The sequence below is a fragment of the Lotus japonicus genome, chromosome 1 (genome assembly GCF_012489685.1).
Source record: "Lotus japonicus ecotype B-129 chromosome 1, LjGifu_v1.2".
NCBI classification, from domain to species: Eukaryota; Viridiplantae; Streptophyta; class Magnoliopsida; order Fabales; family Fabaceae; genus Lotus; species Lotus japonicus.
The window spans coordinates 12,218,490-12,289,292 of NC_080041.1; the positions used below are offsets into that span (position 1 = coordinate 12,218,490).

A 70,803-nucleotide genomic window follows, 5' to 3' on the forward strand; every position below is an offset into this window, starting at 1 on the left:
GATGTTCTAATCTTTTCCCAAACTTTAGATCAACATTTCAAACATCTCAATACGTTCATCTCTGTAATCAAAAGGAATGGCTTGGCTGTATCCAAGACAAAGGTCAGTTTGTTCCAAACCAAAATCAGATTTCTTGGTCACAACATCCACCAAGGAACCATCATTCCTATCAATAGAGCCATCGAGTTCACGGATAAATTCCCTGATCAAATCATTGACAAAACCCAACTACAAAGATTCCTGGGTTGTCTCAATTATGTTGCGGACTTCTGTCCTCAACTCAGTACCATAATCAAACCCCTTCATGATAGACTCAAGAAGGATCCTCCACCTTGGTCCGATATTCATACCAATGTGGTCAAACAAATCAAACTTCGTGTCAAGAATCTCCCTTGTCTTTATCTCCCTAATCCTCAAGCTTTCAAAATTATTGAAACTGATGCCTCTGATATTGGCTTTGGTGGTATTTTGAAACAAAAGGTTTTTGACAAGGAACAAATTATTGCTTTTACTTCAAAACATTGGAATCCTGCTCAACAGAATTATTCTACTGTCAAAAAAGAAGTTTTAGCAATCGTTTTATCTATTTCAAAATTTCAATCTGATTTGATTAATCAAAAATTCTTAGTCCGTGTAGACTGCAAATCTGCGAAAGAAATCTTACAAAAAGATGTCAAAAACTTAGCTTCAAAACATATCTTTGCCAGATGGCAAGCTATTTTAAGCGTTTTTGACTTCGATATTGAATATATAAAAGGATCTAACAATTCTCTCCCTGATTTCCTCACTCGTGAATATTTGCAGAGAAGATCATAAGATGTCCTCCAGAGGAGGATCCTCCTCCTCCCGAGGAAGAGGAAGAAACAAAGAAAAGAGCAAAGGTATTATAATCTCTGACTCTTTAATCTTATCTGGGCCCACTGCCCATCAATCTGGACCCACTGTCCAAAAATCTGAGCCCACTGCTCAAAACCAATCTTCACAACCAAAACAAACCAAAGCTGATTATGCTTTATCAATTCCAACTCTCCTTGCCTTCAAACAAGCAGGCCTGGATAATGTTCCTCAGGGACTCATCAATTTACCAAATAAATCTTGGGCCAGCATCGCTGATAAAGATGATGACCTAGATCTCCAATCCCTCCAATCTTTTATTGAAAGAACAAAAAGCTTAGCAACTCATGATGGAAAGAAACCAGTTGTTGTTGCCCAATCTAGCCCAGTTACCCAATCTAACCCAAAATCGGAATATTTGACCAAAACTATCTCCAAATTCCAAACCTTGATTGAACCAGAATGGTGGGACCATTCAGGAGGGAACCTCGCCAATAAAATTGGTACTAAACTTTTCCCTGGTTATCTTGATCCAATCCACCCAAACAAAACCCAGAGATTCTATGAGTTTATCTTGGTTGATACAAACAGTGTGGATATTAAGCATTTTAGGGATAAAAATGACAACTCCCTAATTACCCACTCCACACTCCAAATTCTCCGTGTCCTTCGTCCCACTGACTTTGGACCCAATCCAAACACCTACAGAAAATTTTCCCAGAATTTTGACCCTATAGGTTTTAATTATTGGGATTACATCAAAGCTTGGGAATTTACAATCCTTGGCCTGCAAAACCAAAATTTCAAGCATTCTTGGCTCATTTACTTCAAATGGACCAACAAATATTCCTTTCCAATTTGGTTTCATTCTTGGTGGAGCTTCTTTGGTCCAACTACTGAAATCTTTCCCCCTGAAGTTCTGGAGGGATACAATCTTTTCCTGAAACATTGGGACAAAGATTTTAACAATTATCCTGATTGTTTAAACTTTTATACAATCTTTTCCCTTTCTTGGGTATTCTCTTGGAGGTACGGTCTTAAAGCCAAACCCCAACCAATTCTCAACAAACATGCCCTTATCAAGTGGTGGAAGGCTTTTGATGCTTCCAAAGCTCACAAGGATAAAGTAATTCAATGGTTCAAAAACAACCAGAAATATCTCAAGCATGCAAGTCCGCAAACCAGCCTCTTGCTAAATCAAAAGGCCCACATCACAGCGGCCCTTGCAGGAGCTTCAACAGAAGAAGACTTGCTAAGAAATCTTCAATCTGCTCTTCAATTATTGAAGGAACCAATTAAGCAAGCCTCATCTTCAAAGGCCCCTCAACACAAAGTCTCCGAGCCATCCTCTCTTGGGTCGTCAGATTTTGTCCAAACCACAGAATCAGATGATGATGACTTCTGCTAAGTTTGTCGTCTTGTAATCATTTTTATTCTGTAATAATTCAATTTTTGTACTGTAGCAAATAGTAAAATTGACTTTTTACTGTAGCAAATAGTGCCAGTCAAATAGTACCGTCTACCGGAACTATTCAACCGGAACTATTCAAACAGTGCCCAATCTTTTCTTTAAATAGGCTCATTCTGAACCTTGTTAAGGAGAGTTTTGGATAGAGCTTAGATAGAGAGTTTAGAGAGAGAAACACTGAGAGAATTCCTTCTGTAAGTTCTCCTTCAGTTTTCCTTTCTTTCAATCTTTTCTGTTTTTAAGTTTCAGTTTTTCAGTTTTTAAGTTTCAGTTTTGTAATCTATGTTTATGTAATATATATCTTGTTCAAGTTTTATTTTCCTGTTTATGGAAGGCTGAGCCTCCTGTTTTAATTCCTGTTTTTAATTTCTGCAAGTTTTATTTTTCTGTTTATGGAAGGCTGAGCCTCCTGCTTTAATTCCTGTATTTAATTTTCTGCAAAAAGCCCCTCCGTGGTGGCGTCCTACTTCTCTTAATCCTCTTCTCATTCCCCTCCTTCTGCTTCCGACCCCCTCTTGGTATCAGAGCCTATAGGGTCAAAATTCTGGGAAAATTTTCTGTAGGTGTTTGGATTGGGTCCAAAGTCAGTGGGACGAAGGACACGGAGAATTTGGAGTGTGGAGGGGGTAATTAGGGAGTTGTCATTTTTATCCCTAAAATGCTTAATATCCACACTGTTTGTATCAACCAAGATAAACTCATAGAATCTCTGGGTTTTGTTTGGGTGGATTGGATCAAGATAACCAGGGAAAAGTTTAGTACCAATTTTATTGGCGAGGTTCCCTCCTGAATGGTCCCACCATTCTGGTTCAATCAAGGTTTGGAATTTGGAGATAGTTTTGGTCAAATATTCCGATTTTGGGTTAGATTGGGTAACTGGGCTAGATTGGGCAACAACAACTGGTTTCTTTCCATCATGAGTTGCTAAGCTTTTTGTTCTTTCAATAAAAGATTGGAGGGATTGGAGATCTAGGTCATCATCTTTATCAGCGATGCTGGCCCAAGATTTATTTGGTAAATTGATGAGTCCCTGAGGAACATTATCCAGGCCTGCTTGTTTGAAGGCAAGGAGAGTTGGAATTGATAAAGCATAATCAGCTTTGGTTTGTTTTGGTTGTGAAGATTGGTTTTGAGCAGTGGGCTCAGATTTTTGGACAGTGGGTCCAGATTGATGGGCAGTGGGCCCAGATAAGATTAAAGAGTCAGAGATTATAATACCTTTGCTCTTTTCTTTGTTTCTTCCTCTTCCTCGGGAGGAGGAGGATCCTCCTCTGGAGGACATCTTATGATCTTCTCTGCAAATATTCACGAGTGAGGAAATCAGGGAGAGAATTGTTAGATCCTTTTATATATTCAATATCGAAGTCAAAAACGCTTAAAATAGCTTGCCATCTGGCAAAGATATGTTTTGAAGCTAAGTTTTTGACATCTTTTTGTAAGATTTCTTTCGCAGATTTGCAGTCTACACGGACTAAGAATTTTTGATTAATCAAATCAGATTGAAATTTTGAAATAGATAAAACGATTGCTAAAACTTCTTTTTTGACAGTAGAATAATTCTGTTGAGCAGGATTCCAATGTTTTGAAGTAAAAGCAATAATTTGTTCCTTGTCAAAAACCTTTTGTTTTAAAATACCACCAAAGCCAATATCAGAGGCATCAGTTTCAATAATTTTGAAAGCTTGAGGATTAGGGAGATAAAGACAAGGGAGATTCTTGACACGAAGTTTGATTTGTTTGACCACATTGGTATGAATATCGGACCAAGGTGGAGGATCCTTCTTGAGTCTATCATGAAGGGGTTTGATTATGGTACTGAGTTGAGGACAGAAGTCCGCAACATAATTGAGACAACCCAGGAATCTTTGTAGTTGGGTTTTTTCAATGATTTGATCAGGGAATTTATCCGTGAACTCGATGGCTCTATTGATAGGAATGATGGTTCCTTGGTGGATGTTGTGACCAAGAAATCTGATTTTGGTTTGGAACAAACTGACCTTTGTCTTGGATACAGCCAAGCCATTCCTTTTGATTACAGAGATGAACGTATTGAGATGTTTGAAATGTTGATCTAAAGTTTGGGAAAAGATTAGAACATCGTCAATGTAGACAATAGTGAATTTGGAATAAGGATTGAAGATTTCGTTCATAATCCTTTGGAATTCAGATGGGGCGTTCTTTAGCCCAAAAGGCATAACGTTTCACTCATACTGCCCAAAAGGAACAGTAAAAGCAGTTTTATACCTATCCTTCTCTTGCAATTGGATTTGCCAGAATCCAGATTTCATGTCGAATTTTGAAAAGACCTTAGCATCATGCAGTCTGGCTAAGAGATCTTTCTTGTTGGGGATAGGATATCTAATCCAACAAAGGGCTTGATTGAGAGGTTTGTAGTTAATAACCAGCCTAGGGGTTCCCCGTTCTATCTCAGCTTGTTTGTTGACATAGAAGGCTGCACAGGACCAAGGGCTCTTACTCCTGCGAATAAGTTTCTTTTCAAGGAGATCATTGATTTCCTTTTGGCAGAAATGAAGAAGTTCTTCATTCATTTGAATAGGCCTAGCCTTGGTTGGAATCTGTTTGTCTGAAAAATCTTTTTCATAAGGAAGTTCCACCATATGGCTCCTTCTTTCCCAAAAAGCGTTGGGTAGATCAGAACAGATGCTGGATTGAATATTTTCCAAAATATTCTCAATCCTTGATTTAACAGAAGGTTGTTGCAATTGATCCTCAATGGTTCTGTAAGAGATTTCTTCCCTGAGGAAGTTGATCTGCTTCTCCTTGTAGGATATGACGTTCAAAGTCTTATCTATGGGAGGTTCAGAGAATTTGAACAAGATAGGCTGTCCAAGATGCTGAACAGTGATGCCGTTTTCGTCAGTATTATAGGGGAAGAGCTTCTTAATGAAAGGGGTCCCTATAATGATTTTTTGACTCAAATTTCTGACTAACAGAAATGGAGTTTCGATTTCAAGACTACCATTTTTTATGATAGCTGAGGGGATTTTATACTTGATCTTTAGTCTAGATCCTTCAGCAGCGCTGAGCTTCTCAGTGGTTTTCTCAAAATATCTGGTGGGAATGAGTCCCTCCGAGATACAACTGGAATCTGCCCCTGTGTCAAAGAGGGCAGGGATTTCGAGAATAAAATCTCCTATGAGGATTTTGACATGGATGAAGAATTTCTGAATGGTGACCTGGTTAATATTCTCCAGAAAGTCTTCGCAATTGTTGTTAGGAGCAGGATTGGAATCAGGTACAGAAGAATCATCTTCCTCATAATTTCTAGTCAGTTTTTCTAAGATAAGCTGCTGACTATTTTGGATTTGTTTGAGACTTTTAACCTCAGTCTTGAGGGAATTGACTTCAGATTGAAGGTCTTGAATAGTGACGGGTTTGACCGTAGATTTCTCAAGACGCTTGAAAGTATCTCTAAGATTGAATTTATTGGTGGTAATAGGACTTTTGGGAGGCTTATCTTCAAGAGTAGACCTGAGGCGTTCCAAATAGATTTTCTTTTCCTCAGGATCAGGGATAGAATTAATGGCCCTGAAGAGAAGGTCTTGTTCATTGGTCAAAGTGTTGATGGACAAGGTATTGACGGAAGATGATGATTGAGAATCATCATTCTGAATTTGATTTAGGTCTTCAGAGACCTCAGAATCCGAAGGATTAGATTCTTCTTCATCAGAAGTTTGAATGAGGAGATTGTTGATCTTGTCCTCGATCTCAGGTTCAAGATGAAGCTCAGAGATTCTCCTTTTGAGTCTGCAATACCTGCTAATATGGCCCGGCTTGCCGCAGTTGTAGCAGGTAACATCTTTTCCTTGAGAGGGTCTAGTCTCAGGAGGGTTCTTTGGAATTTGCGAAGATTGGGGTTTTGATCTAGGCTTGGGTTTCCTATGATCATTCCTGCTAGATCTCTTTCTCCATTGTTGTTTGGGAGGAGGATCTTGCTTTCTGGGTTTAGGTTTCTTGGGACAACCTTGAATTCCGAATTGTTCGCAAAAAGTACCCAAATCCCTGCGATTCTGAGACTTCTCCTTAGTGAGTTGCTGTTGGATTTTGTCATCCTGACAGATTTTGAGAGCAACTCTTTGAATGATAGCTATGAGCTGTCCATAACTAAGGGTGTGATATGGGATTTCTCCCCCCGGATTTTGGCTTCTAAGTTTCTCACGAACTTTGTCGCCAAAAGATTTAGGAAGACCGGCCAGGAATTTCTCTTTCCAGAAGGCTTGTTGGCTGTCTTCACGGGTGTAAACCCTGGTCAGGAAGGTATCCTTATACCATCTGAAATCACCCAAAGATTTGCACTTCAGATTGGACAAAAGATCACCAGATCTGTCCTTGATGAGGGAAGGATCTCCAACAAAATGTTGGGCTATGGTAAAGATTAAGGAGTTGACAGCATCAGAGATGAATTTGCCATCTTCCATGATAGGATTACCTTCTTCATCAGTCTTGACAGCGGTCAAGATCTGATCCTTCTCGTCTTGAGTGAGATAATTATCCCACCAACCTTTGAGCTGGCCACAGAAACCAGCAACCAAGACTTCAACGATAAGAGATTCAGGACAATTGTTGGCGGTAACATAGGCAGTGGCTACCATAGTCATATTTTGGAGGATTTTGGTGATGCCATACTCGTTTTCACCATCAATATTCCATTCATAGACATTGTTGGCACTGAAGCTTTTGAAGTTTGAAGATTCTTCTAAAAGAAGATCAGGAGCAGTAGCTCTAGGATAGTAGAGCTTGGTTTCTTTTCTCCACTGATTCTTAGAATTGTGAATGACAGTATTGACCGGAATACTCTTGATAGATTGAACGTCAGACTTCATAGATTGAATATCAGAATCAGACTCAACCTTACCATCTTCAATATTATTTAAAGAAGTAGAGGTATTACGAGTAGAAGTACGAGTTTTTGGAGGAGGAGGAGCAGTAATAGTGGGATTAGAAACTGCTTCCGGAGTAGGTTCCGGAGTCTCAGGAGGTTCCGGAGTCTCAGGAATAACTTGTTTGAGAAGCTGAAGTTGCTCTACCACCTTTTGGAGGAGCTCATTGTCAGATTCCTTTTTTGCTCGAAGAGTTTGAGCCGAGTGTCTGGAACGGCTACTGATTTGAAAAGGTTTGAAAAGAGGTTTTTCAAGTTGACATCCTTTAGGGATATCAAGATTAGAAGAGGAAGGTTCAATCTTGACCTTTTCTTTTCCTTTCCTGGAAGAGGAATCCTGCACTTGGGATTCTCCAAGAATTTGAAGATACTTATTGGTATAATTGGATTGTTCCATGAGGTCTTTGATGTCTTTACCAGTGACATCACCTTCTTCTTTCCTAGTCTTGAAGGGAGAAGCTAGGACAGGTGTAGATTGAGCTCCTTTAAGAAGGAAAGGAGTTTTAGGTGGCAGGTTAGAAAGGGTTTCTTTTCCATCCTTATGCTGTCATTTAACCATGTCAATTTGGAAGGGGTAAGATTTCCAATTCTTGTTGGCATAATCTTGAAACCATTCAAAAAAGAAGATGTTTTGCTGGGTTTTCTCAAGGAACCCATAGAATTTTTCTTGGATCTTCTTTCTCTTTTCACCCTGATACTTTGCAAAGAACCATTTTCTTTGCTGAGTCCATCGGTCAGAGTAGAAATCTGCCTTGATACTTCCTTTGTCGATGACGAATTCAGTAGTGATTGCTCCAATGAAATCAGAAGTTTCTCCAGGGGTTTCTAGAGAAGAATACGTTGGAGATAAGGTGGATTGATGATCTTCATCACCCTTGTCATAGGTAGTCTTGACAGGAGTGGTATTGACATATCCAGCTAAATGGATAGTAGATCCGTCATGAGAGAGGGAAGGTCGAGCATTAGACTCAGGCTGGTTCCTTCTAGTCATAGAAAAAGATCTTCTAGACATGGCGGATTGGAAATCATTTGAGGACGTCCTAATAGATCTAGGGATAGAGAAGGAATTTCTCCTATCAAAGATGAGATCTACTTGGCCAGATTGGTGTTGGATGATTTCACGAAACTCAGGAGTTTCAGCAGGTTGGGCTGGAGTAGCCTTTTCCAAAGACCATTTTTCTGGAAGGGTGATATCACTCCATTGGATGGTTTTGGGCACAATAACATTGGCCTTATCATAATCTGTGAGGAAGAGGGTAGTTTCTCCAGATTTCTCACAATTGGTTCGCAAGAAATAAGATTTGATAGAGTTCATTACCTTGTATTGAACCCTGTAGATCAAAGAGATTGGAATGGAATCTTCTTTCATATCAAGGCCGTGAAGCTTGATATTTAGGAAGAGGACATCAAGGATGTTTTTATCTTCCAGACTAACAGTTAGATCTGGGAAGCAATTGAAAAAGATTGGTCCATTACTCAGGCTGGTTTCAACCGTTCCTAAGAGGGAGTCATGGAATTGATTATGTCTAACATCCCTAAGACAAAGGAGTACAGCGATGTCAAGAGATTTCCTGGTTAGGGGTTTAAGACCAACTTGAACACTACCTATATGAAGATAGTTGAAGTTCTTGCTGATATGTTCTTTGATGCTTTTCTCGGAAAGCAGATGGATTTCTTCATCATCAGATCTGAGCTTGTAGGTTTGCTCAACGGTTTTGATAATGAAATCTGATCGTTTGAAAAAGGATCCGTTTGGTTTGTAGATCTCAGCATGAGAAATTTTTGGAATTTCCCAGTTGTCAAGATCTTGATTGATATCTTCAAAATGAATTTCTTCTTTGAAGACAGATTTGGATAATTGATTGGATTGATGAGGATGATCGATAGAAGAAGAAGAGGGTCGGGAAGATCTGAAAGAAAGCTTAGAAGAGAAAGAGCGAAGCATCATGAAAGATAGATCTTCCTTGCCCGTAAGTATCATCACCATCATATATATATATATATATATATATATTATAATATGTATATATATTCCTAAAATTATTTTAAATTATATAAAAATCTTGAGATTATATTAAAAATTATTTTTATATTAATATAAATATCAAAATACATTCATGTAAAATATACATTTCCCGTGGGGGCATTTTACCATGTAATCTATACATTAATAAAAATAGACTATGTATAAGTATTTATATTTTTTAATTCTCACCCAGCATATTTCGATTATCAAATTTTTATTCATTAACACATATACTCATCTAAAATTAGTAAATAATTGTAAAAAAGTAACATAAATTATATTAGAATTCATCTTTCTATTATTTATAACATAAAACTATTTTCACGTAAAATGTTCATTACCATGTAAGTATTTTATCCTGAAATAACATTTAATATTATTCAAAATTAATATTGATCGCACTTCCCGTTTGTAACTTATGTGCCTTTACTATCCACTTACAAACTAATCCAAAATTCTCCAACCTTTAATATCCACTTACAAAGGAATCCAAGATTCTCCAAATTTCATCTCTAACTGATATTGTTTCATATTTAGCGAGTGATGTCGTTTAATATTGTTAATGTCTAATAATAAAAATTGTAATTAATTAATAACTCATTGCCCTTTCTGTTTGTAACTCATTATCTAATGTTTTCTTCATTACAAAATAACTCATTGTTTCTAACGTATGGCATGAATAATGACGGTAATTAAAAATCCCTAATACATTTTTTGTTTGCAAAACAGAAGTAAACAAAATTAGATATATAAAGCTTAGAAAATTAAGGTGCATAAAACTTGAATGTTGAAGACCAATCTCATAATCTCTTAATGGATTTGTTTGGTGAGCTAGTCTTTATGACTTGAATATGAAATTTAATTACTGCGCTCTCTGACATCTTATCTTTAGAAAAGAGTTTGAGTGAGGAAATGAACACGAAACTAAGATAAAAGCACCTAATGTTTGCCAGAAAAGTTGCACCTCCAAATAAAGTATGGATTGTGTAATAGATCAAAATAAACTATTCACATAATTCATAAATGTGTTTGAAATACATTGCATGAAGATAGTCAAAATATATTATTGTATGAAATATGTGTGAGCTACATATGCATTTTTAGTCTCTCATAAGTCAGAAGAATCTCATCATCATCTCTGAACTCTTGTAGAGCATGACAATTTTCCCAATGTATAATATGATATAAGCTTTGTATCTCTGAACCTGTAAAGCATGACAACTTCCCCAAAGTATACTATGATCTAAAGCTTTGTCACATCTTCAGAAGCATAGACGTGATAGCTGCAAAAGGAAGTGCTTTTGAGAACTCCAACCTAGTGGTGGCTATCTTACTCAGTAAGGGCCTTAAAATCTTCTTGTGTCCTTCTTTTGGGTGTGCAACTGCCTGAGAATGAATTACACGATATTGTCATTATTATAAAATTAGAAGATCTTGTAAAGGTGCTACTAATCTCTTTGTGACCTGTGCCTATCCATTGTAGCAGTGTGGAATTCTATGTAGTCAACTGTGTCATTTCCATCTAAATCAGTCTGAATTGAAGCAAAGGGATGTAACTTCGGAAGAATAAAGGACAAAAATGATAAATCAGGTAAAGCTTTCAGCTTCAGTAAGCTATGAGCCAAGTCTTTGCAATCCCTCAGTTGCTCTTATGTGATTTGTACCACTTTTGTCAACGTCTATATATGTAAACATTGCATTCAAACCTTGGATATATTTTTTCATAAAGATTTTAAGCAAGGTTCTAAAAGATTTTTCAAAAACTACTCAATTATTTTGAATTGGTAGAGTTACATACCCTTATGGAATGCATTTCCTATGCTCATTCTTCCACCAACTCTGAACATAATTGACCTTAAGGTGTGATCTGCAGCCACAGTTCCTATCAACCTGGTCCATCACAAATCTAATTAATTAATTAACCTCTTTGCTTTGGACACCTTCCAAGAACATAATCTGAGGAATGCCATTAAGAAAAATTAGATTAGAGGCATACCTTCTTCATAGTTATAGATCTCATGTGACATCTTGAAGAAGAGCTCCGGTTGCAGCCCTTGATATGGCCGGAATTCACCATTACCTCAAACTGATGAGGTAGGACAACTGCCAGAGTTACTTCAGGTCTGCTGAGGCAGCAAAGTTGCAGAACCCATCTTCCCAGGCCAATCTCATGCATGCATATACTGCATAGAAACATGGGATACATATACTTTCCACCAACACAAAGCAGCCAGCTATAAGCAAGTAAACAAATGCATGGTTACTCAGGATTTGAGCATTTAACAGCCTGTATTTCTATGGACATCATAAAATAGCCACTTGCAAATTAAGATAAAGATTCCCACCTGCATACTGCATAGAAACATGGGATGCATATACTTTTCTAATCCCATGTCACACCAGCAACAAAAATAATCCTATTATTGAGCCATAAAAAAGGAAAAGACTAAACTTATAAGTAAAAGAAACTCAGAATGATCATCTGGCCAAAATGGCACCAGAGAAATCACAAAAACAAAAGGGTGAAAGGAACTGGTAAGATTTTTCTCAGCCAAGCAAATGAGGTTTAGAGAAAAGGGAGAGTGGAGCATTTTTATCCTAAAAAGAACTTCAACACCACAAAGCTTAATATAAATTACGTGTTCGTCCATTCATTTTTATCCTAAAAAGAACTCCAACACCACAAAACATATTAATGATATCTTACAATTAGTTGAAAAACAAAGTCAATTCATGAAGAAGAGAAACCCTAAAGTTTTCACCAGTAATGAATATACCTGAGTCGATGAGGCCGCGAGAAACAGAACCGCGTGTTTGGATCAAAATTTTGTAATAGTGCATTAAGCTATTGCTGAATCCCTTTCTTTGATTCTTCCTTGTTCTGCACAATTAAAGTACGTAACGACCATCAAAGAAAATAACAGCAACGAATAAGAAATGAACTCCTAAAAATCAGAAACAAAGAAGGTATGGAATGAAAATAAAGGGGAAAAGCAAAGGCTCTAATGACTGGATCTTCTCAAACAAAGTTCATGTCCATCATCAAGCCATCACCACCTGAAGGTCGAGTTGAGCTGAAGTGCTTCTCCTCTCCTCATCTCCGCCATCAAACAATGTGCTCCCAACATAAAGAACCCACTCAATGAAAGGCGGGTACCAATGATCCAAACATTCTTCAAGCTCTCCTACGATTAAAATACAGAAATCAGGTTAGTTCTTCTCCTCTGCTATGCTGTCCAAATTGGAAGCCATCATAGAAACTGGATAGGATGTCACTCGGGTTCTAACTTCTAAGAAGAGGAAGTCATTGTGAGCAGAGTTTAAATAGGTGTATGGATCACAATGGGAGTCTAGATTACCAAGATAATGCAATAATTAGTGATGAACTTGCCTCCTTAGGTGGACTTCATTGAGGGTTACAAACCGGTTAAGATACTTTAGTGAACATAACATCACACTGCATTTAAATTAGAACAATAGCATGAACACACAAATGTTTTATTATAGAATATAGAATTACTGCATCAGACACTTAAGTTGATAATATTTATTGTATATTTCATAATTAGCATATATGTGTGAGAATCTATTTCAGTATTCTAAAGCAAAAGTTAAGGCTTGTGAGAGAAGAGTCTGAAATAGTTCAGAAGACAATGCAAGAGTGTAGTATACAAAGCAGCTTAGAAACTTAAATATGACTTTACTTTGTAGTCTGTACAGAGTAGGAAATTTGGCTAGGTGCACTAATTTTCAATATCAATTTTCAAATTCAAATTGTGATTTCCCATCTACTGCTCAATTAGCATCTAATATTATGAGGTATATCATCAGAAGAGAAAATCATGGGAAGCTGTAACAGAAATATAATTCTTTTTGAATTGTCATGGGAAAATGATTAATAACATTTCAATTTGAAGATGTAACTGAAATAGTAATTATGAAAAGGAGAAATTTACCTGGCCAGTGAGGACAGTGCGGATGTAATCAAGGTGACCCAGGAGAGTGAACAATCCCTTGTACAACTTTTAGTTCCAAACCTTGATCTTGAGTCATCACCTGCAATTCAAAAAGCTCTCATAAATAAACACAATAGTAGTCTCTCCATACCTTAATGATAGTAAAAGATTCAAAGAAAAATGATAAGTCAGTGAGATCAACAGATTTAAAGAAGATTAAGGGAAAAGACTTGAGAGAAGCTCAACCTGCGTATAGCTCTTCCTATGCTCAGTGTTCAATCATATTTTGTGATATTCAAGCTCTCACATGGAATACCCTGAATGTTCTTTCCGTTCAGACACCTTAGTAAAAGATTCAAAGAAAAATGATAAGTCAGTGAGATCAACAGATTCAAAGAAGATTAAGGGAAAAGACTTGAGAGAAGCTCAACCTGCGTATAACTCTTCCTATGCTCAGTGTTCAATCATATTTTTGTGATGTTCAAGCTCTCACATGGAATACCCTCAATGTTCTTCCCGTTCAGACACCTTAGTAAGTTGCTTCAATAATCAACACAGCAAAGAAAAGAAAAAAAAAACCTCAGTTCAATGAGAACATAAATGACTCAAAATAAACATTGTTCTAAAAAATATAAAATATCAAGTGTGCAGAGGACAATGCAGAAGTAGCACTTGTTCTTATTCTTTTCCTTAACTTCTCCGTTGTCACTTAGAATGAGTAAATTTTGGATGTGAACTTCATAGTAGCTGCTGTAATCCGAGGCTGCACCATGAAAATTATGGGAAAAAACTTGAGAGAAGCTCGACCTGTGCATGGCTCTTCCTCTACAGCTCTCCAGAACCTGTGGCGAATCCGCTTTATCTCACTTAAAACATCTTCAGAATAGAACACTAAAAAGATATGAAAGCAAAAAAATCAAAACCCAAATAAATAAAGATGATAGCTTCAGAAGAAGAAAAAAAGGGCACATTCACGAATACTTCTTCTTTTCATTATAGAGTGGACAAAGTAGAGCACCATGAGTGGCTTCAGATATTGGCTTCCTTCCTCAACCTCTCTTGCTGCAACAAATTATGACAGTGAGACTGAATAGCATGAATCATTGCTTAGAGGCTCATAATCTCAGAGTAGCGTCAATTAGAAACTTATAGCATTAAATACTGGTACATCCATCAATCTGATACAACAAACATAGCTCGCTCAAAAGAAAGAAACTGGAAGAGGTTATTACAAAAGCAAATGTGAGGTTGTTTAGCTTCATTGTGCATAATGTGGAGAATCAATTATTTGATTAACAGATGCATGATCAGAAGAGAAAATCATGAGAAAAATATTAATAATCAGCATTAATGACATATTTAATTCTGTCAAAAAAAAATAACATTTAATAATCAGCATTCTAACTTGAGAAATTTACAGAGTTCCATCTTTCAGCTTCCAATCAGTCCCAAAATTAGGGGGAAAATAGATGAACTTGACGACTCTAGTAGGGTTTGAAAAATTAGAGCTGAGAGCAGCGGCGGTGGATGAGAGAATGGCGGCCATGAATTGAACTGAATTGTAAGATAACCTTAGAAATTGAGTGAAACAAACCTGGCCCTTGACCTTGAGGTTGATGTGTGCGCCCTGATCGGTGGGCTAGTCTCCTCTCTATGTCTGCGAATTGTTGAGCTTCTGTCTCCCATATGTATGTTCGGGTGACTATATTAATAGATACTCCAGCTATGACCTTCTCCAAACTGTCCAAATGGCCAGTTTCATTTAGATTACCACTGCAGCTATGGACAATGAATAAAAGTTGAGAAACCACTTGAGTGAAGCTCAACCTGTGTATGACTCTTCCTATGCTCATTCTTCCATCATATTTTGTGATGTTCAAGCTCTCCCATGGAATACCCTGAATGTTCTTCTCGTTCAAACACCTCAGTAAGTTGCTTAAATAATCAACACAACAAAGAAAACAAAAACAAAAAACCTCAGTACAATGAGAACATAAACGACTCACAAAAACTCTGCTCTATAAAATATCAAGCGTGTACAGGACAATGCAGGAGTAATATAGGCGCTAGGAAAATAAAATCAGCGATATATATGCAGATAACAATACTGAGGCGATTTTAAACTTATCAGTCAAGTAATCAATTAATGGGGGGAGTAAATTACGGTCAAAAACAAATTCGAATTCAAAAAAACTAATTTGTAAGACATGAATTAATGGGAGAGAATATAATATCTTTTGAGAGAATAATTTTAGATGGTACCCGCACGTTATAACGGAGAAATTAACGGGATTCAATTTTTAGCGTTCCAAAATTAAGGAAGAAGAGATGGGTTGAAGGACCATGGCGGCGGCTCAGTGTGGCTGTGATTAGCAGCGGCGGGATTGCATTTTTCAGCCTCCAATCTGTTCGAAAATTAGGGAAGAACTCAAAATTATAAAAAAAAAGTTATCAAAAGAATAAAATCTCATTTCAAGTTTTTTTTTGAGCTTGAAAACAATTTCACAAATTTGAAGCTGTAACAACAATAGTAATCTGGATTATCAAAAGGAAGCAATTTACTCACGTTCTAAACTGATCATTACTCACTGTGCGTGTAGACTCATACTTTGTCATCCACAATCGAAATCGGGGATTTGAAGGATTCTAACTAAGTTACAGAAGCAGAGCGAGAAGAAGCTCCGGCGATAATTCTCAGTGGGGGACCTTGCTCCCTTGCAGATTTCGCGAGTAAATACCTGACTGTCGAATAGTATATATTATGAATCAGAAATTTGAACCCTAAAACAAAGAAGCCCTAAATCAAGATGAAGATACCTGAGTGTTGTCGAATGGTGCTAAGGCTGAGAAGCTTCAGACACTAAGAAGGCAGAAACACAATTTCACCCTTGAGAAGGAGAAGCTAGATTGGCCGGTTGGAGTGGCCATGATCGGAGCGGCTGGGAGTTGTGGTCGCGAGATGGAGACTTACGGCACGCAGTGAAAACGCAGAGCGGAGGTATGGTGTCGATGAATGGAGGCGCAGCCTGAGAGAAGGTCATTCACGAACGGAGGCGCGGCGATGTCAGTTAGGTGGCGGCGCAGCCAGAGGCTGAGAGAAGGTCGATCGCGGAATGCAGGAACGACATCGGTGAAGGAAAACTGGAATAGATGGATTGAGGGTTGAAATGCAGAGAAGGAAAAGAGATGAGAGAGGGGGAAAACGCGTTTTGATAATAATTGGTACTCCCTCCGGTCCTTTTTATAAGAAAAACTTGACAAATTACACAAACTAATGAAACTTATATTTTTTATAAAATAAATTACTATGCTTAATTCCAATGATGTTTTTTCCTTTTTACAAGAACAATCATGCTAATTACCATAAATGTTAACCATGTCTATTGGGTGCTTGCAATTTCCCTCCAAATTTTTGCATTGGGAATATGTCTCTTTGCATTGGAATTGATTATTTGACTTAATTTTATAAGAGTGTTTCTTATAAAAAGGACCAAGAAAAATTGCCAAAGTGTTTCTTATAAAAAGGACCGGAGGGAATATTAAAGAGTGATGAGTGTAGGTTAAGAAGAAAGGTGTAGGATAATAGGAATCAAGGAATGCATGCCATGTAGGATTTTTTCATATATTAACCAATCCGGAGGTGCCATACAGGCGAGGCGATGACTGGACCTAGAGGAGAATGTATATACTATGGATTACTAATCTAACCCTAATCTAATTAACCAAATTAAATTCCCCCCAAACTTATCCCAATTTCCCCAAATTAACCCAATTCCCAATCCATCAAATTAGGGTTCATCTACTTATTTTCTTCCTGCTTCTGTTCTTCTTCTTCTTCTCTTTTGATTCCTCTCTCGTTCTTCTTCTCGTCCTCAATCTTCTCAAAAAACCCTAACAGATCTGTGACCCAAACAGAACACTGAGCGAATTGCGAGACAATCGAGAGGGAGATCGAAGGGCAGAGGAAAAGGATGGTGATTAAGGGGGCTCGATGGTGATGGGGTTATGAGACGACGACGAGGAGCGGTGGTCTCAGACACAGCGATGGTGCGGCGCGAAGATGGAGGTTCGAACTGGTTTCACAGTGATGCTGGTTCAGGGGAGATCGCGTGGTGGCTGACATTTGTCACGGTGGCTCCATGAGGATGGTTGAGGTGCGAGGAGGAAGAAAGGGAGACCCAGAGGTTAAGGTCTCCATGGGTTCTGTTATGGTTCTTTCTTCTATTGATTTTCTGAATTTTGAAGAATATGTATGGGGATCTGTAACTTTAGATTTTTGGCTAACGATGGTGAAATGAATTGAAGATGGGTTGCAGAGGAAAGGAAGAATATGTATGCGACGTCGTGAAAGGAATTAACGATGGGTTGTAGAGGAAAGGAATCAAGAGCACCGGTGTTTTGATTCTTCATTGTTAATAAACAATAAGAAAACCTAGTATGTGTGCTGGAAGGGGAAACCCAATTTGTAACTGTTTTCCAGATAGTCATTTGTTAATGTTGAGGTGCAACGGATCTGAGTTTTTCACTTCTGGGTCTTTTTTCTTTTGTGTTTCTGGGATTTTATTCTCATCTTCCTCATCTCCATCCATCTTAATACTGGAATCACTGGTTGGTTAAAAAAATAGGAATTGTAATCAAACATGAAGATGAAGATGGAAGATTTACGTTCAAAAAACTTGAAGATTTTCATGAAGATGAAGATAATTGAAAAGGGATGGATGATGAAGATGATTTAGAAAGGTTTTGTTCTGGGTTGATAGGGAATTTGGGTTAATTTAATTTTTTTCATTTTGTTATTCCATGTCAGCTTCATTAATACAGTCAGTGTGTCATTTCATTACTCATATATATTAATCCTCCTTGGAAACCTTTTTTGTTTGTCATTTTTATCTATTGTGGCAAATATGGTCTCTTTAATGCCATGCCTTTTCATTCTTATCTTGGTTCATGCAATTACTCACACATATTCTACCAATGATCGCAAGGTAATACATACATCTCTAGTTATATTTGTTATTTAGACTGTAAAATTTGGTGTTATATATACACTTGTTTATATTCCTTGCTCAGTTTTACCCTCAATAAGTGATGATTTCTGTATCACCATTTTCTAGTAGACATACAAATACGTGTAATTTGTAGAGTTTATTTTCATAAATAAGCTTTGCTGGAGATAAAAATTCGCCATGCAGATGTCTGGATGCCTGCCAGAAAATGGTGGTATACGAGTCGTTTTTGTATTCAATATGTAACTAATCAAGAAAATACAAGATGCTACTTTTTTTTTATTTTTTACTATGGATCAAGAAAAATCTAGTTCTCAAGTTAAAAATACTTTTGTACAAATTAATTTTATATAGCACATATATAAGAAACATATCATGAATTACGTGCACTAAATGTAAATGTAAATGTTAGTAGTAAAAATATATATGGTTTAGCCGTGGATGAATTTTTAACATATACAACAAAGAATAAAATTGCATATACGATATAGCTCTAAATTTTCTCCATTGAATTTAATGATAGATAATTTCTGAATGCAGACCTATATTGTGTACATGGGTGATCATCCTAAGGGCTTGGACCCTGCATCTTCACCCTCTCTTCACATGGCCATGGCTCGAAAAGTTATTGGCAGGTTGTGCATTAATGTTTTGTTCACATCACACTCACACCTCATTATAAGTGAAAATGAAGTGAGAAATGAGAGAGATGGAAAGAAAAAGCTTAAATAAACTTTTAGTCACTGCAAAATACATCATTTTTGTTTTTCATCCCTACAAAATATTTTTTTTGTTTAACATCCTTCCAAAATTATATGTTTTATTTTTAGTCCTTGCCTTCACATTTTTCATCCCATCTAAGTTGGAATAAACACAATTAATATAAGAGTATAAATAAATAAACACAATAACCATTTACCACAATAACTATTTAACTCATATCATGTGTAATTCCATCTAGATTGGATGAAAAATGTGATAGTAAGGACTAAAAACAAAAAAATTAATTTTGGGAGGATGTTAAACAAAAAAAAATTCCAGAATGAAAAACAAAAATGATGTATTTTGCAGGGACTAAAAGTTTGTTTAAGCCAAAGAAAAATTACGTGGAAAGTGGATTTTTTTTATGTGAACGAAAACGAATCATGGTTGTATTTATATCCTGATAAGATTTTCATTTGTTAACTACTACCTCCGTTCCTTATTAATTGTCCACTTCGAAGAAAAAAGATTGTTCCTATATATTTGTCCACTTAGAGTTTCAAGAGAGCATTAAATGATGTTTTTCCAAGAAATGCCCTTACAGAAACCATAAATGAGGAAAGATAAAAATACATTTTAAAATGTGAAATAGGAAAACAAAGAATACTTTCATGAAAATTAACGAAATTAATTGCATTCCTTAATATGTGTATTTCTTCTATTCTTAAACAGTTATAAATAAGAACGAAACGTAGTAGGAATCATGTGAGAAATAGATTCCAGCACTATAGCAATACATTTTAATCGGCTACTTTATAGCGTTAGTGGAATACAGCTAGACATATTATGAACGAAGGTAATACGAACAAGAGAGAATAGGTTTTCTGGACTCAATAAAGACCACCCAGTACCCAAAAAAGTTCAATTGTCCAGCATATGCCCAAATGCGCAGCACAATAATCGAACAAAACATTCGAGAACCTAATTCCCAATCTTCAATCAATTAAGAAATTATAAATTAAAATTCCAATCCTAGTATAACCTAATTTGATACCACATGTATGAATAATTTAATCGGATCTAAACTAAGACTTAGAACATCAATAGAATAAATTGCATACCTCTTGAAAACATCTTTATAAGTCTTGATGCTGCGAGACAATAAGTCTTGTCCAAGAGGCCTAATTTCGTATTGAGAACGGGCCTTGGGATGGATTTTAGGATTAGCTGGTGACTCTAGAAAGGGTTGATTCGCTGAAACACGCACACAACCGAATGCGATAGAACAGGACATTTCACTTGATCTCTCATCTCTTGCAAATTGACTCTTCGATGGAGAGTTGTGCAATTAAAGAACATCAAAGACAAGTAGAGATTGCGCTCTCTATTAATAAAACATGGAAAACCTAATGTTAATCTATCATGGATATTAGGCTCATTAGGCCCTAAACAAAAGTTCATACACTCCCAATAAACTTATATTCACATGATGATTCTCAAAACAATGAACTTCATTATGCTTGTATCCTATTGGCAGGGGCGTATCCAGAATTTTCTTATTTGAGGGGGGCGAGATATAAGACTAAGTAAATCTTCATTGAATATTATATAAACTTTAGATAATAATAAATTATTTAAATACAACTCTTCGTTCTTTCATAGTACTAAATTTATCTATTATTGTATCAACAAAGATTTTTTCAGTAATTTCTCTCTCGATATATACAACTAATAAATTTCTGAGAAGATCATCTTCAATTTTGTTGTGAAGCTGAGTCTTAACAACTTTCATTGCAGAAAGAGATCGCTTTGTAAATGCTGTTGAATTGATTTTGTTTTAAATAATGAAGTTTTGTGATAACTGAGGGACTCGACTAAAATTCTAACACAGCAACAATTTGGGGGGGGGGGGGGGGCGAGACTATGACTACAAAAAAATCTATATAAAAATACCTATAGTTAGTCCGAATTTCAAAATTCTTAGGGGGACGATTGCCTTTGCCAGCCCCTCCCTAGGTACGCCCCTGCCTTTTGGGTCATGCCCACTTGAAATGCAGTGAAACATTTGTCCAAAAAAAACAACTCATAACAATCATATTACCAAATGAGCTCACAAGAGAAAAAATCAGATGGACAAATGAGTCAACTTGATTTTTTTTCTTATGAACTCATTTAAAACTAAAACTTACAATAGTTTTGGAACGGAGTAACCTTCAACTTATTTTAATAAAATAAAAAACCATCGATCAATATAAACTCAAATCTAAAATAAGACTCATAAATCTTATCCTCATTGGAAAGCAAAAGCTAGCTGTTTGAATATTTGCCAAATAATTAAGGTTGTTGTGACCATGAATGGCGGGGATGATTGAAATACAGTAGATCAATTGGCTTGACTATTTTTATTATCAATTAAACACGTGCTTGTAATACCCGCACGCCAATGGTGGATGTTTTTTCCACTACAAATACTATTTGGTGGAAGCATAGACTCATAAATCTTATCTAATTTCAAAAAAAAAAAAAAAGACTCATAAATCTTATCCTCTTTGGAAACATTTTCTGCTTATCATTTTGATCTATTGTGGCAATTATGGTCTCTTTAATGCCATGCCTTTTCATTCTCATCTTCATTAATTCTGACAATCACTCACGCATAAGAGCATGTTAAGACTCTTGAAAATAATTTTTTATAAATTAATTTTAGCACATAAGAGCATGTTACTCTACTAATTAATGTTATTAGTAAGAATATAGTCCAGGCTTTTCAAAAAAAAAAAAAGAATGGAATGCACGAGTTTTTAACATACTACACCATAGAATTGCACTATATGTTGCTGAAAATTTAATTTACTCTCTCGTGTTTCAAAAAAAAAAATTTACTCTCCTGAATTTAATCATTGATAATTTCTTAATGCAGACTTATATTGTGTACATGGGTGATCATCCTAAGGGCATTGCCCCTGCTTCTTCACTTTCTCTTCACATGACCATGGCTCAAAAAGTTCTTGGCAGGTTGTGCATTATTGTGTCTTTTGTCTATTCCATGTTTAATTTATATCCTGATAAGATTTTCATTTGTTTTTTTTAGGGAAAGATTATCATTTGTTAATTGTGAGCATGTGAGAAATAGATTCCAGCTGCACTATAGCAATGCATTTCCATATTTGGCTACTTTATATAGCATTAGTGGAATACAACCAGACACATTCTTTTGTTCCTTCCAAGAATTATAGTATTGTAAAATTGACCTTCTAAATGTGCATCCATCCAGTAATTCTGAACCAGGAGCTATACTTCACAGCTACAAGAGCTTTAATGGATTCGTCATGAGGTTAACAGAAGAGGAGAAAGAAAGAATGGCAGGTATTATGCTCACATATGTTTTGTGTTGAAATTCAATTTTTAATCAGATGAGTGATAAAGATGGAATTAAGACCATGTGCTTACAAAAGCTATGAAATCATTAGCATTATCCCAAAATTTAAACGTGTTCTTGGTTCGAACATTGAGATGAAGGGTAGTACCCAAGGGAGTAGAGAGATTGCACTAGAGAGAGAAAGCTAGAGAGAGAGAGAGAGAAGTGCTGAATTTCATGTGTTCATTTCTCAAATGAGTCAAGAGTCCCTTACAATTGGTATTTGTTGCCTATTTATAGAGGCAGTGTTGGGCCCCCATATGCTAATGTCCTTAATGGGCCGTGTGAGCCTGGCTGAACGAAGCCCAACTATTGGCTTGGGGACCCGCCACAGGGCGGGCAGGACCCTGGGCGTTGCCCTTCTAGGGGCTCGCCCAGTCCACAAGTCCACAAGACACCGAGCTCGAAGCATGAGAGCTAAGTGTGTCTTTAAGAAAACTATAACTGCCTAATACTCATCCATCGTGTATGCAGAAATCTAAGTCGCCAACATGGCGTGAAAAGATGGAGGGCGAGCGCCCTCTGTCAGCAAGTCCACAAGTCCAAAAGCTCGAAGCACGAGAGCGAGGTGTGTCTTCAAAATGTGACCGCCAATCTCTGTCCCCTTGTGATCCCCCTAGCAGGTCGCCCGTTGCCACTTTCCACTTGGTACGGCGTTCCTCGGCTGGCGGTTTCGACCAACGCGCAGGAACTATTCCCAAGCTTCAAGTTGCAATAGCTTCCCCGCCCAAGAGATCACCAACCGCGCCATTTGGCGGGATCAATGAAGTCCATATAAAGCGCATAGGTCGCCAACATGGCGTAAGTGAAACACAAACCGCCAATTGACGTAAAGAAATACATAAATACATGAACCGCCGGCTGACGCGGGAACTAGAAAGATGGTGTACAAACGCCTATAAGATGAAGTAGTCGTGATGGTTTGTCACATGTGAGGTGACTCGTTGAATAGAAACTCGCTCGCCTAGTTATATGGTTGCTCGCCAATCTCTCTTGCCTCTGCGCCTCGTAGCGTCTTTATGGATCAGGTCGCTTCTTGGGCGAGTTCCCTAAAATAGCGAGGGGGCTCGCCCAGTCCACAAGACACCGAGGTCGAAGCATGAGAGCGCAGTGTGTCTTCAAGCTGAAGTCATCGTCGCACCATTCCCAGGAGAAGATCTGCCCAATATGCATGTTCATCTCTCGCCGTAGTCTACAAGTCCGCCAGACTCCATGTCAAGTCATGAGTCCTCACCCGCCGCATCGCTACTGTCATCTTGCTTTAACCTGTTTCCTTGAAAGACATTAGTTTAGCTTGCTCGCCATTTGCAGTATGGGTCACAACCATTTGGCATGGGGTCGCCACCCTTTTTCCAGTAGGTCGCCACCCGTTTGCTGACATTCTCGCCACTTTTAGTGTAGGGTCGCCACCCTTTGGCGTGGGGTCGCCTACCTTTTTTGCGGTAGGTCGCCACCCTTTTGGTGACATTGGGCTAGGTCTGTGTAGACCAGCTTCTCCTCACGTGGCGTTAAACCTTCAATCGGTATTCACGATAACACGCCTTCCACCTTATTCATTTGTCGACACTCTTATCTTTGAGTAACAATACACCTGCCTCCCTGGGTAACAATTTACCCGCCTTCCTGAGTAACAATGTACTCGCCTTCCACCTTATTCATTCGCCGACCTTATAACTTGCGCTATTATTCCACGCGTCAAATACAGGATTGAATTACGTTTAAGGACTTTTGTGCATGTTTTAACAAGGACTTTAATGCTTGGCCTTTCCCCGCCAAGGCTTTAATCATTTTTCCCAAAAGGGTAAATGGCCTCCATTCTTGAGGACTTTGCCTGGGGCTTTGCCCGCTCGGAGCTTACGTTGCTTGGGTCCCAATGGCCATTTGGGGATCCCAAGACTTTTGCCTAGTTAGAGGTGCTCACCCTATTCTGGGGAGACTTAGGTGGATAAGAAGCTTATCCTGCACATCGCTAACGGGTCCGGCGGTCACGTCAGACTTTTCGGGGCGATTCCCAGGCGTCAAAGGCTGTTTGTGGAATCACCACCTTTAGGGTTCTAGCCAGCCCCTTTGGGGATCAAGCTTGTCCCTCCTAGTGACCGCCGTAATTCAATTTTATTGATCGGAAATTCCGATCGTCAGGTCATTCCTGGAATTCTTCCTTCATATATGAAATTTCAACTTTACATATTTTTGAGCGCCTCGTTAAAAAACTCCACTTTGGGAGAAAAATAGTGCGCTTTTATTGGAGATTACATTTGTAGGATTTTCTTTGGAGATTTTTCTTTGGAGATTCAGTTCCCTGGAGAGTGCTTCCTTTCCTCGCCAGCTCGCCATTCCTCACCCTCTTTCCTCAGCCATAATAGTACCGCAAGCTTGCACCATTCCAAGAACGCGGCAATCGCCTCCCATCCAATTCCTCTAGATGGTAAGCCCCATATCCCAAGACTTTCACGACGCGATACGGTCCTTCCCAGTTGGGAGTCAACTTGTTACCTGAGGTCCCCGTCTTCCACTTGAGAAACAGATCGCCCACCTGCATTTCCCTTGGGCGAACTTTGGAGTCATATTTCCCTGCTGCGCGCTGCTTCATCGCCGCCTCGCGCAGGTGCGCTTCTTCACGCGTCTCTGATAACAAATCCAACTCCCTCGCCATGTTTGATCGGTTCTCATCCTCTAAGCCTGGTTGAATGCGCCAGGAACAGTTGTCAATCTCGATGGGCAACATGGCGTCCGCCCCATAAGTCATTCTGAATGGAGTCTCACGCGTGCTGGACTGTTCTGTTGTGTTGTATGACCACAAAACCACTGGGAGCTCATCCAGCCAAGCCCCGCCTGCTTTATCTAATCGCCGCTTCAGCCCTCGAAGGATCACCTTGTTAGCAGACTCAACCTGCCCATTTGCTTGCGGATGCTCTACTGATGCAAACCTCATCTGAATACCCATTTCCTTGCAAAACTCCCGAGTTTGGCCACTTGTAAATTGGGTTCCATTGTCGGAAACGATCGCCCGCAGGACCCCGAACCTACAGACAATGCGTTTCCAATAGAAATTAATAATCTTATTTGAAGTTATCTTGGCGAGGGGTTCTGCCTCAATCCATTTGGTGAAGTAGTCCACCGCCACCAAAATAAACTTCATTTGAGATTTGGCGACTGGGAAAGGACCTACCAAGTCCACACCCCACATGGCGGACGGCCAGGGCTCACTCATCGTCACCAATTCCCTCGGAGGTGCCTTTGGCAAATCCGCAAAAACTTGGCATTTCTCACACCTTTTGACAAATTCCATACAGCCTTTCCGAAGCGTCGGCCAATAGAAACCTGCCCTTAAAACCTTACAAGCCAGGGATCTGCCGCCGATGTGACTGGTGCATACCCCCTCGTGAACTTCGGACATGACCACCTCATATTTCTCAGGTGGCAGGCATCTTAGGAGTGGCACTGAGAATCCCCGGCGATACAAATTTCCGTCCAACAAAGTGTAGTGACTCGCCTCCCGCCGCTGTTCCTTTGAGTACTGCTCAACTTCTGCCGGGTCTCCCGCCAGGATATCTAGAATTGGGCCCATCCAAGTCGCCCCCTATTCACGCATCCTACCATCTCGTCCTCAATGCTGGGACAAGATAGAGTCTCTTGAATCACGCTCCTGTTATTTCCCGGCTTGCGTGTGTTCGCCAACTTGGCTAGCGCGTCCGCCCGTTGGTTTTTTGTCCGGGGGACATACTCAACAATCACCTCTTGAAAACGCCTCATCAAATACTTCACACGCTCAAGATATTTGATCAGAGTTGGGTCTTTTACCTGAAAGGTCCATTTCACTTGGCTTACCACTAACTGAGAATCTGTTCTGATGAGCAGTCTTCCAATTTTCACTTCAATCGTCAACTTCAGCCCGGCAATTAATGCTTCATACTCCGCCTGATTATTCGTTGCCTTGAATTCGAATTTCAACGATTTCTCTAAGGTAAGCTCTCCAGGCCCTTCCGACATCACGCCTGCGCCGCTGCCATTGCTATTAGAGGACCCATCTATGAACAGGGTCCACTGAGTGTCCACCCTTTCAGCCAAATCTGGAGTTAGTTCTACCACAAAGTCTACCAACGATTGTGCGCTCATTTTCCCGCGTTTATCATATTGCAACCCATATTCAGATAATTCAACTGACCAGGTGATCAGCCTCCCAGATAAATCCGGCTTCTGCAGAACCTGCCCTAAGGGTAAATCTGTTTGCACTTTCACCGGGAAACTCTGGAAATAAGGCCTCAACCGCCGGGCGGTAACAAGAACTGCTAGCGCCGCCTTCTCAATTTTTGATACCTGATTTCCGCGCCTTGAAGGGTATGGCTGACAAAGTAAACAATTTTCTGCTCACCCTCTATTTCCTGCAAAATCACGGAACTTATCGCATTGTCACTTATGGCGAAATATAAATGAAGTGGGTGTCCCTATGCTGGTTACGATAAAACCGGCGGTGATTATAAAAGCTCCTTGAGACGACCAAAAGCCTCTTCGCACTCCGCCGTCCATTCAAACGTGGCATTCTTCCTAAGACACCTGAAAAAGGGGGTCGACTTATCGCCTGACTGGGGAAGAAACCTCGACAAAGCTGTTATTCGTCCCGTTAGGCGCTGCACTTCCTTCGCATTAGCAGGACTTTTCATCTGTTGAATCGCCTTGCACTTGTCAGGATTGATCTCTATTCCACGCGACGTAATCATGAAACCTAAAATTTTTCCCCCCTAGATTCCAAAAGAGCATTTCTCCGGGTTGAGGCGCATATTATGCTTCCTGATCTCGCCAAACGCCTCTTCTAAGTCCTGGTGGTGATCAGCCCCTCGCACAGACTTGACGATCATGTCATCAACATATACCTCCATGTTCCTACCAACTTGCCCGACAAAGACCCTGTCCATCAATCTCTGATAAGTCGCACCAGCGTTCTTCAACCCGAAGGGCATAGTGCCATAACAATAATTGACCCTGGCGGTCATAAAAGCTGTCTTATCTTCATCAGCTGGGTGCATACGAATCTGGTGATAACCGGAATAAGCGTCCATTAAGCTGAGTAATTCATTTTCTGAGGCACCATCCACCAATTTATCAATACTAGGAAGAGGATAAGAATCCTTTGGGCACGCCTTGTTTAGGTCAGTGTAGTTCACGCACATCCGCCACTTGCCATTTGCTTTCTTGACCATGACCACATTTGCTAACTATGTTGGGTATTTAACCTCTCTAATAAGCTCTGCCGCCAACAACTTATCTACTTCCTGCTGTGCCGCCTTCCCCTTTTCACCAGGTTTTCGCCTAACAATCTTGCTAGGCGTGTTTCTAGATCCTCGGTGAGCTTAGTCTCGATCTTCAAAACCCGCTCGCCAAACTTTAACGCTTTCGTTTCCTCAATCGGCGTGGGTCTGTTCACCCGCCCCTCGCCTCTAGGATCTAGGTCATCAGTGAAAGTTTCATTCTCGTAGCATCTGTGACCAATTGACGCATTCTTCTTTCCATACAAGTTAAGGCAATTGTTGTAACATTCTCGCGCCATTTTCTGATCGACCTTGAGCCTTCCGACCTTGCCATTGTTCAACGGGTATTTGACCGCCATATGGGCTGTAGAGATGACATGGCACAAGTGATTCAAAGTATTACGGCCGATGATCACGTTGTAGGACGCCACCACTTGCAGGACTAAGTATCTAACTTTTAGGACCCTTGCACATTCTTCCTCGCCAAAAATAGTATCCAGATCAAGATAGCCCCGTACCATCACCTGTTCGCCCGCAAAGCCTACCAGAGTACCCGCATATGGAGTTAAATCGTCATCGGTTAGGCCAAGCTTGTCAAACGCCTCGCCATAGATTATATCTCCTGAGCTTCCTTGGTCTAAAAGCACCCTCCTGACGTTGAAGCTATTCACCCTTAACTGCACCACTATCGGATCGTCCTTGTGAGGCTTTATTCCCTCAAAGTCCGCCATTGATATTGTAATATCCGGATGCTGAAAACCGAAAGCAATTTCATGGACGGAATTAACCGCGCGCAAATGTTGCTTTCGCGCCGCGTGCATGTCGCCTCCTCCGCCGAATCCTCCGGCGATGGTGTTTATTATTCCTGCGGGCGGTCCCATGTGCTGAGCAAAAGCACCATCGGCTCCAAGATTAGCAACCGCTGCTGTTTCTTTCTGCCTGCCATCACCTGTCTCCGGTTGTTCCCTTGTTTGCCGATCGTCTTTTTGGCGATCATTCCTATAGTGTCCCTCCCTTTATCGGACCCCACCGTGGCGATCGGTTCGGGGACGCTCATCTTTGCGACCATCCCCCTGGCGATCATCTCTCTGTCAGCTCCGCCTGAGGTATCCGGTCTGGATTAAATTCTCAATTTCACGGTTCAAAGTCCAGCAGTTATCGGTGTCATGCCCAATTGACCGATGATATTCACACCATTTCCTTGGATTGGCATCCCGCGGTTGATACTTTGGGGCCTATGGCTCGCCCACTAGGTTTGCATCCCTCGCCTCACGAAACATGTCAGTCAAAATTGTGTTTAAAACCATATCAGTTTCCTCCCGCCGATGATGATGATTTCGAGGACGCCAAGGCCGACGCTGCTCATAGTCATCCCGCTACGGATACAATTGTTCCTTCGATGGTTTGGGCACCGCCTTCCCTTTTCCTTCTTTGCGCCTACTGCTATCACCTCTTTCACCACTGTACTTATCCTTTTTAGCATGCTTCGGCGGCATGTCGCTTTTCTCCATCCTGGCGCGCTTGCGCTTGAACGCATCTTCCTCCTCGTCCAGAATGTAGGTACTAGCTCGGGCACGTATCTCCACCATTGAGCGCGCTGGTTTCCTTGATAGTTTGCTATTCAACTTTCCCGGTAGCGGACCATTCTTAAACGCCAAAGCACAGGCACGCGACTCCTCGTCGTCCACTTTGACAGACGCTGCACTATATCGCGCCATGTACTTCTTCAATGTTTCGCCCTCCTGCTGACGAATGTTGTATAGGTCATTAATCGTCACTTGTTGAATCTTGTTCGCCGAAAATTGCACCAGAAACTTCGACGAGAAGTCACGGAAATTTGAAATTGATCCGCGCGGCAAAGTCGTAAACCAAGCCATCGCCGTAGACTTGAAGGTAGATGGGAACATCCTGCACTTGACAGCATCCGAGGCAGCAATAATCACCGTCTTCGTTTTGAAATAAAGAAGGTGATCTTTCGGATCGGAATCTCCGCTGTATGAATCCAGCACCAACGTCTTCATGTTGTCCGTAATCGCCACATTCTCCACATCCTCCGAGAACGGGCGGAATTCCGCTACGAAATCCGCTTCATGACCTCCATCGTCCTGCTATTCACGACGAAAGAAATCCAACTGTGCTTGCAGATGTTCATTTCGTTGTTGAATGTCGCCAATACTGCGCATCATGCGACGCCACTCTTCCTGAGTTACGGCCAGCTGCGGCTGCGGCGTTGGTGAATTCTCCGGTGAGCGATCCGGAGAACTTGCCTATGAAGGTGATGGAGGTGGTGGTGGAGGAGGAGGAGAAGGTGGTAAAGAAGCTCGTTCTGTCTGCACTCCTGGTGTTTGCACCGGGGATTCAAGAGCAACCTGTCGAGCACGGTGCGGTGGCGAAATCCGCCGTCGCTCTGGCGAATCGCGACGTCTTCGGCGTCGAGTCTCCATCGGAACAATAGCTAATCAACGAAATTCTTGCAAGTGCGTACTGAAGCAACAGATTCAACAAGAATTGGTGTAGAAGTAACCAAACAAGAACCAGAGAATCTTCGCTTGTGCAATCAATCCACGTGATCCGGGAATCGAAAGTTTATTGTTCCCCATAGACGGCGCCAAATGTTCTTGGTTCGAACATTGAGATGAAGGGTAGTACCCAAGGGAGTAGAGAGATTGCACTAGAGAGAGAAAGCTAGAGAGAGAGAAGTGCTGAATTTCATGTGTTCATTTCTCAAATGAGCCAAGAGTCCCTTACAATTGGTATTTGTTGCCTATTTATAGAGGCAGTGTTGGGTCCTCATATGCTAATGTCCTTAATGGGCCGTGTGAGCCTGGCTGAACGAAGCCCAACTATTGGCTTGGGGACCCGCCAAAGGGCGGGCAGGACCCTGGGCGTTGCCCCTCTAGGGGCTCGCCCAGTCCAAAACGATTGAATGAAGACACATGAATGAATTATTTTAGATTATACTTCATCCGTTCCTTAATTTTTGGGGTTATTTAAATGACTTGCGAGGGTTACTTAACCTCACCCTAATGAACCAATAAGATTATTTATAAATAAATTAATAAATAAAATATGAAATGTTTAACCCACTTATTTTAAATGTGATTGGTCTGTCAAGAAATATGTGTTATTTAACTCAAACTTTACCTAGGCTCATTTGGAGTTATTTAAAGTTTTGACACGTATTAAGGAATAATACTAATGTTTTTAATTCTATCAAAATTACTACCTAATTTCCTAATATACTCTTTAAGCTTATGTCTCTTCCATTTATAAATCACCATTAAGTTAACTGTAAAACTGGTAAAATATAATTAATGCTTTATTGGAATTGTAAAAATATCCATAAATAGAAAAAACTTAAAATAATGAGTGATATGTAGAAATAAAGAGAGAATTTCTACCGACACTGTGTTAACTTAATTAATACTGTAGTTCATTATATGTTCATCGAAGAAATGGTTTTCCACTCAACTATATTTCATTATTGCAACAGAAATGGACGATGTTATCTCCGTTATACCAAATAGCAAGTACATTCTTCACACAACAAAATCGTGGGATTTCATAGGATTTCCCCAGCAAGTTACAAGAGCAAGTATGGAGAGTGACATATTAGTTGGAGTACTAGACACTGGAATTTGGCCAGAATCAAAAAGCTTCGATGACGAAGGATTTGGCCCTCCACCAAAAAAATGGAAGGGATCCTGCCATAACTTTACCTGCAACAAGTAATCTATCATCTTTCTCATATATTATGCAAGTGCTTCTTGGTACCGTCAGAATAGTCCTTATAATAAATGCTAGTACAATTCTCCCCCTAGTTGGTTTTTGGAGCAGAATTAGGCCTAACTCAAATTTTTAAGATAATATCAGACTCTGTCCTATGTTTAGCTATGCAAACTTTTCGCCCATGTGCTAGCTCCTAACCCAGTTTTCAAAAGAAAATTGATATTTTTCACGATATATGTGTGCAGCAAACTAATTGGAGCAAAATACTTCAACATTGAAAGTTTATATTCTAAAAAAGACATCAAATCTCCTAGAGATACAAATGGCCACGGTTCACATTGCACCTCCACCGTTGCCGGAAACCTAGTAACTACAAGCCTGCTCGGCTACGCCTCTGGGACAGCCCGCGGAGGAGTGCCGTCGGCGCGCGTCGCGATGTACAAAGTATGCTGGGAAAGCGATTGTCGCCAGGCAGACATCCTTGCTGCTTTGGATGCAGCAATTGCTGATGGTGTTGATGTGCTCTCTCTTTCACTCGGAGATAATGGAACACCTGACTATTTTGAAAATGGACTTAACATTGGAAGCTTCCATGCAATGCAAAGAGGCATATTTGTTGCAAATGCTGCCGGTAATTCTGGCCCTTTTCTATACTCTATGACAAATTTTCCACCATGGATGCTTTCAGTGGCTGCTAGCACTTTTGACAGAAAGTTTGTTACCAAGGTGCAGTTGGGCAATGGTGTTGTTTATGGGGTACTACCATTTTGTGCCTAAATGCTAGCTAGTGGTAACATTTTAGTATATGTTATTTACAATATGTTTTTCTATTTTATATGGTAAAATTAATTTATAGAGAAACTCTTTTAATTTGTGAACCTTAACGATTTTTTTGTTGGTCGACGATAGAGAAAATTGAAGTGGTAAACTATAATAAAAAATGTACTAAATTTTGTGTATGACACTCTGCCATATCATGTACAGGGGTCTACAATCAACACATTTGATCTCAACAAGAAAAAGTTCCCACTGATTTTTGCTGGGGATATACCCAAAATTGCTGGTGGATTTAACAGTTCGAAATCCAGGTATCATCAGCAATATGTGAATTCTTATGATTTTTCTTTGTTGAAAATGTTTAATTTCATTTCAGTTTTATATATTTTTATTGTTCAGGATTTGCGCAGAGAACTCTGTGGATACAAATGCAGTGAAGGGGAAGATCGTTGTGTGTGAGGAAATTGGGGAACCAAAGAAAATTGGGTTTTTCTCTGGTGCGGCTGGTGTTATATTTGGAGGTGTTTCCCCAAAAGATCTTCAACCCAGTTTTGCCCTGCCTGCAACGTTCCTTAGGCGAGGGAACATTAGAAATGTACTATCATACATGGAAGCAACAAGGTCATACAAAACTTTTACTTTTGTTTAGTTAAAAATAATTTTTTTCCTGATTCTATTGCTACTTCCACCTTGAGATGAAAAATGAGAGAAAATGAGAAATGAGAGATATGATAGGTGACCGTAATGAAAAAAAGAGAGATAAGAAGAATGAGTTCATTAATTTTAGTCTTAGAAATAGAATTTTCAAACTTTTTCATTAATTATTAATTCATTATACCAATTACCTGCAGTAATTCATTATACCAATCCATACATATTCGAGATAATCCAATCACACCATACATTAATTCTTGATGTGGCATATATGCAGCTTGATATTGTAGCACCAGGGGTGACAGTGTTAGCTGCATTGTCTCCACTTAACCCCATTTCAGAAGTTTTTTTTTTTTTTTTGAGAACAAATAGAATATATTAATAATAAAGAAAAATCATGAGAACAATCCTCTCATGTAGATTGGATGACAAAAAAGAATTATCAAGAAAATACAATCATCCCCCGCCCAGGTAAACAAAGCACTAAGCCTTGCCAACCCTTGAACTATTTTGGTGAAAAAGACAGCTTATGCAGAGCCTCATTAAAACCCCCTTAGGAAAAACCCAGTGGGAAAAACCCTAAGGGGAAAAATAGTACTCACACAAAAGCCAACACCAAAAGTAGTCTCCAAACAAAAATTGAGACTTCATAACATACCCCAACACTCAATAGCAAAGAGCTAGTACAGAACCAATATACTAATCCAAGTTGCTGCAAGTTATATATCTAAGGCAGTAATACCTTTTCATGCCATCTTTAAAATACCACCCTTGGGCCATGACTCACAACCGAGAGGGATTCCAAGACCCAGTTCATAATGAGTACACTGGATGCCATCTAAACAAGGCATCTCAAAATGTCAAACTCCCTAAAGGATCCTTCCCTCTGACGCAAAGGACAATTAATCTGCAAAAATTAATTAAACAAACCACAGCTCTTTAATATTTCCATAGTATACCAGAATTAGCCACGGCCAAGGACAGCTGCATAAGAAATTCAACTCCGTCTCATCAATCCGGCTCCTATGAAACTGTTTAATTAGAACAAGTCTCTCAAAGAAATTGCGGAGCTTCCAGTGGCGATTCCTCTGCTTCAAGCGCAACTCCCCTTCCAATATTCTTGGAGTAAAAACCTTTAATTTCATTCTTGCGATTCTTCATAATACCACGATCCTCCAGCTGACCCAAGTAAATTCTCCATTCGAGAGTGGAAAGACAATCAAATTTAACTCCAAAATAGAAACACAGAGGTTATTATCAATTGGATCCAATCCCCCCTTCTCACCCCCAATAATAATTAATGACCTAATAAAAACCTCCACGCCTTTGTAGCCCTTGTAAAATACCCACCCGAGCCGCTTCTTTCTGCTGTAGCTTGGAGACTAGCGATACTAGGATCAACCCCGCTTGTTCCCTCCATAATCTCACGCAACATAGATGGCCCTGCAATCGACTTTGGCTTTCGACCCCTTTTCTTCTTTGCCTGACCTGGTTTTGCATACTCCAGTTCCAAATACTCCAACGATTTGAGTTTTAGAGTTCACCTCAAATGCCTAGCCCACACTACTGCCTCCAAATTTAAATTTTTGTCTGCCACTACAAGATTCCCAAGACTCCCCTCATCATTGGGCTTTCCCACCTCCTGTGCACGTCCACCTGTTGAACTTCCCCAACACCGCATGCTGTTACCGGGCATCATGGTTACTCCATCGTCCGCCGGCGGCTCTATCTCGTCACTTTCAGCGTCGAAAGAGGATTCAGGAGAACCAAAAGAATAGTTGACCTGATTGCCACCATCCCATTCCTCTTCCTCCTCCGCTAGCACAGGATCAAGTCTTTCATTATAGATATAATCCACTTCAATAAGAACATTAAGATCAAGACCATCTATGATTAAATTATGACCATTTCTGTTGCAATTAATAGCTACTCCAATGAGTTCTGCTCTTAATCCTGAAGCTGAATTCGCGTATGGCGCGGGGAAAATTAATCCTAATAAGGCAGTAAATCTTTGTTTAGTATATGATATTACCGAACAAGATTATGTCCAGTTCCTATGTGGAGAGGGTTATACCGATACTTTGCTACAAAATCTTACTCAACACAAGCGTAGTTGCTTTGGAGATCCTCAAAAGAGAGCTGCATATAACTTGAACCTCCCATCATTTGCCGTTTATCATGGTGATGTTGGAGTTTTCCCTCGCGTTTTCCGCAGAACAGTTACAAATGTTGGCTCAGCAAAATCTACTTATAAAGCAATGGTTATAACTCCATTCTTGTTAGAAATTCAAGTGAAACCTGATGTTTTGTCCTTCACATCTATAAGCCAGAAAAAATCATTCTCAGTTGTGGTTGAAGGGGCAGGGCCGGCCCAAGGGTCAAGTCACCCAAGCAAGAGCTTTAGGCCTCAAATTTTTTTTTTTACTAAGTAAAAAAAGCCCCAAAAATTTTTATAAATAAATATTTATTTAGATAAATATACCTCACTTTAAACTTTGTTTTAGGCCTCGTTTAGTGTTGGGCCGGCCTGTGAAAGGGTCCTCACTGTGAATGTAATCTCTGCTACTTTGGTTTGGGATGATGGGAATTCTCAAGTTAGAAGCCCAATTGTAGTGTACAGAGATCTACCATCAACAACAAATTAAACGTTCAGTGACCTCCATGTGTGTGACTCAATAAAAAAAATAGCAAACAAGGGAAGCATGCTCATGTTGTTTAGCTTAGTTTATAATAAGAGGCATGAACCAGGAAGCTTGGTTGTTTCTACATCATCCTATTTTATGGTTTATTTGGAGGTGGATAAATAATATTATCTTCAAAATTGTGTGTTTTTTTTTTTGAACTAAAATTGTGTTGAAGTTGATTACATGAAAATTGGAGAAATTGTTCTATTAATGTCATTGGAATAGATTTTTTTTATAAGCCATGAAATTTATATTGAAATGAAGTAAAGGGGAACTTCAATGGTACCAAAAGCCAAAAGGAATTGTGTCCGATGTTTCATTTTTTATTCATGTTAGAATATAATATTAGAATAGAATATTAGAATATTTATTCTTGATTTATTATGATATAATTACACATGTAATCTAGCTTAGATTTATTTCCTAGGTAATTATTAGCCTAAGACCTTTATTAATATGGTATCAGAAACTAGTTCCGATCCTATGACCTAGCCTTTATTTTTTATGTTTTTTTATTATTCTTTTCCTTCCGCCACCGTCGCGTCGCTCCAACCAGCGTTGCCAGACTCGCGCGCCGCCCACCCGCCTTCAGATCCACGAAGGGGCCCTCTTCTTCAAGGATAGCCCGCGAACCAAGTCCTGGAGCACATACCCAACCCGCCAGCAAACCCTAACCCAAAAAAAACCCTACTCTAGGCCGGTTCACAGAAAATCCAAACCACAAGCTCGTCCAGATCGGACTCAGACCGGTTCCCAACCCGGTTCACTCAGCCAGCACCAAAAGAAAAAAAAATCTTATTCTTATTATTATTTTTATTTATTTTTCCTGATCCATCCAATGGCAGATCACACTCCAATCCCGGCTCTCAGACGCCAACGGTTGTTCCTTACGCCAACAGTGGTTCCTCCGGTTACCAAGAGTTTCCTCCGGCCGCTCTCGCGTTTGAAGGGTATTTTCTTTATACGAAAGGCCTATCCCGGATCATTTTTTGATGATTTTCGTTCCAGTTTCAGCATTGACGAATCTCCAGCTTCGACTGCGGGGATGTGTTAGAATATAATATTAGAACAGAATATTAGAATATTTATTCTTGATTTATTATGATGTAATTACGCATGCAATCTAGCTTAGATTTATTTCATAGTTAACTATTAGCCTATGACCTTTGTATATAAATACTCAGTTGTTTATCAATAAAAGTACGAAATACAATTCCTTCAATCCAAAGGGTAGTTTAAACATGTAGAGTTTATTTGGATTTTCTACTCTAACTATTAAGAAACAAGGACAACTCACAATGATAGTTTCTTGTATGTTTGTTTTATAGACAAATGTTAGTTGTTACTAATGTTAGTAAATTAGTCCTTCATTAAGGTTCGAACCCTGGACCTTTCACCTTCATCCCACCCAACCCTTATTTCCTCGGTCCTAACTCTTTCCACTTAAGCTAACCTTCGGGGAATCTGTTTTTTCTTGTTTGAGTACTTCTGTTACATCTAATGTGCACACGGACCATGATGGTCCACTAAGATATCGGTGCACCATGATCAAACTTTTATGATCTCGAGCTCCGACTCAATTTGATCGGAAAATATGGCCATGGGAAATCTTCTTCCATATGAAACATCAACTTCATCTCCCTAATTTCTACAACGATACAGAGCTTCAAAGAATATACAGAACACAAAACTCACCTAATCTTTTCATGTTAGCACAAGCTTGTGCCTGGGGTGTTCGCGGTTCGGTTTGGATCGGTTTTAGGTTTCAATCAAAATTCATTGGTTCGGTTTCGATCGATTGTTCGTAAAAAAAAATCCAAAACTGAACCAATGATAACGGTTTGGATCGGTTCGGTTCATCGGTTTCATAACTTCTTTTTTTATTTGGTAAATATCAATTCCAAAACTTTAAATATATAGCAAACACATATGATTTACAACTTAACAATGCATAAAAATGGCAAATTAATAACTCGATCATAGCATAATTACAAATCTATAATCCATAATTCATGATCAAAAATTTAAGTAGTTAACAATGTATTTAAAAAAATGTACTTAACAATGTAGAAATGTTTAAAGTAGTGTTTAATATTAGTATACCATTACAAATTAATAATAGAAAACAAAAACATTAACATAAACAATATTTCTTCAATTAAAAAAAACAATATTTTTTCAAAACATTTCTTTAATAAATACATTTTAAAAATATATATATATATCATCGGTTCGGTTCATCGATTCATTGGTTTTTAATTTTTTAAACCGTGAACCGAACCAATCTTCATTGGCTTTTATCGGTTTGGATCAATTTTGAATAACAAAAAAAAAACCAATCCAATTATTTTGGTTCACTTCGTCGGTTCGATCGGATCGGATCCTCCGATCTGATGAACACCCCTACTTTTGGCAAGGAAATTGGGTGAGAATTGCAGCATTCGTCATCGATCAAGAATCAAACGCACTATCACTAAAATAAATGGACCAGAATTGTGAAAATAAAATAGGGGACCAAATCACATAATCACTAAATTAAGGACTAAAAGTGTGATTAAACCTTTAATCTAACAATAAAAGTATTTATTTTCTTAATTTAGATATTTCTTGAAACATCTTCATTCAGATCATGGTTTGAGAGTTGAGACTGAATATTCACATATTTTCAAACATAAAATAATTTGTGAATCCTTTTTGGTTTTTGGTTCTTGGGGATCCTCTGTTTCGTAAGCCTTAGCAGGGTGTTGCTATTTTCTTTCTTGGTTTTCATGTGTTTTTCTTTGTTGGTGGGCTGTCTCTGTATTTGTATCTGTTGGCTGAAATTCCCTTCTTATGAATATATTGTTTGATTCTAAAAAAAAATAAAAATTTGTGCAACATGTTTGCAAATGGAACTCAATGTTACCAAAAAAAAATGAAACTCAATTTATATGGATCTACAATTGACACATTTGATCTCAACAACAAAATGTTTCCACGGATTTTCGCCGGGGGATATACCCAACACTGCTGTTGAATTCAACCGTTCGAAATCCAAGTATCATCAGCAATTAGGTAGTTGTTATTCTCACCCCTTGACATTTAGTTCTGCCCCCCCTTAAATATGTAAAATCCGAAAACGTCCTTGAATTTTTTTGCACTCGGACTTTAAAGTGTGTTACCTACACACACTTTAAAGTGTGAAAATTGCAAATATCAGCATTTAAGTCCCAAAATCTGATTCTTTTTTTCAGTCTTGGATCAAGACGGAGTGAACTACAAAGTTGAATTTAAAAATAAAGTAATTACAAACTTGTCGCTTCGCCACAAGATCTATGTCCCAGACCCAAATTCCTTCATCTGCTATTTAATTTTGAATTTTGAAATTTTTTTATGCCACCATAAATCTCCAAATATTCTATCTTGATTGATTGTGGTTGTCTCATAATTTTATGATATCAATTCTGTTGAATTTTACAGCTAAATGAACTTTAAATCTACAACATAACGCACTTTAAAGTGCATAGTTAGCACACTTTAAAGTGCGTAGTTAGCACACTTTAAAGTGCGTTTAGTTGCAGAAAAAATTTAGAAATGACGATTGTAACGGCGACGATCAACGGCGGCGCGGCGACGACGGACAAAAAAATGAGAGACGAGAGTTTTTTTGATAAGAAACTAAAAAATTGATAGTTAATAGTTAATACAATTAATAACATAAAATAGTTATCAATAATTTATTGCTATTGTTATTAAGATAAATAATAATGAAAATGATTGTAAGTTGCAAATTAATCTTTACATATATATATATAATATACTTAACATGAATACTTATTATATATATATATATATATTTAAATAGTTTTAATATTAAATTTATTTGTATGAAATTGGAAATTTCACAATTAGTTATAAATATAAAAATTAGGGTCTTTTGGTTTAAGCCCCTCTAAATATCTTTCTTTGGTATACACCCCTGAATGCAAAATAATACTGAGGTTTCAGCCCTTGCCATCACCTTACGTCGTTTAGAGGGACCTAAACCAAAGAACCATGATTTTAGAGGGACTTAAACCAAAGAACCATTATTTAATTTAATTTTTAAATATGCGAAATTGAAATGTGTTCAGTATTTTGTCATGATGAAGGCTTTGTTATGTTGGCAGCATTTTGGCTACGGTGTTTGATATGTTTCTTATGTGAAAAACAACATTGTCTTTGTCTGATGTGCAACCGAATGTCCTAGGCATCTGATAGAACATTGTGATTAGGGTTGATGTGTGTTTTTCACAAGTATTACGTGGAGCATTGATTGTGAAGATTTGTTGTGATTCTACAAGCTGCAAGCTGTGCATATCTTCTGATGATTTGGAGAATTAATCTTTTGAAGGAATAAAGATTAATTCGTGTGAGCCAAGTATTTGAATTGTTTTGACTTGGTTTTAATTGTTTTGTGGAAGAAAATCTTTTCAAGATTTGTTCCTGTTTTTACTACATGGACCTGTTGATGCTCAGCCCATTGAAGATCAAGGCCTGCAGAGCATCTATTTATTTTCAGCAAGAAACTAGCTGATATACGGATTGTTTATTGTTTTTAGGGTTTTCTTTGTGAGTCCATTGTTTGGTTATTGTAATCAACTCGAGTGCTTCCATTGCTAATTTGAGCACTGAGCTGTTAAATTTCGTTGAGTTTTAATCTCTACATCCTTTTGTACTTTGTAATTCAATTACTGTGGCAGTGATTGTTGAGAGAAAGTGAGAGAGGCTCTCATACTTACGAGGATTACTAAGTAGAGATACACTGGGTACTGTTTAGGTTGTAAGGCTTTGAACAAGGTGTGTTCTTTTAAGACCGGTTGTTCCTTAACTACTAATAGTGGATTTCCTTTCTTGGGTGAAAACCCTCTAGACGTAGGTGACGTTGCACCGAACTGGGTTACCAATTCCTTGTGAAAAAAAAAGGGCTTCAACCAATGTTTTTGGTAGTGTTCTAAACCCTTCCAAGCCAATTCGCAGAAGCAAAAGAAAATAACAAACAAGACGATAAAAACTTTTGGAATTTTATGATAATAATTCATTTATTGTTGGGAAATAATCTCTGTTGGGGAAGATGCTGCAACTCTTGGATTGATGAAGATGTTGATGACAGAAGCACTTGAAGATTCAAAGTGTGCATGCGCACTAACCTTTAGGTTCAATTCGCCTCCACCAATTAATGTATATTGGATGCAATTGAGAAAACCGGCGAATTCCCTTCAGGATACTTTGAATACCTTGATGTGATTTGCACTAGCACACCAAGCCTATATTTGATAATAGTTTACAGAAGTATGATTCCCACACTTCACTCATGCATTAGTGAAGTGAATGATGATTTAGTATAAAGTAAATGGAAGATAAATTGGTAAGGAAGATGCCAATTTAGCACATCTGAATGTTCTGGTTTTTCTGCCCAAGTATCTCTTTATATAGAGATATTAACATCCCTTGGTGAATAGAAAAAAACCTCTTGGAGAAATAACGGTTAGAAACCGTTATATATTTAATGTTCGAAATATTATCCGAACCATTGTGTTGGTTCGTTTGGCAACCGGCCTCTTGCAACTCGTCCAGGAGTCGCGTGTCGCGGGTTATGAGATGTGATAGATGATAAAAGGAGATAGATAGAAATAAAAATGAGTGGAAATGAAGTGTTTAGAAAATAAGGTGTGTGTATATATCATTATTGCCCTGTACATGTAGGTAGCATTAAAAGTTACCAACCACTAGACCAGCTAAATCATATTAACATGATTTCGAACATCATTTATTATAACTAGTAATAAATGCATATTCCTAAGTTCATATATTTTGGAAATATTTCTCACATTTATTCACTACAACGTGCACTTTGCGGCGGTAACCGCCGCTATAGTATAAGCTGCGGAGGTTCTTGTGGCGGTTTAGGCAGTTGTCGCTGTTATATGACGTTTGCGGCGGTTGATAATCATTCTGCGACGGTTTTGGACGTTTTATTATCATTTTTTTTTAATTTATTATCCCTTTCGTTTGCGGCGATTAATTTGCATTTAGTGGCGGTTTGGGGGTTTATTTTTATTTTAAAAACTAAACTAATTTTAACTGCGGCGGTTCCTCTAAAAACTGCCGCTAGGTGCCCTAATTTTGGATTCCCCCTCACACTTTTCACTTTCCCTCTCGCTCGTTTTGTTTCCCCCTCACTCGTTTTCTTTCCCCTCTCAATTGAGCCGCCAAAAACATCAAAGCCCTAAGGTCTCACTCATCGTTCGTTCCTCTGTGCTCAGGTTTGTTCCTTCCTTTCTCTTCTCTTCTCTTCTCTGATTTAGGGTTTGATTTTTCAGAGTTAGTTGGTTGCCCTCTCACACTCAATATCGTTCTTCCTCCGCTGGGCTCAGGTTCGCCCCTCTCTTTCTCTTCTCTTCCCTTCCCTTCTTTGATTTTCATTTTTCTCTTACAGATTCGGTGTTGGTGGTGGCCTTCTCGCATTCAACATCACTGTTTGGAGGCCAGGTACATCCCACTCTTCTAAGCTCTTCTCTAATTTCATTGTTACTGGCAATTTGTACTTCTTCCCTTGGTTTTTTCTCTGGCCTAGTCCTACAGGATGTCTCCTTCCGTGTTGGTGATTGGTTACGTGTTTGTAGCAGCAATTTTCTTCTCTGTTTTACTGCTGTTTCCAGCCCCTAGTTTCTCTCTTTCTCTTTCTTTTTCTATGTACCTTTCTATATATATATGGTTTTGAAAATTTGTACTTCTTCCCTTTTCACTCACTCTGTGCAATCATTCTCATGAACCCTAATATTATAGATTTGAATTACCACTTTTTTTTAGAGATAAAAATACACAAATTTAATTATACAAGTACCCAGAGATAAAGAACTAGATTATCCAGAATTATGTGTAAAGATTGTTGCATTTCGAGTGGTAGCATAGGTGAACTAGATTATTATCTTTTTATGGAAAATTTGTCTAGTGTCTGATAGCCATATATCAAGATATTCTAGTGGACAATGGTACCCATATTGGAATGGGGTAACTGTGTGCAATGTAAATGAAGGAGAATCTGTTGGAAAAGACACAAATTTTATCTTGCATACATGTGTCTTATTCCTATGTCAATTCCTAATAGCTATTCTCATATATCTACCTATCTATATGGCCACTTTTCTGTAATACATTGTATGAAACCTTAACTCTTTTCTTATAACATATCAAGTGAGACACTAGCACTAAAATAATAACATGTCAAGCACATATCATGTCAGTTTCCTCCTTTTGGAATTGGTATCTGTCTTTGCCTTTCATCAGAGCCATCCTTTCCTTTTCCAAGATGTATTCCTTTGAAACAAATATACACTCATATGAGCACTTTTGGAAATTAGGAGTTCCTTTACCCTTGTCAATTTTTTCTTGCTTCATTTTATTTTCTCTAGTGAGATGGTGCTGGAGTAATTCATGAGGTCTATGCTTGAACCTTCGGATAATACTTGCAATTCACTTATATTATCACCAGAAGATGTTTTAACTTGTGAGGTTCTTTTGATGTTATTCTTTATATATAGTTGTCTCGTCTTCCTTTATAGTGCTAACATTTTGGTTTTACAGGTATGCCTAAAGCAAAGAGACATTCTCGCAGTACTTCTTCTTCAACAACAACACCCCAACAATCTGATTTTGCACGTCACAGCGACCCTATATCGCAGCATGTTTACCATGTGCAGCAGCTTAGTGAGTCTATACCACATCATAGTGAGCCTATACCGCAGCATAGTGCACCTATAATCAATGAGGTTCAAAATCAACAGCCCACACAACGTGCTCGAAAGTTTACAAAAAAATGGGACGTGGACCTTATTGGTATTGGATTCATTTCTTAACACTTTCTGACTATGCAATATTTTCCATTAACTTAAATTTTGTCACAAATAAAATTGTTCATATTTTACGTGCATATGATGAGGGGGCTATTACGGTTCATAGTTTACTATGGGATGATGAAGTATGATCTTCCAGGAGGTAGGAAAATTGTTGTACTATGGGATGAGTTTGGTCGACCTGTTGGAAATGCTGCTGGACTTTTGGGAGTATTTTTAGGGGTACTTGCATCTAGTGCTAATAAATTACCAATCACCTATGAGAGATGGCCAGATGTTTTCGATATACACAAGAAACAGGTTTGGGCTACCATAAAGGTATGAATCATAATAAATTATAATTTTTTCTTATTGACATTATCTTATACACTTTAGTAATTGAATTTATTTTTGTAGCAAAAATTTCAAGTCAATGAGGATGGACATAAAAAACTCATACTGGAAAGTCTTGGGAAGAAATGGAGGGACAATCGTAGTAGAATGTTTGTTTTGTTGAATGTTATGAAGAGAAACAAACTTGGGAAACAAATCTTCAGGAATGCCCTGAAGGTGTTGCGTTGGATCAATGGGTCTCTTACCTACAGTATAAATTGTCTGAGAAAGGGAAGGTAATAATAAATTGTTTTGGTTCTTAATCTCATGTTTCAGCACCTTATATTTTCGGTGAACATGTACTGATTTTAGTTTCTTCCTAATGATATTATGTACTGGTTTTAAGATTCTTGCTATTTGCTACTGTCAATGAAGAAGACAGCCAATTTTCTTTGTGATGGAAGACAACTAACATTATTTTTTTTTTGTCAATGTAGTCTTATTCTGAGAAGAACACTACTAACCGACGCAAGCAGAAGATCACTCATACACTTTGGTCCAAATCTATTGCAAGGAAACAATATGAGTTGGTATGGTCTATTCCCAATTTTTTACGCTTGATTACTAATTTCGTACTAGTTTCATACTTTGTAATCTTAAATCTAAAGTTATTATTTCATTAGATTACTAATTTCATGCTTTGTAATAGGAAACTCAAACTGGTAGACCATATAGTAGGTTAGAAATGTACATTATTGCCCACAAGAAGAAAGATGGATCATTTGTGAACGAAGAGGCTAGACAACAGATTGTGAGTACAATGTTATTTATGAATTTCTATTTTAATTTACAACCTTACAAAATTCTGCTTTATCATAGTTATTCTTAACTACATGTTTAATTTTATATGTAGGAACAACTTGAAAGGGAAGTTGACAACAATGCTTCTGAAGAAGATGCATTCACAACTGTAATTGGAAAAGAGCATCATGGATATGTACGAGGCATGGATTTCGGTGTTTGCCTCTCTAAAGTCTTCAAAGGTTTTGGGAGTACATCAATCAATGGTTCTTTTGCACAAGTTAACAAGCTTCAATTAGAATTGGAAACAGAGCGTGCTAGAGTTGATACTTTGGTACAAGAAGTTGAAAGATTTAAAGGTTTAGAAGAACAGCTTACATTTGTTATGCAACAATTGACTGGCCAAGGATTTAATCGGGTAAGAAACTGAATTTTCAATTAATTGGTTGTTCAATAATGTGTGCAAGATAAACTAAGGCTACTTGATTATCTTGGTTAAAACTAAGCAAGATAAAATCTGGTTATGGTTTTGTAATATTTTCTAATCTTTTATATTTGGACTGTCCTTGGGGTTTTGGTTCTATTTTACTGGTTCTGGTTATGTTTTACTGGTTCTGGTTTACCGGTTTACTTGTTCTGTTTTACTGGTTCTGGTTATGTTTTACTCGTTATCTTTTATACTTTTAATAATATGTGCATTTAGCTGAATATTAATACAAATTTCATACTTGTAGGTTACCGATTTAGGCTCTCCAAACGAACCAAGGCGATCTTCGTCCGCTAGTCATAATCCCGAAAACAAAGGACCGTCTTCTTAGCTTCATGTAGGATTGGGGGAATGATTTAAGACTGAGCTTTTTTTGGATTATTCTACTGAACTTGTCACATTAGTAGTTGGATCTAGAATGAAGAACAATGTTTCTTATGCTAATGTTAATGTTGGACCATTTACATGTCTGTACTGAATTTGACACTTTAGTAGTTGGATTTATGTTGAATGCAAATGAATGAACTTATTTTTACCTATATTTTTTTCATATTTACAAGTTATAATAATTTTAACAGAATCAGGGTTGATTTAGAAAGCAGGTATAATGGTAGTAGATTTAATTTTTAATAAAAAAGAAAAAAAAATTAACTACTTGCGGTGGTTTGAACCGTCGCTAAATAATAATATCAATTCTTCCACAAAAGTACACCATGACGGTTCAAACCACCGCCACAAGTTGCAGCAAATCCGATTTTTTGTTAGCTATCTGCGGCGGTTTGAACCGCCGCCAAATGCTAGATACTATTAGCGGCGGCTATTCCAGCTGTTGGTACAAACCGCCGCAGAACGCCTGGCGACGCTAGTAACTGCGACGGTTGGCAAACCGCTGTGATAGGCGTTCTGCGGCGGTTTGAACTGCCGCAAAACGTTCTGACAACCGCCGCAGATTGCCTTTTTTTAGTGATTGAAAAGTACATTTATAAAATAGACTAAGGGTCTATTTGATTGCAGTTTTAGTTTTCAACTTTTAAAATAGTTTTCAGAAACAATTTTTAAAAACAGTTCTCAAAAGAAGAAAACAATTTGAATGACATGACATGTTTTAGCTGTTTTGGTTTTTTAGTTTTAAAAACTGAAAATGAGAACTGTTTCTGTTTTTGAAAACAGGCCGTATCAAACATGTTTTAATTTTTTAAAAACTGCAAACAAACAAGCCCTAATTTCCTATAAGGACGATTGTTAGAGGGCATGGAAACACATTTTTGGGAATGTTTGAGACTGGGACTGAACATTGGGCTCTTGGGATAGCTGTTGACCCCAGATTTACGAGTGTGATTTTTTAGACGCATTGTGAGCATTTGTTTGATACTTGGCGAAAGTCCTCTAAGAACGCGTTGTACTTTGGTTCTATTGTTAGTGACTATCGTATCTTAGTTTGTCGCTTTGGTTATGTCTGATTGTCTTTTGTTAAACATACCAACAATAAGACGCCTGATTCTCTTTCCAAATTGGTTTTTTCTCCCCCTAATGTTATTTGGGTGGAGGATGATCCCCCATGTTTGGTTGCTTTTCTTGAAACTTATGTATTGGTTGAAGTAGCTGCAAACATTTATTTTATTTCATTCCCATCAAATGGATTGAGAGAATTCTACATTCCCATAGGAAATGAGTTATTTTGAATATAACTTCCCACTTTTTTTTTGGTTACAAATGGAAGATGAAACAACTAAACAAACAAACTAAGCAAGAACGTCCTGACAAAGCAAGGACACTACAAATGCTGGATGTAATCTCCACACTCGCCAGCTGCAATTAACTCGAGCTGCATACTTGGCTAACACATCCGCCACCATATTCTGCTCACGAGGGATATGACGCACATACACATGCCAACTACGCTGAAGAAGCTCTCTGACCCTCTAAATCATATCTCTATGCCAAAACTGACTGGCATCCTGCGTCCCCGATACTACTGCAACCAATTTTGCACAATCAGAGGAACATACCACCTTACGAAAGTCCAAATTCCAAACATGGCTAAAGCCATCATAGAGGGCATGAACCTCCGCCAAAAACGCGTCACCGCTCACAAACGCCACTGCGAAACCAGAGACCCAACGTCCCTCACGATTGCGAACCACCCCACCGCCACCAAGAGTATTCGACCCCGGAACTGTGCTCCCGTCCGTACACAGGTCCACACTACCCGCTTCTTCACGCGCAGACGCTGTTTGGGCATCCCCTGCGTTTCCGTTCATCCTCCCCCATCTCTGAAATTCAATCACGGCATTCTGAATTTTCCCACTTTTACCACCTTCTATCATATTTTTCTATCTTTTAAATTAAATACAATTTAAATACATTCCTAGAAATACTAAAAATTTACCAAACATATTTATAAAATTTACTCAGGATTAACATTCTCAATAATCATATTCTTTGGAATGTTATCCCCATGAATGTAATTGCAAACCTTGAAACAAACCCCCTTCATAACATCTTAAAAAAAAGTTATGGAACTTAAATTTAAAAATAATTAAGATACTGAAATAACATAGAAGCCCAAGACAAACACTTATAATGAATTGGTCCAGCCAAGCTGGCCTCTTGGAGATACGTTTGGGCTTTAGGGGGTTCCAGGCCAGTTTTTGCACTACAAAAAACTGTGCAAATTGTGGCGGTTATTTTTGCATTTTGCGGCGGTTTAAACCATTCATTAACGGCGGTTTTTTGCTTACGACGTAATTCTGTTTGCCATTCCCTATATAATGGAGGTTTTCAGAAACCGTTGTTGCACCTGCCATAATTCACTCAGTGAATAAACGGCGGTTTGAACCGCCGTAATACACAGTTTGTAACTTTTCATGCATCGTATAAAACGGCGATTTTAACCGCCGTGATATACAGATTGTATAGAACAACGGTTTAAGCCGCCACAATTTGCACAGTTTTTTAATTGAATATATTGGATTAACCAGATACATAAGATGCAAGAATAGGCTTTGTTTGATTGAAGATAACTAAACTTTTTCAAATAACTCACAGTAAAAAGCTCTGTATAATTCTACCAATAATAGTCTTAAAGCCACTTAATGTTCAGAATTACATAATGATTTGGGGATAAGTCTCACACTTTCACTACACCACAATACAAAGCTTTGTTTAATTCTTACTTACCCAACATCAACAGACAGCTACAAAGCTGTCAATGAAAGTGAAATTAACCTCTCAAGAAACATAAATATCAGTGTCTCTTGAATCTGAAAGGACAAGGAGTTGTTTCATAAGAGAATATGCAACTATCATTATTTCTCTGCATCAGTCATTAGTATGAAAGACAAGATTGGATTTGGAAAATTAAAGAACAAATAACACCAGAACTAGAACTACTTAGGTTCTTGAAAGCTAAGTGAATCACACTCATACTAGCTAACTAAATTTAATAGACCAACAAAGAGTTGCGTACATCAATGCTTACATCAATGCTTCTCGAGAGCTGCAATCAAAGGAAGAAATACAAAGTAATTGATCAACTTTAGGTGAAAAACAATATACCTGCAACATTTTGACTTCTTATGGTCTCTCTAACTGATCTTTAAGGAGCAAACATTACAGGTAGTTCTCAAGAGAGCCAACAAGAGGAGTTCTTTGCTATTGCAGCTCCAATCCTTCAACTGTGTAAGTGAAAAAGCATAGAACCTAGCCCCATTAGTCAAAAATCAACAATGCATATGGGGAAAAAGACAAGGTTATCACAAAATAAACCTGGAATGTAGCAAACATTTGAGACTAAGTGAACCAGCAGCTGCTGATGGTATCATTGTTGATCGGAAAGAAATTGGCACCACTCCAGCCTGAAGGCTGATGCTCAGATGCCATGGAGAAACCATAAGATGGTTGAACACTCAGTGATCTTGATCCAGAATGCTCAAACTATTAAGAAAAAATGAAAATTAGTACTAGAGATGCAACTACTGCCAACAAAGAAACATATGAAAAATCTCAGGGACTTTTGAAATTGCAGACTTCAACATGAATTCAATTCAATCCATTTATACACTTCTCCAGCTTACCATAACACTATTATCAATGGAATAATGTCAACATACATTTCTACAATAATGTCCAAAGTTAGTGTCGAAAATCCACAACCTTAGAGTAATATGAATAGAAGTAGAACCATTTTCATGAGCTATGGTGCAGCATTATCAAATTATTGCATAACTATTTTCTCATTCAAGCAGCTATGAGATAAGGAAAACATGCTACAATGAACAATCTAAGTTGGTAGTAGGGGGTTGGTCATTGCAGCCTCTAGTTCACTATCAAATAGCCCAAAGATATATATACCTGCAGACAAGCAAAAAACCCCGGCCAATGTAAGAATCGAATACACGGAGAAAACCAAGCTGCTCACAAGTTTATGTACTCTCACTTCAATAAAATTTTGTGATATTACTAACTATCATGCAAATGGAAACTGAAAATTGACATAAATGCAAGCTGATAAAAATTCAAAGCAAATCAGGTTCAGGTTTGAATGCAATTCAATCAAAGGGGTTTACTCACTTCTTCCAAAGAAACTGCCCCATACGAGCTTCCCATCGCCCCCATTTATGGAGAGTAACTCCCCTGTATCTGGAGCTCCCCCTTGAGAAACCCGTGCTCTGCCGCCGCAGAATATGCACAAACTCTTCCTTCATGAAATTACTCATCTACAGAGATTACAATAATTGAAATTGAAAATTGAATTTAATTGGAACTTTCAAAACAACCAAAAACTACCAACACAAGAAACATCGATCTCTTCACTAACCTGTTTTATATCTTCATCATAATCGCTCACGTTGAAATTGATATCTGCATCACTTGCCTCACACAGCTATTCACTCTCAAATTTCGCATGCCATCAAGCTAAAAAACAGTGGCAGATAGGGTTTAGTGAGGCCAACTAACAAATAGTGGAATAAGGTTAGAATTGTGGGTTTATCATATTAGTATTTCATGAATCCACTTCACCAGTAATTAAATAAGCTAATTCATATACATTTGAAAATAATCTAGCTCTCCCTGCATACAGTTTTAAAAACATGAACCATGTTTCATAAGAAGCTACATAACTAAATCATGCTATCCAATGACAATGTTGCTCAAGGAAAGTAGCACCCGTGCTCCTAAGATTCTTACCAACTGAAGTACCATGGAGATCATCATATGAAGATGCTCCCAAGAAGAAAAATTATATCCAATGTATGTTGCAGCATTCCATTGGCTTCATATAAATCCATCTCTCTAAGAACAAAAGTGATGCTTGCTTTTTTATTAGTCTTGCAATTAGAAAACCATACACCTACAATGGGTAAGTTAAACTGATATGTTAACATGACACTAATGGTCTCAATTTAAAATAGATTGAGACGATGACGACAAATTAGCATATAGGATATTACTGTGCATAATAAATGAAGACTTTTGACTTCAAAATGAAAAGCAAAATGTCACCTGTTTTGCTATAACTTATCTGTTCTTGACATCAACCTTGTTTTCACATAGAAAAATTGGCAAGTGCAAGACAAGAAATGTCAAGATTAATATAAAACTCAGATAACCTCACCAAATAAAAGAAAAAAATAGAAACACGTCTCCATATTCTGCAAGTGTAAAGAAAGTAAACTTAATAAAAGAGCACAAACAAAAGGACTGACATTCCCAATGCAAGCAAGGCTGATGGTAATTCTGCAAGTAATTGACGGAACTGCAGTATAGAACATTTGAAAAACCTTAAATAAAAACTAAATTAGCCAAAATACAAATCCATACCGCAATCCACTTGTTTCTTGGAACCCATACACCAAAGAATTATAAACAAAACAAGGTTATATGCTATTCAACCAGGTATAATTGAATCAAATTTAACAGAAAATTAGAATTAGCTTCATTAACTGATTATAGGACTCAATGAAATGACATTGCATAATCATGAAGGAACATGTATATTCATCATTCATCTATGAAGCATGAAGTGTATTGACAAATCAAAATTCACCTAAATAGGCATACTTTAGCTATAGAGTGTGAAGTAACAAGGCAAGGTGAGGTTGTTCCGAATCTAGAATTCTGAATCCCAAGCTTCTCTTCATCCCCTCTCACCAGCGCTGAGTGGTGCGAAGAACACCGCCTCGTCACTGCTACGACGATCCTCAGAAACCCTAAGGAGGAGAAGAAATCGTCCCTGGAGGTAGTTTTGACGGGAAGCAACATCAAAAAAAAAGTTTCGGCTACTCAGAGACAAGTTTACTGCCCTTTCAAAAAAAAAAAAAAAAGAGAGAGAGACAAGTTTACTGCACAATGTGGTGATTTTGTTTCTAAATGTCTCAAACTGTCAATTTAGTTCCTGAAGATTTGGACATTATTTGTGCATTTCAGATTTTGAGGATATATGTCAAATATAATTCATATGGTTTATTGTGGTAATTTTGACATATTAGACTCGGCCAGTGTTATCAGACTCGGACCGGTGATCGACTCGGTCGAGGCACTGGGTCAATGAGTCAATGGTTCAATCACTGGGTCACTGGTTGAACCGTTTGACTCGGTTGACAATAAAAAAAAAATTAAAATACCATAACAAAATATCACAAAAATAACAATGAATGTTTTACCACAACAAAATGTCACAACTCCAAATAACATGTCACAACTCACAAATAATTGAAATAAGTTTTGAGCATCATCAAACAACATCGGTTTGACGCTTTAATCACAACAAAAAGCACATAAACAAGCTTAAAACATAATTCAACAACCAAGGTCTTGTTACAATGCTAAATATAGCAATAACAATGCCAAGTTTCTTCATGTCCAAGTAGGAAAGAAACAATGTATTTGATTTAAGAAATTGAACTGAGATATCCAAATGCAATTACTGATTTAAGAAACAATGTATTTGATTTAAGAAACCAAGAATTTAATCATTCATATGTTTGGCAAACTGTATATCCAGGCATCATCAAATGAAATTAGCAAAAGAAAAACAATCAACTTCAAGCAGGTGCAATCAACTTCAAGCAGGTGCAAAACATGGCAAACTTCACATAAATGAAGAAAAACAAGCAAACTAAAGCTAGAACTAATGAAAACAAAACAGCCCAAAGCTAAGCTTAAAATAGAAACATAAATGGGTCTTCCAAAATTGGATTTTGGTCTCATAGCATAGCACACGCAGGCACGCAGCATCACCAAGAAAGGAGAAGCAAGAAACTCACCAGGAAGAAGAAGAAGAGCGACGCGTGAAGGCTTGGAACTGGAACTGAAACTGGTCGATTGCAGTAGGAAGAGAAGAATGGCGACGGGCCTATACGTGGTGGAGTGGTGGAGCGGCGGCGGCGAAGGCTACGTGGTGGAGCGACGGCGGAGGCTTGAAACTCGTCGATTGCAGTAGGAAGAGAAGAATGGAGAAGTAAAAACCCTACACTGAAACTGAAGAAACGACGTAGTTCTGTTATTAGAGTTTTCAGTTTTTTTTTTAAATAGTGAACCGGTCCAACCGTAAGGACCGAGTCACCGGTTTTCTGACTGAATCGGACGGTTTTTATCGGTTCGCAGTGGGTGGATTGCATGGCCGATCCAATACTCGGCTCGAACCGGCTTAGGGTCCGGTTCCCAGCTCAACCGGCCGGTTCGAGCCGAGTTTTATAACACTGGACTCCGCTATCATTCTATGATGCAAAGATTTTATAAGCACGTGAGCTATTTAGCACAAGATTAGTATATATTATTGATGCTACTGCATGATTATGCAGCTTTGCCAAAGGCTCCATGTGATGATTGATGAATATGTCAAGGTGATACAAGCACATTGATGCCTCATGCCTTGCTGCTGGAAGAAGATAATTTGAAATGTTATTCAAGTTCCCTTCCCTTGACTCACATGCCAATTATATGTAAATTGAAGAAATGTTATCACGGTAATTGTTGGAGTACTAATGAAGAAGGTCATTGCTTTGTTTGAGTGTGAGGTTTTTGTCCCAACTCCCAAGTTTCACGGGTTACAATTCAGTAATATTAGTAAATTATAAATGCGTACCGTGACAAGCAGCGGTGGAAATTAACCATCACTAGTTGCAAGCTAATGTATTATTTAATATGTATTAAGTACTTATATACTTATTTAATATATTCAATTTAGCAAGTTGAATTTGCAGGACTTGGACTTCTACCCTGTGTTCGTGGTATCTATAATGGAAAATGGCTAGTGTCCTGCATGTTTTGGCTTTTCTCTTTTTGTTTTCTGTTTTGGTTTAAAATTCCAATGAACCGATTTTCCTTTTCAGCAAGTTGAACCAATAATTCATTGGTTTAACACATGGTGAATCCTTGACTAATTAACTTTAATAATATATTAACATTGACCGGATCCATCCTCACTTAAGCATATAGTAGTAGTTAAAAAAATAAAAACTATATCTTGATAAGAAAAGGAAAAAGTTTGAAGTAGGGCGTTTACTAGATTGGACTAATGAGCTCGATGATTTAATTAAAATTAATTTAATCATTTTGGATATTGATTAATTTGTTCACATCATTTTAAATTCAAACTAAATCAATATAACTTTTTTAAAAGCTGACAGTAATTCATTAAACTGGAACAAGCATAGAGGTCACTAAGTCTACTGTTACAAAAGAAGTAGCCTAGGAGGAACCACCTCTATTAACACCAAACACGCGTAGTAGGAAGCCTTCTTGGCTAAAAAATCTGCAACCATGGCGAGAACGACGAACAAAACCCAGGTCTACAAAATCAAAAGAACAACAAAGTGAAATACAATCATGAATAATAGAAAACAAATAAGAACCCCCACCCGGGATTTTTTTTACAATCTCGGACAGAGTTGAAGACAATTGGTCTCCAACCAGATCTCCTGAAATCCAACTGGATCGCCAAGGACATTGCCCACCGAAGTGCCAATGCTTCCTCCATGACCGCCGAAGAGGTCATCACCGGAAACCCCGTAGCCGCAACCAACACATGTCCATTAATGTCCCTCGCCATCATTGCAAAACCAAAACTAATCGTTCGTTTATATATTGAATTTATCTTATTTTTCTTTTATTTAAACTAACCCAATCACAATCACCTAATTAATTTAATTTCCTTTAAAAGAAATTAATTTGATTTCATATTCAGTTGTTTATAAATATAATATGCTTCTAAACTTTAGTGTTTATATCTCTCATTCATTTTAGAGTTTAATTTTTACGTACTGATTAAAAAAAGGTTTACACAATTATATAATTAGAATCCATCAATTTTTCATGTCATAATTAATTTGAATTTAAAAATACATAAAATGGAGAGATGTTGAATGCATGTGTATAACTTTTTACACTGTTAGTGCATATAAATTAAATTTTAACTTTTATCTCTTTAAATCATTATGACCTAGCTTATCAAATGTATTTAGTTATACTTTTTGAAAATTAAAGTCGATTAATTTAATTCCAGAAAATAAAAAATATGATTAATTTAGTCCCTGAAAAATCCAATTTTATAACTAAAGCCTAAAAGCCACCTAATAAAGTAGTTTATACAAGAATATTCGCAAAATAATTAAGGTCACTGAATGGTAGTGGTGGGGATCGTAGCAGGACCTTTTTCTGGGTACATAGCTCGTACGAAGGCACGAAGCATGATTAATTGAACTATAGCACTCCGCCCGTTCTTATTTAACTGTCCACTTTGAAGAAATTTTTTTGTTCCTATTTAATTGTTCACTTAGCATTTCAATAGAGCATTAAACGATGTTTTTACAACAAATACCCTTGTCAGTATAATAAATGAGGAGAGATAACACATACTTTAAAGGGTAAAATAGAAAAATAATCCTCACTTTTTCTAAAAATCAACAAAATTAATCACACCCTTAATATATGTGCATTCACTCAAAGTGAACAGTTAAATAAGAACGGAGGGAGGAGATCAATTGGCTTGGATAGTTGGATATTTTTATTAATTAAACACGAGTACTAATATACTAATATGATTAATATCCACGTGCTTGGAATACCCGCACGCCAATGGTTGATGCTTTTTCCACTACAAATACTCTTTGGTGGAAGCATAGACTCATAAATCTTATCCTCCTTGGAAACATTTTCTGCTTATCATTTTGATCTATTGATATCCACGTGCTTGGAATACCCGCACGCCAATGGTTGATGCTTTTTCCACTACAAATACTCTTTGGTGGAAGCATAGACTCATAAATCTTATCCTCCTTGGAAACATTTTCTGCTTATCATTTTGATCTATTGTGGCCATTATGGTCTCTTTAATGCCATGCCTTTTCATTCTCATCTTCATTCTGACAATCACTCACACATATTGTAGCAATGATCGCAAGGTTAATATATACATCTCCAATACTTATTGTTATTTAGACTGTACAAATGTACAAATTTTGTGGCTATCTCTTGTGTAAGTGTAATACACTTGTTTATATTCCTTACTCAGTTTTATCGTTTTTCAATATATAAGCGATAATTTATGCAGCACTATACCTGTAACTTGTAGAGTTTATTTTCATAAATAAACTTTGCAATATATGGACGTCAAAAAACAGCCATTAATTCTAGATGTCCGAGTGTCGGCCAAAAAATAGTGGTAGATGAATTATTTTTATTTTCAATCTTATCAAGAAGGTATATGTTGCGGTTTTTAATTTTCTACTGTGAATCTAGAAAAATTTGGTTCTCGGGTTGTCTAAATGACCCATGAGAAAGTTTGGTGAAATAACACATCATCAAATCACATTGAAGGTAAGTGAGTTGAAATTTTTATATTTTATTTATTAATTTATTTCTAACTCACTTATCTCCAATATTGTAATTGGATGATTGGTTATTTCACTCAAACTTTCTCATGGGTCATTTAGACAACTCATTTGTAAGAACATAGTTCAGAAATGAACGAGTTTTTAACATACTACACCACCATAGAATTGCACTATAATATGTTGCTCAAAATTTAATTTACTCTCGTGTTTAATAAAAAAATTTACTCTTGAAATTAATCATTGATAATTTCTTAATGCAGACTTACATTGTGTACATGGGTGATCATCCTAAGGGCATGGACCCTGCATCTTCACCTTCTCTTCACATGGCCATGGCTCAAAAAGTTCTTGGCAGGTTGTGCATTATTGTGTCTTTTATCTATTCCGTGTTTAATTTATGTCGTGATAAGATTTTCATTTGTTCTTTTAAGGGAAAGATTATCATTTGTTAATTGTGAGCATGTGAGAAATAGATTCCAGCTGCACTATAGCAATGCATTTCAATATTTGGCTACTTTATATAGCATTAGTGGAATACAGCCAGACACATTCTTTTGTTCCTTCCAAGAATTATAGTATTGTAAAATTGACCTTCTAAGTGTGCATCCATCCAGCAGTTCTGAACCAGGAGCTATACTTCACAGCTACAAGAGCTTTAATGGATTCGTCATGAAGTTAACAGAAGAGGAGAAAGAAAGAATGGCAGGTATTATGCTCACATGTTATGTGTTGAAATTCAACTTGTAATTGGATGCGTAATAAAGATGGAATTCAAGACCATTTGCTTACAAAAGCTATGAAATCACAACTCATTATCCCAAAAATTTAAACAATTAAATGAAGACACATGAATTATTTTAGATTATATTTTAACGTTCCTCAATATTTGAGATTATTTAAATGACTTATGAGAGTTACTTAATCTCACCCCAATGAACTATATATTTATAAATAAATTAATAAATAAAATGTAAAATTTCTAACCCTCTTATTTTAAATGTGATTGATCCACCAAAGAATATGAGTTATTTAACCCACACTTTACCTAGGGTCATTTATAGTTATTTTAAGTTTTTACAAGTATTAAGGAATAATACTAATTTTTTATGTTTATGTCTCTTATATTTTCAAATCACATATTTAATTAGTAAAATATAATTAATACTTTATCAGAATGGTAAAAATAACGATAAATAGGAAAAAAAATTTAAATAATGAGTGATATGTAGTAGAAATAAAGAGAGAATGTCTACCAACACCGTGTTAACTTAATATTTTTTTAGAGGAGTGTTAACTTAATTAATAGTTCATTATATGTTCATCGAAGAAATGATTTTCACTCAACTAATTCGTTAGTGCAACAGAAATGGACGATGTTATCTCCGTTATACCAAACAGCAAGTACAATCTTCACACAACAAAATCGTGGGACTTTATAGGATTTCCCCAAAAAGTTACAAGAGCAAGTATGGAGAGTGACATAATAGTTGGAGTACTAGACACTGGAATTTGGCCAGAATCAAAAAGCTTCAGTGACGAAGGATTTAGCCCTCCACCAAAAAAATGGAAGGGATCCTGCTATAACTTTACCTGCAACAAGTAATCAATTAATCTTCTTTCTCATATATTATGCAAATGCTTCTTGGTACTGTATGAATAGTCCTTATAAATGCTAAAACAAATCTCCTTCTGAGTTGGTTTTTGAAGTAAAATTAGGCCTACTCGAATTTTTAAGATAATATCAAACTTTATCCTACATGTAGATATTCAGTTATGCAAACTTTTGGCCATGTGCTATCTCTCTTAACCCGATTTTTAAAGAAAATTGATTTTTTTTTTCACCATTGATGTGTGCAGCAAACTAATTGGAGCAAAATACTTCAACATCGAAGGTTTATATTTTAAAAATGACATCAAATCTCCTAGAGATACAAATGGCCACGGGTCACATTGCACCTCCACCGTTGCCGGAAACCTAGTCACTACAAGCCTTCTCGGCTACGCCTCTGGGACAGCCCGCGGAGGAGTGCCGTCGGCCCGCGTCGCGATGTACAAAGTATGCTGGGAAAGCGGTTGTCGCCAGGCAGACATCCTTGCTGCTTTGGATGCAGCAATTGTTGATGGTGTTGATGTGCTCTCTCTTTCACTCGGAGATACTGGAACTGCACCTGACTATTTTGAAAATGGACTTAACATTGGAAGCTTCCATGCAATGCAAAGAGGCATATTTGTTGCAAATGCTGCCGGTAATTCTGGCCCTTTTCTATACTCTATGACAAATTTTCCACCATGGATGCTTTCAGTGGCTGCTAGCACTTTTGACAGAAAGTTTGTTACCAAGGTGCAGTTGGGCAATGGTGTTGTTTATGAGGTACTACCATTTTGTGCCTAAATGCTAGCTAGTGGTAACATTTTAGTATATGTTTTTTATGTGCTAAAATTAATTTATAGAGAAACTATTTTACTTTCTGAACAGAAAGTCAGAAAGTGGTAAACTATAATAAAGAAATGTACTAAATTTTGTGTATGACACTCTGCCATATCATGTACAGGGGTCTACAATCAACACATTTGATCTCAACAAGAAAAAGTTTCCACTGATTTTTGCTGGGGATATACCCAACATTGTGGGTGGATTTAACAGTTCGAAATCCAGGTATCATCAGCAATATGTAAATTCTTATGATTTTTTTTTATTGAAAATATTTGATTCCAGTTTTATATATATTTTTTGCTCAGGATTTGCTCAGAGAACTCTGTGGATAAAAGTGCAGTGAAGGGGAAGATCGTTGTGTGTGAGAAAATTGAGGAACCAAAGAAAATTGGATTTTTCTCTGGCGCGGCTGGGGTTATATTTGGAGGTGTTTCCCCAAAAGATCTTCCAACCAGTTTTGCCCTGCCTGCAACGTTCCTTAGTCGAGGGAACATTAGAAATGTACTATTATACATGGAAGCAACAAGGTATAGATACAAAACTTTTATTTTTGTTTAGTTAAAAATAAATTTTGTTCTGACTCTATTGCCACTTCCACCTTGAGATGAAAGAAAGTAATGAAAAATGAGAGAAAAATGAGAAATGAGAGATATGATAGATGACGTGGTAGAAAAAAAAAATAGATAAGAAGAATGAGTTCATTAATTTTAGTCTATAGTAAATAGTAATAGAATTTTCAAACTCTCATTAATCGTTAATTCATTATACCAATTACCAGTAATCCAACAGCCACAATATTGAAGAGTGATGAAGTCAACAATACATTATCCCCTTATGTGGCTGCGTTCTCATCAAGAGGTCCAAATCCAATCACACCAAACATTCTCAAGGTAACTTCAAAGAGATAATCCATACATATTCGAGATAATCCAATCACACCAAACATGCTCATTGCAATTAATTATTTCTTGATGTGGCATATATGCAGCCTGATATTGCAGCACCAGGGGTGACAGTGTTAGCTGCATGGTCTCCCCTTAACCCCATTTCAGAAGTTGAAGGTGACAAAAGAAAACTGCCATACAATGCAATCTCCGGCACTTCAATGGCATGTCCTCATGCTGCTGCGGCAGCCGCATATGTCAAATCATTTCACCCCAATTGGTCTCCTGCCATGATCAAGTCTGCATTAATGACCACCGGTAATTCACGACTCAGTCTACTGCTTCCGCTGCTATTTATCATAATATCTTTTCATAATTAGAATAGTGAATTTTGAAATATGATTATAATTATGACCATTTCTGTTGCAATTAACAGCTACTCCAATGAATTCTGCTCTTAATCCTGAAGCTGAATTCGCGTATGGCGCGGGGCAAATTAATCCTGTTAAGGCAGTAAATCCTGGTTTAGTATATGATATTACCGAACAAGATTATGTCCAGTTCCTATGCGGAGAGGGTTATACCGATACTTTGCTACAAAATCTTACTCAACACAAGCGTAGTTGCTTTGGAGATCCTCAAAAGAGAGCTGCATATAACTTGAACCTCCCATCATTTGCCGTTTATCATGGTGATGTTGGGGTTTTCCCTCGCGTTTTTCGCAGAACAGTTACAAATGTTGGCTCAGCAAATTCTACTTATAAAGCGACGGTTATAACTCCATCCTTGTTGGAAATTCAAGTGAAACCTGATGTTCTGTCCTTCACATCTATAGGCCAGAAAAAATCATTCTCGGTTGTGGTTGAAGGGTTCCTCACTGTGAATGTAATCTCTGCTACTTTGGTTTGGGATGATGGAAATTTTCAAGTTAGAAGCCCAATTGTGGTGTACAAACAGGGGTGACAAAAATACCTGGACCTGCATGTACCCGTGGGTAAATACCTGCACGGGTAATAGGACCCGCGAGTCCGGGTACCCGCGGGTAGACTAAAGTTTCAGTGACCTCCATGTGTGTGACTCAAGAAAAAGAATAGCAAATAAGGGAAGCATGCTAATGTTGTTAGCTTAGTTTGTAATAAGAGGCATGAACCAGTAAGCTTGGATGTTTCTACATCATGCTATTTTATGGTTTATTTAATTTGGATCTTCATTTGTGTTGAAGTTGATCATTACATGAAAATTGGAGAAATTGTTCAATTAATGCCATTGGAATAAATGGTATCAAAAGAAATTATATACTTCTGATGTTTCATTTCTTGATTGGTGTTGTTGATTTGAATTTTTTTCTTTCTCTTATATCATCTAACATCAAAAATGTTTGCGAAGATTTTAACATACATGCAATTCAACTTCCCCTTCTTGTGTGTTTAATTTGTGACCATTTCAAGACGAATCTCTCAAAGAAATTACCTGAAGCATGAAAAGAAGATTGTTCTCATTTAACACTTAGCTTAGTTTCCTTTCTCCTCTACAAGTCTCTTGTGAATTCCCCTTCCTCTTTCTGTTTTTTCATGTTTCCCTTCTCTTCCTCCCCCATTTGTAAGCTATTTGTGCCATTGAGGCATTGACGATAAGCTCTGATCTGGAGATTTCTTTACTGTGACTCGCGAACTGTACATGTTGTTCACTTGAGGGAGTCACCTCTTGGTTCCTCACTCCGTCTTTGTCTTCACAGCTAGTCGCTAGAACCTTATTCTTTGCACAGTTCATTGCTCCTACAGAACAGCATGCCACTGATCATTTCTCTCTTCAAATACCTACCATGTCGGCACCTCGCCATGGCCACCAAAAGAAGGTTGGGTGGGGGAGGTCTAGAATCAATCCCTGGAAGTTACAATTTATCTTTCCTACAAAAAAAAATGAATGTTAATTACTTATAGTGTAAAAATGTGAAATAAGATTGATGGATATAAGATAAGTCATTCATATGGGCTTAGTCTAGCCTACACTAAATTAAACCCAGACAATGATAAATTAATAAATGAGGGCAAAACTTTTTAAAAAATCTATTTAGTTAAAAATACCAAGTTTAGGTCATTCAAAAAGCATAAAGCTTTCATTTTGTTATGTTATAATAAGCCAAATTGATTAAGGGGACTACAAAGAGTGCTTTAACTCATTACAAAAGAAAGTAGATAGAAATTTGTTTTTTTTTATAGGCAAATGTTAGTTGTTAGTAATGTTAGTAAATTAGTCCTCCTCAGGGTTCGAACCCTGGACCCTTCATGTCACCCAACCCTTATGTCCCTCTTACTACTTGAGCTATCATTTGGGGACATATAGAAATAATGTGATCATCTTTAATACAAAATTATGTTTCTTGCTCATGAGTTAATGATTTCCTCTTTAACTTTACGCTATATCTCAGATTGATTTTTGAGGATATTTTTCTTAATTTGACTTATGAGCGATAATATAACATTTTGAGTCCGAATTAGAGTTAATCACCTAATAATACTAATAGGTGCATCTTCCGGCGCAAGCGGTGGGTTGAGGGTAGACTGAGGGGAACTCAAAAGGAGCTTAATTACCGGGTGACTTCAGATATGATGCAACTCGAGGCACAGCTCCAAGCAGAATATAGATCCATTCTTCATCAGGAAGAGCTTTTATGGTATCAAAAAGCTCGTGAGAATATGGTCCGTTTTGGCAATAGAAATACAGCGTATTTTCATACCCACACTATCATTAGACGGAAGAGGAATAATATCCTTCGCCTGAAGATAAATGATGGATCCTGGTGTGATGATAGTCAGGTTCTAAGGAGAGAAATTCAGAACTATTTCCAAAGTTTATTTGCAGCGGACCTTGGGACGATAGGAGGGCCTTTGGAACATGAACTGATGCCTTTGCTTACGGAGGGTGAGAAACAGATGATTGAGTCCCCAATGATTAAAGAGGAGGTGAGACAAGCTCTGATGATGCTGAAGTCCTTTTCTGCTCCAGGCCCCGATGGTTTCCATTCTTTCTTCTTCAAGAAGTATTGGTAGTTGGTTGGGGATGACCTTTGAAAGGTTGTCCGAGATGCCTTTGAGTTTGGTAGGGTGGATGATGAGCTCTTGGAAACTCTTATTGTGCTTATTCCTAAAGTGGACAACCCTTCCACGGTGAAGGAATTCCGCCCTATTAGCCTTTGGAACGTGATTTATAAGCTAATTACAAAAGTGGTGGTTAATAGAGTTAGGCCTCTCCTCAATCGAATAATTGGCCCAATTCAAAACAGCTTTCTCCCTGGTAGAGGCACAATGAATAACGCGTTCTTAGCCCAAGAGATCATCCACCACATGGGAGCTTCATCGGCGCGGAAGGGGTCCTTGGCATTTAAAATTGATCTTGAGAAAGCGTATGATAGTGTTTCCTGGACTTTCTTGAGGGACACCTTGGAGAAGTTTGGCTTCCCTGGTGGGTTGGTTCGCCTCATCATGCGTTGTGTGAGTGGCTCTAGTCTTTCTATCTTGTGGAATGGTTCTAGACTCCCCTCCTTTAGACCAAGTCGTGGGTTGAGGCAAGGTGATCCGCTTTCTCCCTACTTGTTCGTGTTGTGTATGGAGAGACTATCTTTAAATATTCATAGGCTTGTGGATTCAGGAGCTTGGAAACCTATCCGTATCTCCCAAGGAGGTCCTCCAATCTCCCATCTTTTCTTTGCGGATGACGTTCCATTGTTCTGTCAAGCCACTACGTCTCAGGTTCAATTGGTGGCGGAGACGCTTAAGAGGTTTTGTGAGAGTTCAGGGCTTAAAATTAACATGGCTAAGTCTAAGGCGATTGCTTCTAAGGGTGTCCACAATAATGTGAGAGAAGAGATCCGAAGCATTGCTCCAATTCCCTTTGTTCGCGACCTTGGGAAATATCTAGGCTTTCCGCTTGCTAGAGGAAGAATTTCGAGGAGTAAATTTCACTACCTTCTTGATAACATTGATCGAAAGTTGGCAACTTGGAAGACTAACCTCTTGAACATGGCGGGGCGGGCGTGCTTGGCTAAGTCTGTGATTTCATCTATTCCAACCTATACAATGCAAGTTTTTTGGCTTCTTAGGAGTATTAACCACAAGATCAATCAAGTCATGAGAAGGTTTATTTGGTCCAAGAAAAATGGGCAGCGGGAATGGCATCGAGCGAATTGGAATACTATCACACAGGATAAAGAACACAGGGGTTTGGCCATCAAAGACATGGATGATTTCAACACTTCCTTACTGGGGAAAGCTGTGTGGCTCCTAGCTAACAACTCCCCCAAGTTGTGGGTGCAAGCTTTGTCCCACAAGTACATGCGTGGTGAGCCCATTTTTGCAGCTGGGCATCTAGCTAACGCCTCACCAATTTGGAGGGGAATCTTGAAGGCGCGTGATCAGCTTCAAGCAGGCTTCCAGTTCAGACTAGGCGAGGGTTCGTCATCAATTTGGTATCATGACTGGACGGGGAAAGGAAAATTGGCAGGAAAACTGGACTTTGTTCACATCTCTGACACTAATTTGTGCCTGCGTGATTTGGTGCAAGACAACCATTGGAACTTTGACCGTTGTGCGACGATTATTCCCCAGGAAATTCGTGAATGGTTTGGTCGAGTGGATCCCCGTCTTATTGCTATTGCTAGGGACCGTTGGAGTTGGATGGGAAGTGGAGATGGCCTTTACTCAGTTCGTGATGGGTATTCGTGGCTGCGTGATAGAAATGTTGTGGAAGAGGGTCAAGGTGAGCCTTAGAGCTGGGTTTGGAAGATTGCTGCTCCAGAAAAATTACGTTATTTTGTTTGGCTCGTGCTTCATGAAGCACTTCCTACAAATGCTAATCGGTTTCATTGTCACCTAGCCGTATCTCGAGGTTGTTCCAGATGTTCCAGCACCATGGAGAATACCATTCATTGCTTACGAGATTGTCCCCATGCGAGAGAGCTCTGGGGGAGATTAGGGGCTTGGAATTGGTGTAACTTCTGGCTCGTGGACGTCAAAGCTTGGGTTTGTTTGCATCTGTAGGGGTCGAATGCACTCCGTTTTCTTGCTGGAATCTGGGGGATTTGGAAGTGGGAAATAATTCAGTCTTAGACTCCCTGGACTCTAGAGGGGGCTTGGCAGAAGCTGAAGCATGATCATGATGATTGGTTGCAAGTCGTTGGTAAGGAGGTGGATGAGCATCGCTTTCTGGTTAAGCTTTGGAAGCCTCCACCGTCGAATTTCTTGAAGCTCAATACAGATGGAAGTTATTGGGACACTGCTCACTGTATGGGAGGTGCGGGTCTAATTTGAGACTATCAAGGCAGCTGGATTTGTGGCTTCATGAGTCATAGTGATAGTGGTAATCCGTTCATGGCCGAGGCGCTAGCGCTGCGTAATGGGTTGATCATCGCGTGGAAACTTGGACATCTTCACATCCTTTGCGAGGTGGATTGTGCAGGTTTGGTACAGGTGCTGAGAGATGAGGGTCGATGGCGGTATCATGACCATGCAGACATTCTAGGAGATATTCATGAGCTTCTAAATCGGTCCTGGAGCTGTCGTTTATCCTGGGTTAGTAGAGAGGCGAACAGTCCAGCTGATCACCTTGCGCGCATGGGGGGTTTAGGTCCTCTGTGGAATGTTGTGAGCTGGCTGCCCCTCCTCAGGAGTTAGAGCATCTTCTCTTGAAGGATAAGCTAGTGCGGCGTTAGTTTTTTCTCTTGCCTTGTTAATTTTCTGATGTACCAAAAAAAAAATACTAATAGGTGAAGTGGAGGCTTGATAAGATTTAGCGTTTGGTTCTCATATTGTATTATATAAGCCCATTCTAACCTAACTTATTTTCCACATTTTATAATTAGAAAGTGGGAAATAGATGTTATTTTTGACAATCATGGTGTTTGTTGATTATGGATGTCATCTTCTAATAATGGACTTTCTAGTGCGTTTTTCACACTCTCAGAATCGACAAGAATGGAAGACGAGATGAAAGATATGTGAAGGATAGGAACTCGCAACTCACATCCTCCTAAAAAGTAAAAATAGAATGTATGTGCCATCAGTTCATTATCACCTTAATTTGGACATCATGTGGGAACTTCTCTGTAGGTTTCCCATTATAACAACGTATTTCAATATATAGATGGGTCGATGGGACATCACCACATGTAGTAAAAGGTTTTCCCCCTTTTTACTTTTGTTAACTCCACAAAACAAACATTTACATTTCACACCACCTTTATGTTCCTCTTACATGGACCATAATCTTTTGCCTGTACATATAAGTAAATAAGTAATATTTCAAAGACAAAATAGATTAGGCCGGAGTTTTTATTATTAACACTCAATTTTTTCTTCTATTTCAATTTCACTTATTTTTTTAATCTCTAATTTTTTTTTATCATATCACATATAATGTCTTTCGCTTTTCTTTCTTCTTTCTTCCTATATTACTCTGATGTGAGTGGAAGAAAGTGTGAAGACATCTTTTTATCCACCTTTATATTTCATCTTTTAATTTCTATTATACATTATTATTTAATATTGCACATTGTAACATCGAATAATATTTGTACAGCTGGTGCACAACATCATTGGTTGTCCACTATGGTTGTAATTATACACAATGGCCTGAAGAGGCGTGGACTGCAATAAGTGGCTTGATGCATGTAGAGTTAGGGTCCGTTTATTAATCGCTTAAAAGATAAGTGATTTTAAAGTTAACTAAAAAATTGATTTTATTTTAATATATTTTTTTGAAAATCATATATTCTTTTATGTTTGTTTACAAAAATAAAAATTTCTTTTCATTTAAAAATGCAATAGAAATGAGATTGATTTTTTCAAATACTACTCAAAATAACTTAAGAATATATAGAATCAATATTTTCTTTTCTTTTAGAAAAAAGATTTTCTTCAAAAGCACACACAAACACATGAAAATATACACAAGTGTTTTTTTATATAACAAATAATCACTTATTTTCTTCAAATTAAAATAAGTGATTATTTAACAAAATAAGCAATATAACGACAAATAGACCCTCAAACTGGGATGAAGTTATGTATGTTAACCATCAGGGAGGAACTAACTATGTAGCTACTGGGCGAGGTAATGTTCCCTTAAGGGGGCGGCCCCTTGTTAAATGTCTCTGGGTGACATGTTCCCTTAAGAGAAGTTGTTATGTTTATGGTTAGTTCATATAAAGGGGAAAAACACATATGTATTAGGTTTAGTAATTCTTTTTACGCGTTCATGTATCTTTTGTCAATATGATATTTTTTAGAATTTGCATGACAATTGAAAAGTTGGTGTGAATTTAGTTAATGAAAGGAACCACCCTTGCCTCAGTCATCTTAAGAAAGGTTTGTCTTAGGTTGGGTTGAGGTTTTATAGGTAGCAATAGGAGACATTAACCCTTAGGTATGGATATCATGAGTTGGAAATGAGGTCTAAACCGAGTGGCAAGTCGAGATACTCACATCTCTAGGATATGATTATCTACTTAGAAACTACTAGGATTTCTTAAGTGACAGTCAGAGATTCTCTCCACTAGGACACAAACTTTTTGGATTAGGAACAGAGCTTGAGAATGTCTCATCTAGTAGGTAAGTGTATAATGCTCCTTTTATGATCACTAGGGCTTAAGGAATTAAAGTTAGGTTCTTAATTGGTAGATTCACTTAGCTAAGGAATTAGTAGGTGAATAGCTCTTATCGGCATCTTAAATGTTAATGTCATCATATAAGAATATATTGATTGTAAATCAAGTAAACTCATTTTCCAAATACGCTTTTTTCTTTGTTTGCCTCCGTGAACTTCTTTTATCGTTTTAGTTACTGTTTTCCTTTATTTAAATAAACCCATTTTCACATTTTAAACCGCTTATCCAACATCTAGCTTGTGAGATTAATAGGTAGTAACACAATCCTTCTGGAGATGACAAAAACTTGATACTGGACTACGATTGAGTCTTGAAAGAGATTTAAAAGTAACTAATGGAGGAAAACCTCTTAATCAAATAAACTAGAAAAATAGTCTTAAACCTCGGGTCATCACTCTACCATGACCACACCCTCCACGACTACGCATGTTATACTATACGACCAAGTGAAGGTTATGGTGGTAGAACACATCTTACAACAGTTGTGTTATCATGAATTTGTGAAGTTAACAACAACTTTTTAAAATTAAAAACCAATAATAAACTTAAATTGAATATAAAATTCGTGAAAACTAGTTTTAGTTTCAAAAAATATCCAAACATAAAACTAAAAATCACCCAAAAAAGGCTTAGTAAAAATTACAACTAAATGGATTAAAGTAAGCTCGTTTTAATATTTTTACCCGAAAAAGGCTTAGTAAAAAAAACAATAAATTCTACAACTAAAAGGATTAAACTAAGCTCTTTTTTATATGTTTTGGGATGAAAGTTTCACGTTCCAACTTTCAAGGAATAAAGAGACCTCGTGTTTTAGAATTCTCTTTAAGTTTGTGGACGAGGAAGCAAGCAAACATTGTTGCTCACATACTTGTTGCTTGCAGTTTATTTTTTCGATTGTTTCTGGTGGAGGAATCCCATGCAGAAATAGAACATTAGCTTAATTTGCAGCTGACTTATTATTATTATTATATTCTAACAAAATAAATAAAGGGACCTACATGCATAAAGTAGTCTCTACTTCTACGGGAATATTTCCGAAATAATTAAGGTTACTGTGATCACAAGTGGTGGTGGTGGGATATGGTGGTAGCATGACTAAAACAGAGTAGGTACATTGGATTGGACATGTTTACTAAACAGTAACATTCATGTATACTAGTTTCTTTCACTATAAATACTCATAGGTGGAACTGCCGCAGACTCACAAATCCAGTCCTTAGAAAGCTTTAATTTTCAGCTTGTCATTTTGATCTATTGTTGCAATTATGGTCTCTTTGAGGCCATGCCTTTTCATTCTCATCTTCACTCTGACAATTACTGACACATATTCTAGCAATGGTCGCAAGGCAATGCATATATTTCAAGTTATTGTTAATTATTTACGAGACTTGTCAAAATTGTATGGCTAGCTAATTCTTGGTGCAATAACTTGTTTATATTCCTTGCTCTGTTTTACCCTAGCTTTTTTAATTTGTACTAATCAAGAAGATATATGATGTTGCTCAAAATTTCGTCCCTTGAATTTAATCATAGATAATATCTGAATGCAGACCTACATTGTGTACATGGGTGATCATCCTAAGGGCATGGACCCTGCATCTTCACCTTCTCTTCATATGGCCATGGCTCAAAAAGTTATTGGCAGGTTCTGAATTATATTAATTGGTGTCTATTGTGTAGTCCATGTTTATATCATGTAGCTTTTCCTTTGTCCAGCATCAGCAATGCATTTCAATTGACTGCTTTGCAACATTAGTGGAATACACCTAGACATATTCTTTTGCTTCTTATCCAATAATTATTGTGTCCTGAAATTGATCATCCACTGATCCACATGTACATCCATCCAGCAATTCTGAACCAAGATCCATACTTCACAGCTACAAGAGCTTTAATGGATTTGTCATGAAGTTAACAGAAGAGGAGAAAGAAAGAATGGCAGGTACTGTGCCAATCTATCTTTTGTTAGAATTCAATTTCTAAAGTGATCATCTTCTATCTTGTTATGAAGTTGAGCCTTAACAACTTTCATTATAGAAAAATTTCGCTATGGCTATGTAGATATTGTCAAAATATGAATTGTTAGAACAACACATAAATCTGTCCAAAAGTGGAAATACCATTACTTTTCCAGTTTCAACTAAGAACTTACCTTTGATAAAACTTAGATAAATTAGACATTCTTCATAAATTAAGATCTTGAGAAACATCTGAATGATGAAGTAATGTCTTAACTGAAATGGTAAATTCTTATGTTCTAGCATGAAAAAATTATCTAAAAATTATCAAAAAAATTACAGATTTTTTCATGATTAAATGATTCAAAATTTTCTTTAGGATTAAAAGCTGAAAATAAACATACGAGGTTCTACCGTCTCTTCATGAAATCTTATATTTAAGCATAATTCATATATTTGCAAATCAATCACAGAATAAAAGGCTTAAAAGGTTAAATGGCCCATGGAATTACAAAGGGAATCAGTTCCAATCCCTAAATTTTTTTTACATCAAATTGGGTCCTTAAGAGATTTTTTTTAATTCAATTAAGGACAAAGGCTGTCAGACTTTAATTTTATCCTAGTCAGCAATTCCACGTGGCATTTTTTTATTTTTAATTGAAAAATTATTAAACTTTATTTTTAAATTCCAAATCATCGGATTTTATTAAGTTTTTTATTTTTTTTCTGCTTAAATAAATGAGTTGGAATTAAAAAATAATTATTTTTTTTTTGGAAAACTGAATAAGTATTATTAATTTCAAAATAGAACACCGGAACAAGATACAAGCGGAAGAAAAAGACACGAGCCCACCCGTTGGCTAAAAAGAAACTTGAAGACGAGCCTCATTAAAACCTTGCTGAGAAAATAAAGTTTTATAATTTTTCAATTTAAAAAAATAAATAAAAATGCAACGTGGAATTGCTGACTAGGATAAAATTGAAGTCTGACAGCCTTTGTCCTTAATTGAATTAAAAAAAATTCTAGGGACCTAATTTGATGAAATTTTTTTTAGGGATTGGAACTGATTCCCTTTACAATTTCAGGGGTCTTTTGACCCTTTAAGCCTTGAATAAAATATCACTATTTTTTAATGAGACACACCAACACGCTCATCATTATCATTAGTAGATGAAGATAATAATGAATGTAAGGTTGAGTCTAGAGTGGGTGTATCATTCTTTGAAGGAAAACAAACATGTGTATATTCATTACTTTGTGAATTATGACTATTAAGGGCACGTTTGATTACAATTTTTGAAGGTTAGCTGTTTTCTGTTTTTGAAACTGAAAAAATTGTAAAACTTGTTTGTCACAACCTGTTTTTTAAAACAGCTCTCATTTTTCAGTTTTAAAAACTAAAATACCAGAACAACTAAAATATATTTGTTCCTGTTTTTAGTTTTCAAATTATAGTTTTTAAATGTTGAAAAATATCTCATTCAAAAAGTTTTTTCTGAAAAAACAATTTCCAAAAGCAGTTTTTAGATACAGTTTTCAAAAGCTGCAATCAAACATTTAAAAAGGTTTTGAATTTGATATTCATGAAAACTAAAAGTCAAGTATGCAAAATATATTTTTATTGAATAGTTTTTTTTTTGAAATTAATGATTAAGTCAATTTCATCCACTTAAAACTAGTTAAAAATAATATTTTTTATAAATAAAAAGGAACATAAAAGGGTTGTCTAAATGACCTATGAGAAAGTTTGGGTTAAATAACCCATCATCCAATCACATTGAAGATAAATGCGTTAGAATATCTATATTTTATTTATTAATTTATGGGCTGTCTAAATGACCAATGAGAAAGTTTTGGTTAAATAACTCATCATCCAATCACATTGAAGATAAGTGAGTTGAAAATAAATTAATAAATAAAATATAGAAATTTTAACTCACTTATCTTCAATGTGATTGGATGATAGATTATTAAACCCAAACTTTCACATTGGTCATTTAGACAATCCCTTAATTTATTTATAAAAAATCATATTAGTCTATTGAGTTGTGGATTAATAACCTACATGTGTCATTTACAAAAACCCCGAAAAGAAAAAGAGGGTTGTCGTTATCGGCTACGTATATAATGATTTAGAATTTTTTGTTTTGATTC

At 37.5% G+C, this 70,803-nt stretch overlaps 5 protein-coding genes and 2 long non-coding RNA genes across 31 annotated transcripts in view; 5 read left to right on the plus strand and 2 right to left on the minus strand.

The window, feature by feature from the left end:
- Positions 1-10,218: 10,218 nt before the first annotated feature.
- On the minus strand, positions 10,219-16,404 carry LOC130733663 (uncharacterized). 18 transcript variants are annotated; one of them, XR_009017540.1, is made up of 14 exons: positions 16,002-16,404; positions 15,751-15,926; positions 15,447-15,589; positions 15,012-15,119; positions 14,779-14,924; positions 13,616-14,246; positions 13,431-13,526; positions 13,185-13,284; positions 12,286-12,413; positions 12,006-12,109; positions 11,574-11,645; positions 11,225-11,462; positions 11,027-11,118; positions 10,219-10,614 (listed from the first exon to the last, which is right to left on the minus strand). It is a non-coding gene; the product is annotated as an uncharacterized LOC130733663 (long non-coding RNA). The 18 variants fall into 18 exon arrangements; XR_009017541.1 differs by lacking the exon at positions 11,574-11,645 and adding an exon at positions 12,588-12,685; XR_009017539.1 differs by lacking the exon at positions 11,574-11,645 and having other exon boundaries at positions 13,616-14,026; positions 14,203-14,246; positions 16,002-16,403.
- A 1,684-nt stretch (positions 16,405-18,088) lies between these two features.
- Positions 18,089-32,711, plus strand: LOC130726003 (cucumisin-like). The gene is made up of 8 exons (XM_057577237.1): positions 18,089-18,169; positions 18,731-18,883; positions 21,813-21,907; positions 22,167-22,258; positions 31,050-31,284; positions 31,531-32,041; positions 32,270-32,373; positions 32,462-32,711. The coding sequence occupies exons 1-8, from the start codon at positions 18,089-18,091 to the stop codon at positions 32,709-32,711; spliced, it is 1,521 nt and encodes a 506-aa protein (XP_057433220.1).
- Positions 32,712-41,538: 8,827 nt separating this feature from the next.
- LOC130733665 (uncharacterized) lies at positions 41,539-44,641 on the plus strand. Its single transcript, XM_057585888.1, has 8 exons — positions 41,539-41,684; positions 41,858-41,910; positions 43,006-43,257; positions 43,381-43,592; positions 43,671-43,882; positions 44,084-44,176; positions 44,296-44,397; positions 44,500-44,641. The coding sequence occupies exons 3-7, from the start codon at positions 43,008-43,010 to the stop codon at positions 44,327-44,329; spliced, it is 801 nt and encodes a 266-aa protein (XP_057441871.1). The 5' UTR covers positions 41,539-41,684; positions 41,858-41,910; positions 43,006-43,007; the 3' UTR covers positions 44,330-44,397; positions 44,500-44,641.
- Positions 44,332-45,205, plus strand: LOC130726139 (uncharacterized). Its single transcript, XM_057577399.1, has 3 exons — positions 44,332-44,397; positions 44,500-44,805; positions 45,122-45,205. The coding sequence occupies exons 1-3, from the start codon at positions 44,332-44,334 to the stop codon at positions 45,203-45,205; spliced, it is 456 nt and encodes a 151-aa protein (XP_057433382.1).
- A 2,734-nt stretch (positions 45,206-47,939) lies between these two features.
- On the minus strand, positions 47,940-51,265 carry LOC130733666 (uncharacterized). 4 transcript variants are annotated; one of them, XR_009017546.1, is made up of 6 exons: positions 50,938-51,265; positions 50,065-50,227; positions 49,694-49,791; positions 49,447-49,592; positions 48,643-49,227; positions 47,940-48,551 (listed from the first exon to the last, which is right to left on the minus strand). It is a non-coding gene; the product is annotated as an uncharacterized LOC130733666 (long non-coding RNA). The 4 variants fall into 4 exon arrangements; XR_009017545.1 differs by having other exon boundaries at positions 50,924-51,264; XR_009017543.1 differs by having other exon boundaries at positions 50,065-51,262.
- A 3,735-nt stretch (positions 51,266-55,000) lies between these two features.
- Positions 55,001-60,346, plus strand: LOC130733667 (cucumisin-like). 3 transcript variants are annotated; one of them, XM_057585890.1, is made up of 10 exons: positions 55,001-55,280; positions 55,973-56,067; positions 56,327-56,418; positions 57,077-57,311; positions 57,570-58,083; positions 58,265-58,368; positions 58,452-58,673; positions 58,925-59,036; positions 59,135-59,348; positions 59,467-60,346. In XM_057585890.1, exons 1-10 carry the CDS (start codon positions 55,200-55,202, stop codon positions 59,991-59,993), a joined length of 2,196 nt encoding a protein of 731 aa, XP_057441873.1. In that variant the 5' UTR covers positions 55,001-55,199; the 3' UTR covers positions 59,994-60,346. The 3 variants fall into 3 exon arrangements, with proteins under 3 accessions (XP_057441873.1, XP_057441874.1, XP_057441875.1); XM_057585891.1 differs by having other exon boundaries at positions 55,002-55,280; positions 56,330-56,418; XM_057585892.1 differs by lacking the exons at positions 55,001-55,280; positions 55,973-56,067 and having other exon boundaries at positions 56,330-56,418; positions 57,069-57,311.
- A 7,535-nt stretch (positions 60,347-67,881) lies between these two features.
- LOC130733668 (cucumisin-like) overlaps positions 67,882-70,803 on the plus strand; it is an 8,263-nt gene continuing 5,341 nt past the window's right edge. The window contains exons 1-3 of one of the 3 annotated variants that reach the window (XM_057585894.1): positions 67,882-68,036; positions 68,241-68,335; positions 68,541-68,632. In XM_057585894.1, the coding sequence (XP_057441877.1) occupies positions 67,956-68,036; positions 68,241-68,335; positions 68,541-68,632 (268 nt within the window). In that variant the 5' untranslated portion in view covers positions 67,882-67,955. The other 2 variants (XM_057585893.1, XM_057585895.1) reach the window with 2 other exon arrangements.

Bases quoted from the DNA above. Each gene is read 5' to 3' on its own strand.
- LOC130726003 (XM_057577237.1), top strand. From the start codon at position 18,089: ATGGTCTCTTTAATGCCATGCCTTTTCATTCTTATCTTGGTTCATGCA. The intron at 22,259-31,049 runs GTATTATGCTCA...TTATTGCAACAG, and splicing joins GGAGAAAGAAAGAATGGCAG to AAATGGACGATGTTATCTCC. The intron at 32,042-32,269 runs GTACTACCATTT...TATCATGTACAG, and splicing joins GCAATGGTGTTGTTTATGGG to GGGTCTACAATCAACACATT.
- LOC130733665 (XM_057585888.1), top strand. From the start codon at position 43,008: ATGCCTAAAGCAAAGAGACATTCTCGCAGTACTTCTTCTTCAACAACA. The intron at 43,593-43,670 runs GTATGAATCATA...TTATTTTTGTAG, and splicing joins AGGTTTGGGCTACCATAAAG to CAAAAATTTCAAGTCAATGA. The intron at 43,883-44,083 runs GTAATAATAAAT...TTGTCAATGTAG, and splicing joins AATTGTCTGAGAAAGGGAAG to TCTTATTCTGAGAAGAACAC.
- LOC130726139 (XM_057577399.1), top strand. From the start codon at position 44,332: ATGTACATTATTGCCCACAAGAAGAAAGATGGATCATTTGTGAACGAA. The intron at 44,398-44,499 runs GTGAGTACAATG...TTTTATATGTAG, and splicing joins AAGAGGCTAGACAACAGATT to GAACAACTTGAAAGGGAAGT. The intron at 44,806-45,121 runs GTAAGAAACTGA...TCATACTTGTAG, and splicing joins CTGGCCAAGGATTTAATCGG to GTTACCGATTTAGGCTCTCC.
- LOC130733667 (XM_057585890.1), top strand. From the start codon at position 55,200: ATGGTCTCTTTAATGCCATGCCTTTTCATTCTCATCTTCATTCTGACA. The intron at 55,281-55,972 runs GTTAATATATAC...TTCTTAATGCAG, and splicing joins ATTGTAGCAATGATCGCAAG to ACTTACATTGTGTACATGGG. The intron at 56,068-56,326 runs GTTGTGCATTAT...GCATCCATCCAG, and splicing joins GCTCAAAAAGTTCTTGGCAG to CAGTTCTGAACCAGGAGCTA.